The 72,089-nt window shown below is 38.5% G+C and overlaps 1 protein-coding gene and 1 long non-coding RNA gene across 2 annotated transcripts; both read left to right on the forward strand.

Moving 5' to 3' along the window:
• The first annotated feature begins 26,688 nt into the window (after positions 1-26,688).
• LOC131227527 (probable serine/threonine-protein kinase PBL21) lies at positions 26,689-34,673 on the forward strand. Its single transcript, XM_058223323.1, has 6 exons — positions 26,689-27,520; positions 27,920-28,171; positions 28,506-28,672; positions 29,651-29,730; positions 30,817-30,964; positions 34,097-34,673. Exons 1-6 carry the CDS (start codon positions 27,019-27,021, stop codon positions 34,424-34,426), a joined length of 1,479 nt encoding a protein of 492 aa, XP_058079306.1. The 5' UTR covers positions 26,689-27,018; the 3' UTR covers positions 34,427-34,673.
• On the forward strand, positions 30,971-31,842 carry LOC131227528 (uncharacterized). Its single transcript, XR_009162341.1, has 2 exons — positions 30,971-31,312; positions 31,352-31,842. It is a non-coding gene; the product is annotated as an uncharacterized LOC131227528 (long non-coding RNA).
• Positions 34,674-72,089: the final 37,416 nt, after the last annotated feature.

A 72,089-nucleotide genomic window follows, 5' to 3' on the forward strand; every position in this document is an offset into this window, starting at 1 on the left:
TGGTTGTCCCATGATTGACGGTGGAGAAGGGTTTGGCCTGACACAACGTTGTGAAAGAAAACTTCGTCTATTTCAAATGGAATCACTTTTCCTCAGCCCTCCACCCGAGTACATGCACAATGTAGTCGTATGCTACAAATGCCAACTATGGTTCAGTGATCCACACCGTCCGTCTCTTTTGGCTATTGTTGATGACCATAGTTAACGGTTCAATTCATGGACCCGAAAACAATGGTCAATAAGAGAAGTACTATTCATCTTGGAAAAATCAAAAGATTGGAGGGTAGGATTGTACAATTCAAACTAGTGGCCTGGATTATTACTACAGGCCCTACTTGCTCAAAATGAGAACCCAAGATATTCTATTGATTTTTTGGATGCTACAAATGGTCGTTGCTCCATTAAATTCAGCCATCCGTTTATCTTTTGGTTTCAGCCATCCGTTAGAAAAGCGACGTTCAAATGATTAAGATTCTTCGATATGATATTTTTCAATGGGCCAGCCCACCAAGCGAATGGCCTAATTTTTAACACGTGTGCTAATTGGAGGGGCCCCAAAGATTCTCCCTTTGATGCTGAAATGAAAAATAATGCCATCAGAAGATGCAAATCAACAAACCCAAATCAAAAGGGGGATAAAAGAAAGAAAGAAAAGAGAATCACATGCCCACAGTAGAGGAAACAAATGGGTGGTTGGCGATGGAAGGTGTTGGAGGGTCACCGAACTTGCTCCTCTTTTGTGATTAGAATACAATTTGGTGGTAGTTCAACACTATTTTAAAGATGGTGGGCCACGATATTGAGCGCTGTCTGAAATGTAAACAAACTACACCCATTTGATGCCAACCGTTGAACGTGGACTGTCTACTGATGTCTCCTTCACCATCCATCTTTTCAGCTTTGATCTAATGGTTTAGTTTTTCTGCCCCCATGCACCCTCTCCACACATGCCTTTACGTTAGGACTCCATGAGTTCCGGTTGTTCGGGGCAACCCGAGTCAGATTGGTCCAACTTGAGTTCAGGACTGGTTAGGTCAGGATTCTCACCAGGTTTAAGTTGGGTTTGAGCATATTCAAGTTGGGTTGAGAATAATCGCATGTAATGGAGTCTGAGTTGCATGGGGTGAGGTTGGGTTGGTTTAGGACTGAGTAAAGATGACACAGGTAAGGATATGATGAGGTTGATCACCATCTTCTTCGATCGATAAACACATTGAGTTCACAAGGCACTCTTAAATCTACAAGAAAATTTTCTCGAATCCATGAGATAATATAAATTTGAGAATTTCAATTAATAGATTTCAAGGTAAAAGAGTTTAGCAGGCTTAAATACCATAAACAAATCCTAAAATGTAATTAAAAAAGAGTCCTAAAAAATTAGGAAACAAATTCTAAAAACATGCAAATTTCCACCGTCTGTTAACCTATCGTTGACCAGTCAAGTCGATGGTTGAATAGGCTAAAAAAGGTTCGAAGGCTAAAACAAAAAATATTGTAAATGTTGACCTATCGACTTGTTGAATAGGCCTTTGACTAGTCGATAGGATCTGTCAACATGTGATCAAAACTAACAGAAATTGTCTAGCAACCAATGTGAAATTTATGGCGAAATTTCGACATATCGACCAAACCTATCGACCAATCGAACTATGCCGAATTTTGTCGATTTCTCCTTAGGTTTCTTCCGATCCATGTGTGTTAGGAATGTGCTTGGTCCACGTCCTACATCAGACCCCTCCACTTGGAAAAAAAAAACTCGTCATCAAGTTCTCCAAGGGATTTGGTTCATTATACGTGTTCAACTGCCATATTCTCGGTAGGCTTCTCTAACTCGTCATCAACCTGTAGTAGGCTTCTCCGATTTCTCCTAGATAGGAACATGAATAATTATTACCTGAACTACCATATTCCCAGCCGTAACACTCATTTCAGGTAGTTTAGGTAATGGAAACAAATTGAGTGCAGGTCTATAATCTCGAGCATATACAACCTCAAATTGTGCCTGGTTTGGTAGATTAATTTGTTGTATTGTTAAAGACAAACTCAACCTGAGAAATACCAATCACTTGCATAAGGGATAATTCGTCGGGAAATTTGGTGAACACAATCGTCTTGAACTCCTACAACAATGGCTTTACATCTTTTGAAATGTCCATAGATTCCACATCTACTTTCTTTTCCAATAAGGTCATTATCACTCCCATCTCCTCAAAGTTCTTAACGAAATCTCATTCGTTTATGAGAGGCTACTCATCCACTATATAAGTCTTAGGTTGGTTCTCCATTTTCACAAGGGCCACACGTATGCCACTGATGAACCGGTGGCCCGTCGCGACCTCATCCTGACCATGTTGCTTCTTGCTAACAAACAATTTGTTTTCTCTATATAACCCCTTACTGATCGATATCCTCACCTCTTGCCAACAAGTAATAGGATTTCTCTGAATAATTTCTGACCGATCAATTATGCTGCCAATAATTTTGGTATTTTTGGAGTAATACCCTATCGTAATCGCTAGGGAGGAATCATGTGTGTAGCAAATTGCTTCATCCATGACCACGTACGGATTGGCGCCTTCATTTGTCTTGTCCATACAAGTTGAAATTGTACCCACCAAGCTGAAGCTCTTCCCTTCAATAGGCCACAAGTTTAACTTTTTCTCTTCAACGATGTCCATATAGTAGAGGAAATATTTGACTTCAAGTAACTAATCGAGGAAGTTCTCAACGTGGAGTTAGCCGTTGAAGATAGGAAAATAGACTTTAATCTTGAATTCTCTATCCATCCGATCTACCCGATTACCGCCTTGTCCTGGATATTATCATGTCATCAATCTCCTTATCGTTGGATCCTACATTCTCAGGTGCATTTCTGTGATTCATCGCCGACATAGCCCCATAAACAGTAAGGTTGCGAATTCCAGCACTTATTGAAAGTGGATCATCGCCACGAACATGGAGTTACCCTAAAGCCTCCATGATGCGGTGGAGAGCAACCTGCAACCCTTACATGACTTGCCGATTCTCTCGCTGCGTCGCTTCGAAAGCCATCGATGTTAAATGATAATTCCCTAGAGCACCATATATGGTATTGTTTCCTGATCCTTCGTTAGAAGAAATCGATACGAGGATAAACCTCGCTCTTATACCAAACTACTGTAAGGATGTGATGAGGTCAATCACCATCTTCCTCAATTGATAGACACCTTGAATCCATAATGCACTCTTGAATCCACGAGAGAAAATCATACTTTGAGGAGATGGGAATGATAGTGGAATTAGTACAAAAGAAAGCAAATGTGAAGTCCGTGAACATTATAGAAGATGTAAATATAGTGTTGCAAGAGTTTAAGGTGATTGTGCTAGTTAAACTTCTCCATGAATTGTTTCCTATTTAAGAGATTGGAATTTCTCAAGCTGAGTTTGTCTTCAACAACACGAAGAATCAATCCATCGACCAAGCTCAATTTGAGGTCATGTATGCCCGAGTTCCTAAACTTGCACTATACTTGTTTCCATTGCTTAAATTACCTAGAATGAGTATTGAAGTGGAGAATATGACAATTCGGGTAGCAACCATTCATACTGATATCTAGGAGAAGTCAAAGAAGCGTACTGCAGAGTACAAAGTAGAGGCTAATAAATATCAACAACCAAAATTGAACATGTATTGTGAACCAAGTCAATCGAAGAACTCAAGGAAGTTGAACACGTATCGTGAACCAAGTCTGTTGAATAACTTAAGAAAGTTTAACATGTATCATGAACCAAGAAGTCCGTTGAAGAACTCGATGAACAATAAGATTTCTCTAAATAATCTCTCATAGATCAACAATCCTACTGACAATTTTGGTATTTTTGGAATAATAATTGATCGTAATTGCTAGAGAGGAATCACGTGTGCATCAACTGCTTCATCCGTGGCCTTGTGCAGATTAATTGTTTCACCCAATTGGTCGACTTGTCAAACAAGGCCTTCACCCATTGATCAGATCTATCGATCTGTCAAAACATGCAAAAACAATTCTAGAATTTCTAGCTAAATTTTGACCTATCGACTAGAGAAGTTGACCGGTCGACCATGTTGAATTTTGTGGATTTCTCCTTGGAATTCTTCCTATTCATGTGTGTTAGGAATGTGCGAGATGCACGTCCTACATTAGAACAAAGTTTTTTCTCGGGCTGATGGCTTCTAACGACAGGTCGGGCAGCAATCCATGGATGGTGTTCTAGGAAATAAACTGACATAGGGAAGGATGTGATGGGGTCTATTGTTTTCTTCATTAAATGATGAACACCATGAATCCACAAGGAACTCTTGAATTCACAAGAGGAATTTCTTGAATCCATGAGAGATAATAAAAGGTTCTAAGAAATTTTAATTGATAGCTTGACACCAAACCGACGTGGGGAAGGACGTGGTGAGGTCGATCACTGTCTTCCACGATCGATAAATGCCTTGAATCCACAAGAGAATTTTCTTGAATCTATGAGAGAAATAATATAAATCTGCAAATTTTAATTGATGGATTCCAAAATAAATGAGTTTAGTATACTTAAATAAACCCAAACAAACCCTAAACGTAATAAAAAGAGTCTTAATTAAATATGGAAATAAAATTTGAAAATACGTTAATTTTCATCATTTGTTGACTTGTCGTCGACCAATCGAGTCGATTAGTTGAATAGGCTAAAAAATGTCTAGACACTAAAACCAAAAATTCTGTGAATTTCGACTTGTTGATCCGATTGGTCGACCAGTCGAACAAGCCTTCGACCTATCAACAAGTGTTAATGCACTTATTTGCACTCATATTTGTCAATTACGTGACTAGTTGTGTCTTATAATTGGATGAGTTCTTGGCAAGTGAAGACCGATGACGCAACTGGATCAGAAGTATCAAAGCCACATTGAAGACGAAGAATTGTTTCTGTGATCTTGACCTTGTAAATAGATGATCCCAACCCAAATAGGAATACCTACCGAGGCCATCTATTTCTAAGCCAATCCCAAGTTCATATTTTATCTTATGGTATTGGCTTTTGCATATCCCAAGTTGTTAAATGATTAAAAGGACAAAAACAGGAAAATTTGTCCACCTTCAGTAGGAAGAAGGTGTCACCGATTGTCACCTTTAGTATCACTGAAGGTGCTCAAAACTGTCCAACAACCTTACAATATTAATTCGGTATCATTGACTGGATAATTTGGTGACACCGATTGCCACAAATGAACAATGTTCGGTGCCACCAAAATGGACATATTTTGAACAACAACTTGAGGGATTAATTCGGTACTAGCGAATCATATTTCGGTACCACCAAAGCAAGTTTGGTGATACTGAACTTCACTTCAATTGCACCGTAAACTAGCCGTTTTGTATTCGTTGGAAGCTTTTGTCTATAAAAGCGGCTTATAGAAATTTGCAAAATAAGTGGAAATAGGCACCATAGAGTCTCTGGTGTATCCCAAGCTTATCGTAGCCCATTTAGACTCTATCCATATGAGTTCATGTTCTCTTCATTGTGATCTTTCACTTCTATGAGCATTCAAAGCTCCCATTCCATGAAGAACATGAACTCGTGCCTTCTCTAGAGTTTAAAGACCAAACCAATAGAAAAATCCTTGGTTCTTTTATACTCTAGAGCATCCATAGGTTGAATCCCTTAGGAAATCCACTCATTATCGTAGATAGTAGATTCAACTAACTCCCATAACCTTGGTCACCTTCTAGGTACATCTTATGTAAGGTTTTTTATCATGAAGTTGAGCCAACAAGTAAATCCAAGCTACGCGATTGGGGGAGCACTGGGAAGCTGATTCAAGCTCGAGAGTGTGAAGATCTAGCAACCTGAGACAAGCTACTAGAGATAACTCAATCCAAAAAGTAAGTGTCATTACAAGAGTTCAAAAGTTTAGTCTCTTTCCTTGTGTAGGATTGAGGCTAAGAGTTTGCTATAAACAAACTTGATTAGGTTCCTAGTGTGGGACCTTGGCCAGTGGGCCTAAAGGTAGGTGCCTTGTGTAGGACCTTGGCTGGTGGGCCTAAACGTAGGTGCCTTGTGTGGGACCTTGGCCGGAGGACCTAAACTATAGGTGCCTTTTGTGGGACCTTGGTCGGTGGGCCTAAACTGTAGGTTCCTTGTGTGGGACCTTGGCCGGTGGGCCAAAACTGTAGGTGCCTTATGTGGGAACTTGGCCAGTGGGCTTAAACATGGGTTCTAGGTGTAGAGCATAAATTGTGTCATTAGTGTAGGACCGTAAATGTTATTGGTGAACCTGTTTAAAACCATTGATAGTGAAATCTAGTGCACTCTAGGATTGAGTGTTGATGCCAGTAGTGGAGTAGGCACATAGCCGAACCACTTTAAATGCTTGTGTTTGGAATGATCATTTGTACATCTGTTTAATCATTCTTATATATGCTTACAAGTTTTTTTTTTTCATACATGATTGGATGAATGCTATTCATTGGTATGAAACACATTCCACACACAAGCTCACAACACTAGGCTAGTTGCTACATTCTGCTTACCCCTTATAACCTTTGTGATTGGATCCTCTAACTGTCTTGGAAGCCATTAGAATTATTTAGCCTACTTGGTTTAAAATTGAATGATTATTTAAGTTAGGCAATCAAGTTTTTAAATAGGGAAATATAATTGAAAAGTCATATTCGCCCTCCTCTAGGCCATTGCCTCATACTCATTTTTCAGTATTAGTGGTGTGAACCGCAATTTCAACTGGTATCAGGGTGAGGTTCTTCTGAAAAGGGTTTCACAACTTAGAGGAAGATCTTGACTGAAGAAAGAATCATGAGCAAAGGAGAGCGACCATCGGTCTCATGACCACCCATCTTTAATGGAACAAACTACGCATACTGGAAGGCTAGAATGATATATTTTCTACAGGCCTTAGATGATGATGTTTGGGAGATTGTCAAAAATGGATATACTGCACCAATAGAATAAATTATTCTTGAGGATGGCATAACAATCGCCAAACCCAAACCAAAGGCTAAGTGGAGCCAGTATGACAAAGAGATGATGATGTGTGAAGCTAAAGCCATGAATGCAATCTGCCGCAGAGTTTAACAAGAAGTATTTCATTAGATAAGCATGTGTGTAAACTCTAAGGCAACATGAGAGTTATTGGAAACCACCCATGAAGGAACCAATACGGTGAAAATGTCAAGGCTTCAACTTCTAACATCTCAATTTAAAAACATAAAGATGGGAGAAGATGAGACATTCATGGAGTTTTTCACAAAATTGAATAGCATATGCAACTCCATGAGAGGACTTGGAGAAAGAATCCCAGTACCTAAAATATGTAGAAAAATTCTGAGATCCCTACCAGAACATTTTAACTCCAAGGTCACCACCATTGAAGAGTGTAGAAATATAGAAGAAATGAAAGTAGAAGAACTAGTAGGTTCCCTATAGACCTTTGAACTACACTTCAAACCACCCATAAAATCCAAAAATACTGTTCTCAAAACCTCTAATAACCTGAATACAATAGAGGAAGAAGATAGTGAGAATGAAGATGGAGATGTGGAAGTTGCCCTCCTAGCTAAAAAATTCAAAAGATTCTTTAATAGGAACCGTGGAAGACCATACAACCACAAGGGAGCTCAACTGGACCACAAGCGCCAAACTGGAAAGTTCAACAAGTCCAAAGAGCTTCAATGCTAAAATTGCAAAAAGTTTGGTCACATCTCTATGCAATGTCGTATAAAGAAATCTAAAGGAAAAGCCATGACAGCCACCTAGGATGACACTGATGACTCAAATTCAGGTTCAGATGAGTCAAGTAGTGATGGAAACACAAAATCGTTAAACATTCTCATGGCCTCTACCACTATAGTCAGTCCTAAAAATTTGGATGAGGAAGAAGAACTTGATCTCGAGGAAATTAAAAAGGGAAGATGAATTAGAGTTAGAAGCATAACTTTTGACAATCTGATCAAGAAAATTGAACTTCTAGAATTAAAAGTTCAAAAATTAAAAAGAAAAAACAAGAAACTAAAAATGGAAGTAAAATATTTTGATCAGATAGTTGAATTAACTTGAAAGTTTACTCAAAGAAATGAAAATTTTGAGAAACTTCTAGGCATGTGAAGAAAATCCAAAAATATGACAGGCATAGGATATGAATCGGAATCCTCCTCTACCTCATCACTGATGATAAATTCAACTACTCCAATTCAAAAAGATCCAGTTGATTGCCATCACTATGGAAAGATGGGACATTACAAATGTGAATGTCCTATGGTCAAGAAATCTAATGCTACTTCCAAGATAAATCACAAAGTCACATCTAAATCATTTGGAAGTCACTCAGAAAAATACTCCTCTAGCTCAAAGAAAATGGTTACCAAATGGGTAACACAAAATAAACACAAGTGCCCTAAAAATGACTCGGACCCTTGTAACATCTGGTCCATGTAAATCGACAATTTCCTTGACCCATCTTTTGATATATCCGTCAATGGGCCAGGAACTTTAAAAAGGGGAGATGCTAATATATATAAAAAAAGTGAGAAAATTTTGATCAAGAAGTAAATCATAGTTACTTAAAGTTGATTCTAGACTCTTAAAGGGCATATTATCTTTGAATCAATTTCCATACAAATTCTTGACCATCCATGAAGTTTGATAAAAAGTACCTTCGTGATAAAAAAACTCCATATAAAACAAGTATCATGCATATCTTTTGAAATGTCATGTATAATATAATACTTGCCTTGAACTAGAAAAGGTTGATACACATATTACAATACTCATAACCTATTGATCAACCATTTCTAACAATTGATTATTGGTTCATTTGGACTATATTGATATATCTAAGGATCATGCTCCCTATATGTGCATTACAGTCAAAGAAAAGGATTAAGACTAATGCTTGGTGTAATTGTTAAATCTAAGGATTCTTGGCCTCTAAAACATTTTGATAATTTCATGCTGAATTTTCACTCTCAATCATACCATGGAATCCCATTTTAGAATTGTGCATAGTAGGAAATTCAGTCCTAAAGATCTTTTTGAGTTCCAAGAAGACTTCGGTAACACCGAACTTACCTTCGGTGCTACCAAAATCGAGCTGCATCAAGTCATTTATATCATTCATTGCCCAGTTCTACTAGACCATGTCTTATTTCTCCAAAGTTCGTGTGAAGGGCTGTACGACCAAAATCAGCAAAATCCAAGATAAATCATATTGCTTTCTCTATATATCTCTAAACTAGGATCATTTGCCGAGTCATTTGCTATTTTACTTCACTTTGCGTAATGGAGTTATCCTCGTCTAGAGAAAAGCCGATCCAAGAAGAAACATGTCATTGAAGGATCAACCGGAACTAAACATAAATCCTAATCCTTCCAAGCCCATTACTGCAAAAGTTCTTCTTATAAAAGATTGTGTGTGTGCAAAAATGGCTCGATCAACCTTGTACCATTACACCATCCGGGGTTGTGATGTTAATTGCAATGATAAAAAAAGTCAAACTGCTCCATACCGCATATCAACTCATAGAAGGATACCATTGTTTTCTAAAACAACCCACTGAACAACAAATACACAAAATCAAAAGATGGTGTTTTTGAAAAGAACTCACCATATAATCTATATGTGCGTATCATTTTCAGTTTAACATTTATTTTATTTGTACTTATTGATTTATCCTGTGATTTCAGCACAACATGGTTAAGAACAAGGGAAAGGAAGATGCAAAAGGAGAAACCTCATCTGGAAAAATCAGACCCTATACTCCTTATCTGCACTTTAATGTTAGGGCAAAAGAATTTACCATTGATCAATTTATCAGACCTAGTCTCATAGAGTCATACGGGATAAATATATATCTAAAATCAATGGGGTGAGACAACGTTCTTTATTTAGGAGGAGAAATACAATATGACCTTGTTTATCAATTTCTGAATTTTTGTCATAAAACTCGAGATAATCCTCTGGCGATCAACATCAATTACATGAACCAAACCAAGGAGATCACTCCTTTGATGCTAGGAGAACTTCTGGATCTTCCAGTCACACACATCTCACCAACTAATTGTTGCTTAAATGATCCAAGTGTCTGGAAAGAAGTGACAAGAACACTGTGTGATAAGTCAATGATATACAGAAACAGAAAAAACTATTTGTCTTCATTGCATCTGGACTCTACCACAAAAGTGCTTCACGAAATATTGAGTATCAATGCATATCCCTGTGAAGTTTCTAGTGATATACTCTCACCAGTTGCTCTGAATACCCTATGTGATATCTATTGGAGAATCGAAATATGCTTACCCACTCTAATTGTGAGATAGTTAATTCGAGTTGTCAAAGGTATTCACCACACAAGTCTTCCCTTTCCAAGTATCATTTGTAAACTCTCCGAGTTTCTTGCACTGCCCCCTACTCATGATACAATATATCCAACACTATATCTTACTAAGAAAAATTTACTTAAAATCGTCCAAACTCATCAAGAATGGAGTAGCGGCGAAGAAGCTTAAGACGCTCCCATGTCCACTGGATGGGACTCTTGTCGCCCTCCAATGACTGCACCAAGTCCATTATCAGTCAACACTGGACGGCTCCTTCGCCAGAACGATTCAATACGTCAACTTCTTGATGGGTAGTCAACTATAGAAGCTCACCTCCGGCAATGAGAAAATTGACTCTCTGAGATTGAATTGCGTCTTGACGCTCTTCAACATATTAGAGAACGCATCATTGAACTGCTTCTGATTCACCGTTCTTATATCCCTCCATATGAGGGTGGATCGTCCAGATAATTTTCATTATGTTGTTGCTGAATCAGAGTACATTTTCTTTTTGGATATTTATGCCCTTAAAGGCTTGTTAGTTTTTGGATGGTGGTTTATTCTACTCAATCTTGGGGTAGTAATTTTGATAATATTCTGGATATTTGTTGAGGGTCAAATATTACATATTATCCTCCATTTATATCTTAGTGTTATGGACATGATGATACTTAATGTTCTATTTTACTCATGTTTATGTTGTAAGGTGAATTTAAGAGCTTGGATTGAAAAGGTGCTAAAAGCATAGATTTGATACTCAAGAATCACCAAGACAAGGGATGGATCTTAGGAGACCAAGATTGAAGAATCACATGCTAAAGATCCAAGAAAACCAAGTAAGGAATGAAGAAAATCAAAGATTTGAAGTAAAGAAAAGGAATCTTGAAATCATCCTGAAAAAGCATATTTTGAAACTCTGGGTCATTTTATGAAAATGCGCAGAGTGAAGTATATTTTAAAAAAGTACGCAGGGTAAAGTCTATTTTAGCAAACTGCGTAAATTTGAGGTGGTTTCTAAAGTTTTTAAACTATGTACGAAAGTTGAAGTTCCACAATTATAAATAGGACTCCCTAGGATGTTCCTAGGCATCTTCTAAGGTTTAAGGAGTAGAGTAAAAGGGTGGAGAAGCCATCGCCAAGAGTTTTTCTTCTTCTTCCTTAGTTATTTTCATGTTTTTCATAAAAGACTTTGGTCCAATCATGTCTATGATTGGTTAAACCTCTTATCTAGGGCTAAGAAGTGAAGCTTGTGGCATGCTGAAATGTTTCTATTGCTTTGATTCATGTTTATGTTGAACTCCATGGATTCTAATTTGATATTTAAAGAATACTTTCAGTTTTTAATGGTTTATAGTGACTCAAATTACAGTAAATCTGTAATAGTTTTGAGTGTCTTCTTTTCCTGATTTGAGATTGTGAAATTAGTAAGTTCTGTTATTCACCATCGTCCCTTAGGCATGGTAGGGTGATGGAATCCTTCCTAATCTCCACAATTCTCTTGCTTTGAGATTATGGGATTGGTAAATCCTGTTGTTTGCCATTGTCTCCTGGATATGGTTTAGTGATGAAATTTCTGCCAATTATCATAGCTCTCCTTCATTGAGAATTAGGTCAATAGACGTTCAGATTTGGTTTTATTGATATATTTTTTAATTGGATAGGATAAGACTCCAATTCTAATTGTATTACTTGAATCAAGCAAGAGGGCTCCCTGATCACTACAAGTGGATCCTTGACACCCTTGTTCCCACCTTTAAATTCTTAGTTTTAATTCCTCTATTCACAATTACTAACTCAAACTGTCACGCCCTGAACTCGGAAACTGGGCTCACAAAATTCCCGATCACCGAATCCGGCGCTGATAGCCTCCGTAGTACCCTATTCTCGACTCCCGGCACCCATATGCCAGGTTCCGATCATGGGATCCTACAAGGAGGATTTCAAACATGATTTGATTCGTAATTAGCATAACCACAAGTATACCCAGATCACAAAGGCAACATCAACATCATATATCTACTAATAGAAACTTTGAATACATTATTGAAAGGGAAGAATACATATGTCAAAATAAAATCGAAGCTCCATAAGACCGCTGCATACTCCAAGCTCCATGCTGCTGCAACCTAACATCACCTGCACGCATCTATCGTGCATAAGCTTATAGAAAGCTTAGAGGGTGGTGTAAGTGTGTGCACAAAGTAAGTACCAAGTAGTCAATACAATGCCATAAGCCTAAAATACCAGAAATACTGGTAATCCATAAATTGTACAATATCAAAATAAGCAGAAAACTGACAAGATCATAAATTATCAGACTAAGTAGCAATACTGACATGATCATAAATTATCAAAGTAAGCAGAAATACTGACAAGATCATAAATCATACAATAACAGATTAATTGGAAATACTAGCAAGTCCATGAGTCATACAATATCAAAGTACACAATACAAATCAGCTATGCAAATGAGAAGTCATAAAGAGCCAAATATCAAATGTCGATAATGTAATGTAATGTACAATTCCTTATGTGTTCACAAATACATCCGCCGTATCTAGAAAATGCAGAAACACAGTAACCCAAAATGCCATATGCCGCGGATGTAATACAATATGCAATGCGAATGGAATGACCATACTAGAGTGTGAAGTCGGGATGATAGTACGTAGTATCGCAGGTTATGGGGTTCATCACAAGGGACTTTTATCCAAACCAGTCCCATACCTAAATTTGGATAGTCAGACTCAATGTGGTAAACTCCTGATCTCAGGTTAGTTGTGTGCCCCAACCGAAATCCTAGCCATTGTGAAGGTATACATAATGAATAGTTGTGCAACACTAGCTCAAGTGGATAGTGAATGAATGAATGAATGAGTATGCAACTCCTACTCAATAAGTCCACATATCAGTACGGTTCATCTCTAGGATCATCACCGGGGTTTAGTACACTCCAAATGGCACTGCCGCTCTCCTAGCCGCACAGTCCAAGTGAGCATAAGAAACCTCACTATCCGCCTGGCCAATAGTCTACCAATACCTATCCGGCACGTCAATAGCGGACCCATTCACGAACTGGTCAAACTCAGCCTAGCAATGCCCTCTACTCTTGGGCGGGTAAGGCCACACCCCCTCCCAACCGACCACGACACAGTGGGAGACGCGGCCTCCTGGTATTCGGCACTCGGGCGCTCATGTATTCACTCGGTCTCAACGTTGGGGCGTCTCCTGGCCGCGGAGGTTTAGAGATTTTTACCAAAGGACATTTATGGCGCTTGTATGCTAGAACCAAACATTTCTAGTGTCCCATCTGGCCATCCACGATATGCCTGTGGAGGCTATGGCCTTGATGTCGCTAAGGAGTACAATAATCACAACACATAATGTAGGATGCAAGAGTCATACAATTCAGTCATGCATCAATCCTGCGCATACCGTGCGCTCATGTGAGATAACCTCCACCTATTAGGGATCCTCATAACCTGCCTAATGTCATATGCAATGGTCAACCACATCTCATAACAAGCATGCAGATGATGCGTATGGGCATGTATCATGATGCTATGCTGTCACATGCTCATAATCGGTATCAATAACCGGCATCAACAATCGGCCTCGACAATGTGGACATTTAACCAACATCGCCCCCAAGAAATGGCTCACATAGAGCCTAACATATAGTGGACTCATGGCCTCACACAAGGGCCAAATATACAACACAATGGGCCTTGCTCAAGGGCCACATATATACAACAGGTGGGCCCTACTCATGGGCCTCAAATACATGACATGTGGACCCTATACATGGGTCTTGAATACATCAAATGAGCCATGCATCATGAGCCTAATACATATCACAATGGGCCTTGCCCATAGGCTACGAATACATCACAATGGCCTTAACTACAGGTCGCATGTATATCATATAGGTCTTGGCAATCGGCTTTAGCAATTGAAATTAACACTCGGAATCGGTCTTGATACGCGACCTCGACAAATCGGAATCGATCTCGATACGCGGCCTCAACAATCGGAATCGGTCCCGATACGCGGCCTCGACAATAGGAATCGACCTATACAATCGGTATCGATTGAGGATTGGCCTAACTAGGCCTAGGGGAAGGTCACGATGTGGGCGTTTAACTATCATTACCCATCAATGTGGACATTCAACCAACATTGCTCCTAAGCAGTGGTCCACATAGAGTCAAACATAAGGTGGGCCCAAATATCCAACATGTGGGCCTCAAATAGTCATCACAGGTGGGCCTTACACATCACGATGGGTCGATACATTGGGCCGCACCATTTAGGCCTAATATACACATCACGGTGGGTCGCATCATTGAGCTGCACCAATGGGCCTCATATACAACAAGTGGGCCACATCAATAGGCCGCACTAATGGGCCTTATACACATCAAGTCGAGCCTCAATAAATGGGCCGGAGACATATCACAATGGGCCACGACATACCGGCCGGAAATACGTCACAATGGGCCTCGACCCATGAGCCGAAGATACATCTCAGTGGGCCTTACCAAATGAGCTACAAACACATCATAATGGGCCACAACCATGGGCCTCCAACATATCATAATGGGCCACAACCATGGGCCTCAATGTACATCGCAATGGGCCGCAACCCATGGGCCTCAGATACATCCCAATCGGCCCCAACACCTAGGCCGGGTATACATCATATTGGGCCTCAAACATGGGCCATATATACACCACATTGGGCTACACATATGGGCCTCATATACATCACCATGGGCCTCACTAAAGGTCATGAACACAACACAGTGGGCCGCATGATATGGGCCACACTAATGGGCCTCATACACATCAGGTGGGTTGCATCAATGGGCCTAATACCATGGGGTTCAAATACACAACAAGTGGGCCTCATGGGTGGGTCACAAATACATTAAGGTGGGCCTCATAGATGGGCCATAAGTACGTCAAGGTGGGCCTCATGGATGGGCCATAAACACATCAAAGGTGGGCCTCATCTACCAAACTGATGGACAATATGGAGTGAAACACATACATTATGGCAGGCCCACCGTCCTATGCTGGACGGTGCAGCGGATACATCACCAAGGTGGGTCCCACATCTAGGGATGGACGATGTGGATACAATAAATATGTCAAGGTGTGGCCCATCGTCCAGATCCGCTAGGTGTGAATACAGTAAATACATCACGACGGGTCCACGGCACCACGGGATGGTGTGGGAGAAACATGTACATCACGGTGGTGTTCCACCATCCCATGTCTGGATGGACGATATGTACAAACATCATGTGGGTCTCACTAATCTAGACGATGTGCACAATGGGTGGCTGTCCACCGCCCAGACTATGGACGGTATGGATACAACATATGCATCATGGATGGGTTCACGCACATGGCCCACCAGAGATTGGAATCTACCACATTAGATGGTGTGGATGTGCACATCAAGTGGGGCCCACGACCTAGACGGTCTGAATAAGCACAAACGTCATTATGCAACCCACCATCTAGGGAGACAAAACCTATGTATCATGGTATGGTCCACGGCTAAGATGGACGGTAGTGATAACACACTTACATTATGGTGGAGGCCCACCAGGTGGGTGGCATGGATACTAAGGTGGGACCTACACAGCACTGTCTAGCAACTGGACGGTGCATATGCAAACATACATCATGGTGGATACCACAGCAGTGGACAATGTGGATGGACCACAATATCAAGGTGGCCCCACGTGGACTACGTGGATGCAAGTCACATGCATCACCGTGGCTGGGACCACGGTCCCTAGCCCCTTGCATCCAGCAGCGCAGGACGCTGCACCACGCAACACAGTTGAGGGTGTTACCCTCCATTAACATTCATAAATTATTCATTGGGCCCACCAATTTGTAGTTCACAAATCCAACCCATCCATTATGTGTGTCCCACTAGATTAAGGGGTCAGACCAAGTTTCAGGTGCATCTAAACCTTAGGTGGACCCCAGCAAATGCTTTCATATGGTTTAGCATATCTTCACATGATTAAAAATGGTGTGGGCCACCTGAGAACTGTATATGGCTAATTTTTTGGTGTGGCCCACTGTCCGAAGGGGGCCTACCAAATGCACGGTGTGGATGTCCAAACCACATCATGGTGGGGCCCACGGCTGGGAGCGTGGGTCCTTGCCTGGCCGTCTGTCCATCAGCGCAGCAGGCGCTGCTTGCGCGCCCGCTGGCAGCAACAGCGTCCTGCTGCATGTTTATATTTTTATTTTATTTTTTCTTTTATCGTTTTCCTGTGGTTTTTCACAGGTGGGACCCACATCAACAAAATCCGCTCCATCCATTGGTTCCTGTAGCCCATAAGAAATGCAACGAGCCCAATATTGGGCATGTTTCGAGGTATAGAAATAGCAGGGTGGTTTTCAACGGTAAAGAACTATTTTCTATGCTATGGCCCGCCAAAACCTCGGATTGGCTCCATTTTTTGGCTCAACGCCTAAAATGAGATGAGGAGTGGAATGGACGGTGTGGATTAGACCGATACATCAAGGTGGGGCCTGCATAGGCGGCCCTTCCCAAAAGCCTTAAAACCCCTTCCCTTTTTCCCTTTTTCTTTTCCCTTTTTTATTTTATTTAGAGAGTGCACCTCACTGTCTCTTCACTCTTCAATGGAGACGTCCAACGTCCAAGGACGCTGGATGGACCGTGTACACATATTAATCAAGGTGGGTCCCACATAGATAGGGTCACCCCACATGGCATGGATAAAATACATCAATCATGGTGGGGTCCACACGGACCAAGCCGATATTTGTTATTTCCCTCCATCCTAACTGGCCCAAAACGGGCAGCAAGACGGGCCCCATTCATTGGACGTCCAAAAAATCTGGACAGTCCAGATTGTCGATCAAGTGGGCTATACACACATATCATTATATCATAAAAGAAATATAAAGAGAGGACGAGAGAGATAAAGATGGATTTAACCATAGAAGACGCCCACCGTAGGATCTTCTCTTCCTTCTTTCGCCAACACGATCTAGAGCTTTAAGGGGTGGATTTTAACGGTCGAGATTAATTTTGGAGGATGGGATCGGGTGGTAAGGAGTGGGCCACACCAAGCTTCTCCATGGAAGCCATGGACGTTGGAGCTCTTGGGATTGTTTTTGGAGAATGAAAGAGATGAGAGAGAGTGATGTAAAAGAAGTGATGGGAGAGAGGGAGGGTGAGGTGATAGAAAAGTTGACTTTTGGGAGTTACTTTTGTACTTGGGAATGGGGAGAGTAAGGGGTTGAGTAATGGGTGTACTTTTGACAAGTGAGGTGATTGATGTGATGGATTCTCTCAGGATTTACAACGTGCAGCATTTTCCTCAAACTGAACCCGGGCCCACATCTCCTGGCCAGGGTACCACATCGACATGCAAGGCGTGGCATCGGAACCGCGGTGACGGCACGGTCGCACTAATACAAGTCTCGGGTCAAGCTGACTCAGATATACAGGACACGTCTCAGGGTCAGCGCAAATGCCAACAACCGATCGCGGGTCACCGAAATTCGACCGGGATGACCACAAAAGCCTACGGAACAGTACGGGCTAGGATACGGGTCTTACACAAACACTTCAGAATTAGTTTCACATCTTCTTCTAGTTCCACTTCTAGCTAATTTCAAAAATGTACAAGTTTCTGTCCCTATGGATTCGACCTCGGTCTTACCAAAACTATTACTACATCGCGACCCTACAATTGGGGTTGTGAACAAGTTTTTGGCGCCATTATCGGGGATTGATGGTTGCGTTTTCTAGATTTGATTAGTTCTGGAATTAGGTTAAGATTAGGATTTTTCTACTTTCTATTTTTAGGTTAGTTTTTTTTTTCATAATTATTTTAGAAATTAACTTAACTTTCTATTTCTAGGTTTAGAAACTTTCTTCTTTTGTTTTTAGAAACTATTTTACTTTCTAATTCTATGATAGAAAGTTTCCTAATTTGTTTTTAGAAACTAATTTTTTTATATTTTAAAAACTTTCCTAGTCCATTTTTAGAAACTAATTTCCTTTCCTTTTTCTATTTTTAGAAACTAACTTACTTTCTATTTTTAGAAACTTTCCTTTTTCTTTTTTTAGAAACTAGGTTGTTTTCTTAGTTCTTTTTTAGAAACTAATTCACTTTCCTTTTTCTTCTGCAGGATCTCAAAATAGAAACTTCTAATTTGGTAACTTCTTTCTATTTCCAGATTTAGAAACTTTCCTAATTTGTTTTTAAGAAACTAACTTTTCTTTCTATTTCCAGATTTAGAAACTTTCCTAATTTGTTTTTAAGAAACTAACTTTTCTTTCTATTTCGAGATTTAGAAATTTCTTTTTTTTTTTTAGAAACTATTTTTTTTTTTTGAAACTAATTTGTTTTTAGGACTAACCTTTTGTTTTATTTTTATGTTAGGGTTTTTTTCTGATTTATTTTTAGAAACTAACATTGTTTTTTATTTTGTAAGATCCTAACATAGAACTTTCCAAACTGGTAAACTCTTTCTAACTTTTCCTCTACTTACTTTTCATATTGTTGTAAGATTGTTCTTTTATTCTATTTTAGGATTAGATTCAGAATTAAGGTTTCACCATGTATATGCAAGGGTGGGAACATCAATATGCTGAGCTAATTTTAGAGAATGAGAAAAATTATGAAGGGTTGTTAGATGATTATGTTAGAAAACAACGTACGTCTCAAAATTTTTCTGAAAACATCATCGAGAACCAAACAGAATACAATGCTCCACTGGTTAAGAAGTCCTTACACGATTATATACTGGAGAACAATTACACCCCACGGATTAAGAAAACAGTACGTGATTGTTGGGGTTATTATGGGAGAGAACTATTATCACCCATCAGACAAGAAGAAAACAATGACAGATTATATTATGGGTGATAATATATACCAATAACCATCAGACTCTCCCACTTATGACCCATATGACTATGATCAGTAGAAATATCAACATTGGAGAGATGAACCAACAATTGATTATAGTGACTATTTTCTTGGATCCCCTACTTTTGAAATCCGACCAGAAACGATCCAAGAGGATTCACATTTGAATTTCACGGACTATCAAGAATAGTTTAACCAATTTGTCGCAGGCATGATGAAATCATTGGAAGCGATTGAATTACGCCTCAATAAGGTTGAAGGCTAGGTTATCACAATCTCAACCCAATTTAGAAACACAATGCGAGGAAAGTGATCCTAACTCGCTTGTGGAGAGTACTAAAATTGAGAATGAAGAGTTGGATTGTGTTAATGAGCATACGACTCAATTTTCTGAAGATTCGATCTCGATGACTGTCCAAAGGAATGATTAGGAGACATGAGTGTCTTTCAAATATAATGATACTAACACGCTCTAGTTATATGACACACTTGACTTCAATGAGGAGGAAGAAGCTAGTTTATTCTAGCATCATCTCAACCTAGGAAAACAGTGTGAGGAAAGTGATCTCATCCCACTTGTGAATTGTACTGAATTGGAAGATGATAAGTATTGGGATGAGAATAATGAGTTTACAGCCCAAGATTCACTGGAATTGATTTCAATTATGGTTTAGGAAAGTGATCACGAGATACAGGACATTGTCAACCATAACGATCTACTCCACCCATCTGACACGTTTGATTTACATGTGAAGGAAGAGTCCCATCTAAGTGAACCGCATGACTCTATTGAGGCGTGTGTAGACCACTCCCCTGATTTAGATTATAACGTGATTAGGGAGATGGATAAATTGCCCAAGATGACTCTGGAATTTGAAACCACTCAATTAAGGCCACCTTTTGAGCCATTAACACTTGACGATATAATACCTCTACTGAGTAGTAATAATGAACAAAGTCTTCACATCAATGCGCTTACTGATCCGCAATCTGTCTATGCAGGGCAGGGTGAGATGTATCCGATGACAATTGACTCTCAATAAGGTGAAGAGTAAGAGATCATGATTCCCTCTATTCTAAGAGAAGACGAAAGAATCATTGGGCATATCATCATAGACTTCAATGTGGAAAATGAGTCTCTCTCAACTAACTATCTCAACTCTCTGAAAGATCGCTTGACATATTTTGTAGATTCAAATGATCTCATGATAAAAGAAATAATGTATGCCTTACAAAACAATACCTTAGTGGTTGTTATTGACCGAGAGAACCCTTATTTTGAAGCCCTTCCTTCCACAGATCTTGAATGTTTACCATTAAGGGAGGAGCTGAAAGTTGAACAGAAGCCTGAAACTTCAGAATATGTTGAGATTACATCACCTACTGAGATTTTCTCTGAATTTTATCTACTTGTAGTCTTTGATTCATCACGTTGTGCTAACTCTGAAACTTTCTCTGTCTCAGGTGAATCACATGTACTTTGGACACCTTAGGAGATTTAAAGAAAACTTTATGCTGAGGTCCGTAAATTTTTTTGGAAAATCATGCTCTAAAACATTCAAGCCTATTGCAAAAAGGCCTTTTGGATGATCTTGTTATGAAACCTACTAAGAAATTTATCAAGATACTAGTCGAAGGAGGAACCTTATGGCATGACTAAGTAGCTTTCTACTGTTTTCCTAGTTAGGTTTATTGCTTTCAAAGAATTTAGGATTAAGATAGTTTACTTTTTGTCATTTAGAATATTTTGTTTTTCGCTGTTTAGGATAGTTTGTTTTTTGCTGTTTAAAAAAGTTTGCTTTCTGATGGTTTAATTCTTGTGCTAACCCGTCTTCACACTGAGATATTTTGAAAAAAAAAACTTCAGAATTCCTTCTTCTGGTACTACCTTTCCACCACTTCCATTTTATTTTCATTCCCTCATTTACATTGAATGCTTATCTTTTTTACATTGAGGACAATGTAGATATTAGGTTGAGGGGTGTGGATTATGCAGGCTAATCAGTTGTTTTCTTAGTCTTTGGGCGAAGTTGTGAAAAATTGAAAAAATTTTCTGAAATTTCTGTAAAATTAAGTAATCTTGAAGTTAATCCATGAATTAGAATTACAAGATACTTAATGTTGATGCCTTATGTCTCTTGGATTTTAGTCACTTGAGAGAAATTTTAAACATTGATTGAGTCATGATTTCACATGTCACATTCAGCTTACACATTAAAGTGTCAGTTTGATATTGAATTATTAACTTGATAATTATTAAGCATAGAAGGAACCAGCCTGAGAAATTTGTCCACCATGTTCAATGGGAAGAATTGAAAAGAAAGAAAAAGAAAATACCTAACTAAAAAATAGTTGTCGTCGAAAAAGGCTACCTATTAAAGATCTTTAAAAAGGTTGACATAGCATGAAAGCCATCAATGGAAAAATCAAAAGCTGGAGGAATGAAAGAGGGAACTAAAAGATGAATTGTAAGGCAAATTTTGTTTTAGGTTTTGGTTGTCTTGAATGCTCTTTTAATTATCAATGTTATCATGAAAGTGACAAATTGAACCTTTGATTATGATAAGTCTAGACTTCATTATACACCCATGGAACTCAATGTTTAGAGTTGTTCTAATTGGTGGATTAATACTTTGAACTTGATTATGAAACTTATCGAGTGCTAGAGTTGAGGAGAAGGTAATGAACAACATTGATGTATTTTAGAATTCTATTATCTGGATTATATATATATATATATATATATATATATAAAACCACTTGAGCTTATAGAGATTATCCTATGGTTTTCGAAATATTTTTTGTACACTTTGCTTGGGGCTAGTAAAATGCTGGTTGGAGATTGTGTTAAGGGTCAAACATTGCAGATTATCCCCCATTTATATCTTGGTTTTATAAACATGATAATGCTTAATGTTCTATTTTACTCATGTTTTTGTTGCAAGGTGAATTTAGGAGCTTGGATTGAAAAGGGTGCTAAAAGCATGGATTTGATGCTGAAGAAACACTAAGGTAAGGAATGGATCTTACGTGACCAAGAGTGAAGAATTCACATGATAAATATTCAAGAAAACCAAGTGAGGAATAAAGAGAATCAAAGAATTGAAGTGAAGAAAAGAAATCCTGAAATCATCTTGGAAAAGCATATTCTGAAACTCTGGATCATTTTATGAAATTGTGCAGAGTGAAGTCTATTTTGGAAAACTGCGTGGAGTGAAGTCTATTTTAGTAAACTATGTAAATTTGATGCGGTTTCTAGAGTTTTCTAACTAGGTGCGAAAGTTGGAGTTTCACAATTATAAATAGGACTCCCTAGGATGTTCCTAGGTATCTTTTAGGGTCCAAGGAGAGAAGCAAAAGGGTGGAGAACCCATTGCTTAGAGTTCTTCTTCTTCTTCCTTAGTTGTTTTCATGCTTTCTTCTAGGGTTTTAGATCTAATCATGTCTATGGTTGGCTAAACCTCTTAGCTAGGGCTAAGAGGTGAAGCTTGTAACATGATGAGATATTTCTATTACTTTGATTCATGTTTATGTTGAATTCCATGGATTCTAATTTGATATTTAAGGAATACTTTCAGTTTTTAATGGTTGATTGTGACTTAAATTACAGTAAATCTGTAATAGCTTTAAGTATCTTCTTTTCCTGATTTGATATTGTGAATTTAGTAAGTCCTGTTGTTCACCATCGTCCCTTGGGCATGGTAGGGTGATGGAATCCTTCCTAATCTTCACAATTCTCCTGCTCTGAGATTATAGGATTGGTAAATCCTGTTGTTTGCCATTGTCTCCTAAACATGGTTTAGTGATGGAATTTCTGCTAATTATCATAGCTCTCATTCATTAAGAATTAGGTCAATAGACGTTCAGATTTGGTTTTATTGATATATTTTCTAATTGGATAGGATAGGACAGGACTCCAATTCTAATTGTGTTACTTGAATCAAGCAAGATGGCTCCCTGATCATTACAAGTGGATCATTGGCACCCTAGTTCTCACCTTTAAATTATTAGTTTTAATTACTCTATTCACAATTACTCTCTCAAACACTTCAGAATTAGTCTCACATCTTCTTCTAATTCTACTTCTAGTTAATTTCATAAACGTACAAGTTTCAGTCCCTGTGGATTCGACCTTGGTCTTACCGAGATTATTACTACATCGCAACCCTACACTTGGGGTTGTGAACAATATTCCTCTTACGATTATCCTTTCTATCTAACATATGGTTTAATTGATCATGATGATATATTTCACTGTATGGATGATGATCTTTATGCCCATATCATTATATGATCTGTCTGTTCTATTCTCTTACCCTTTTCTATTATTAATTCTCATATGTTGTTAGAATATTTCTTGACAAACTTTTTACTAATAACTGATAAAAAGAGGGAGAAGAAACCTATTCATCAAAATAATGTTTGTTTCTTACAAAAATTGTTTGTTTCCCTTATTGTAAGTTATTCTTGGTAAACACTAAGTGGGAGCAGTATGATTTTGTATTACATGTCAAGTCTTGAATTGTAAATGTATATGTTTAATATGTAATTCTTTTTGTTTTGGTATGTCATTGGTATAGACCATGACACAATCGTAGGTTAGGTTGTTTTTGTCACGTAATTAACAAAGGGAGAGATTGTTAGTGCACTTATTTGCACTCATATTTATCAATTACGTGACTAGTTGTGTCTTGTAGTCAGATGAGTTCTTGGCAAGTGAAGACTAGCGACGCGACTAGATCAAAAGCATCAAAGCCACATTGAAGACGAAGAACTACTTCTGCAATCTTGACCTTGTAAATAGATGATCCCAACCCAAATAGGAATACCTACCTAGGTTATCTATTTTAAGACAATCCCAAGTTCATATTTTATCGTATAGTATTGGATTTTGCATATCCCAAGTTGTTAAATGATTAAAAGGATAAAAACAGGAAAATCTGTCCACCTTCGATAGGAATGTGTCACCGATTGTCACCTTCGGTATCACCAAAGATACCTTCGGTGTTACCAAAGGTGCTCAAAACTGTCCAGCAAGCTTACAACGTTAATTCAGTATCTTCGACTGGATAATTCGGTGACACCGACTGCCACCGATGACAATGTTTGGTGCCACCGAAATTGACATATTTTGAATAGCAACTTGAGGGATTAATTTGGTTCTACTGAATGATATTTCGATACCACTAAAGCAAGTTTGCTGATACTAAACTTCACTTCGTTAGCACCGTAAACTAGACATTTTATAGCTGTTGGAAGCTTTTGTTTATAAAAGTGGCTTGTAGACACTTGCAAAATGAGTGAAAATATGCACCATATAGTCTCTAGTGTACCCCAAGCTTATCCTATCCCATTTAGACTTTATCCATACGAGTTCATGCTCTCTTCATTGTGATCTTTCACTTCTATGAGCATTCAAAGCTCATATTCAATGAAGATAATGAACTCGTGCCTTCTCTAGAGTTCAAAGACCAAATCAATAGAAAAATCTTTGGTTCTTTGATACTCTAGAGCGTCCATAAGTTGAATCCCTTAGGAAATTCAGTCACTATCCTAGATAGGAGATTTAACCAACTCCCATAACCTTGATCACCTTCTAGGTACATCTTATGCAAATTTTTTATGGTAAAGTTGAGCCAACAAGTAAGTCCAAGCTATGTAATCGAGGGAGCACCGGGAAGTTGATTCAAGTTCGAGAGCGCGAAGATCTAGCAATCCGATAGAAGCTACAAGAGAGAACTCAATACGATAAGTAAGTGTCAAACTCTAAACAAACTCGATTAGGTTCCTAGTGTGAGACCTTGGCCAGTGGGCTTAAAGGTAGGTGCCTTGTTTGGGACCTTGGCCGGTGGGCCTAAACGTGGGTGCCTTGTGTGGGACCTTGGCCGGGGGGCCTAAACTATAGGTGCCTTGTATGGGACCTTGGCCAGTGAGCCTAAACTGTAGGTGCCTTGTGTGGGACCTTGGCTGGTGGGCCTAAACTATAGGTACCTTGTGTGGGAACTTGACCGGTGGGCCTAAATGTGGGTTCTAGGTGTAGGTAGGACCTTTACCTCCTGCAGATAGCATAAATTGTGTCCTTAGTATATGACTATAAAAGTTATTGGTGAGCTTGTTTAAAACCATTAATAGTGAAATCCGGTGCATTATAGGATTGAGTGTGGATGCTAGGAGTGGAGTAGGCACGTAGCCGAACCACTATAAATGCTTGTGTTTGAAATGATCATTTGTGCATATGTTTAATCATGCTTATATACGCTTAAAAGTTTAATTTTGTATTCATGATTAGATAAATGTTATTCATTGGTAGGAAACACATTCCACACACAAGCTCACAACACTAGGCTAGTCGCTATGTTCTGCTTATCCCTTATAGCCTTTTGATTGGATCCTCTAAATGGCTTGGAAGCTATTAGAGTTATTTTGCCTAACTTGGTTTAAAATTGAATGATTATTTAAGTTAGGCAATCAAGTTTTTAAATAGGAAAAAATAAATGAAAAGTCTTATTCACCCCCTTCTAGGACATTGCCTCATACTCATTCTTTAGTATTAGTGGTGTAAACCGCAATTTTAACAAGATCTATGGACCTATCAAAACTGGCAGGAATTGTTCAGCTATCCATTTGAAATTTCTATTAGAATTTCAACCTGTTGACTAGACTTATCAAATGGTTGAACTATGCTGAATTTTGTCGATTTCTCCTTGAATCTATTCTGATTCATGTGTTGTGAACGTGCTCGTTGATTCATGTCCTACGTAAATAAATAAATAATTTTTTTTTTTTTTTTTAAAAGGAAAAACAAAAAAGAAGAGAAATTTTGGTTGAGCACCCTGGGTTGAGTCTTCTTAACATTGGGTGAGGCTCAGGCCCCTTAAAATAAGAAGAACGCAGTTTAGTTCAGTCATCAAAGGGCCCTCATCCAAAAGAAAACCTCATGGAAGATGAGAACAGTCCCCATTCAGTGTTCGCTTATGGAAGCCTGATGAGGCGGCTATGGTTTAAGGGAGATACGGTCCTTGTAGAGTGTAACGAGGAATGCGATTGGTGGATGGGACCCCAATTAATTAGGATAAGGCTTATATGATGATGACGGCCACAATGTTGATTTTGGCAGTGTTGCCACCCTGTGCACTGCTGATTTGTCCCTCACATTCCAAATATTGTCCCCAAACGGGCGACAATATTTGGAAGGTCCCGATTGATGCACCAATACGCATCGGAGTACCCATGGATGAGTCACCAGTACTTTGAAAATGTTGGTGAACGAACACCATAGTCACGTCCTTCTCATTCAGGGTCACTCTTCACATTTAGGCCTATTCCGAGAAAGGACCTGGAAGCTAAATTCTCCCCATCCGTTGGGCCCACTAGCTTCATTTCTAACGCTAACACGAACAACTATAGACTTACAAAAGCCCATTTCATGTCTCTATATAGATTCTCCTCCCCACATGAGTTCTCTGTCCGCCCAACAGCGAGAATCTTCACTCTCTTTCCATGCACCCTCCTTTTATCCTTAAATAATTTCTCCTGATTCCCATTGGGACAATAAACCCAATTAATGAAATATTCAATACATTTAAAAGCCCACATCCCTAAATCTTTATCAAAATCCCCAACCCTTCAAGCAAAGCACCTACTTTTGCAGCTTTCCCTTTTATCTTTCTTTCAAATTTGTATCTTCTTCCCATCCTTTTGCATTTTTGTTTCTTGGTCCTGTTCTCTGGGCATCTCCCTCAAATGGGTTGCTCTCAAAGTAGCTGCATTATCTCTGGTGAATGCGAAAACGACGGGAAGAACCAAGTAGGCTCTTCTCTGGCGGACGATCAGCGGTCTGGGGAGCGATCAAACTGTGAAAAGATGAAATGGGGCTTGAATTTGATTCGGAGGCGGCAGCAACGGGGGATCAAGGATGCTTTCGAGAATAACAAAACTTGGTTGCTTGGTGAATCAGGTGGAGTGCAAATGGAGTCTGTTGATCCGCAGTCGACGCACTCGTCGTTCCGTTTCAGCTTCGGTTCACAAGCCGAGCTTGAATCGTTGAGCTTGAATTCTACTACGACTACGGTAATCATGGTGAATTTGGAGAAAGGGTCGAATGAGGGAGCAGTGGAAACTCGGTGTCGGGAATTGCAAATGCGTAGGATTGAGTCCTTGGAAAGGAATATTTCTTCTGTTGCTTGCTCTTTGGTTAGATTCACTTTCGCAGAAATCCGCTCAGCCACGAAAGACTTCTGCAGAGGTTAGTTATACTGAATTACAATTTGAGACATTGTCATAGCTGTTTGAAATTTTTTATTTTTATTTTTGTTAACACACGCACACACACCCCACACACTCACGCCGTAGGGATTTCACCACCTATGGATACTCGAACCTGTTGAAACTCCCGAGAGTCTACCACCCGAGCAAGAGTAAGGATCCAGCTGTTTGACATTCCATTCACTTTCAAATCTAGAACTTGGCGCGACGGAAATCGTTATTTTCAGGTGGATTTGTGGAAAACTGTTTCCTTAGCGTTTCCAAACGCTCCCTACCCCATTGATAGATCCAACCAAAGGTCGATTTGGTATACTTATCAATTCAGGCCGATTTTGTTTATCTTTATCTAATTAGAGTAAGAATTCTGAATGGTGTGTAGGTAAGGTATTGGGAAGAGGTGCACATAGCTGTGTCTTTAGAGGGCGACTACGGTATGGCAGATCAGTTGCAATTAAGCGGTTGAATAACGAAGAGAAAGAATCGGCCAAGGACTTCTGTCGGGAATTGATGATTGCGAGTTCTCTCGACAATCGAAATGTGGTTCCTCTAGTTGGTTTCTGCATCGATCAGGATGGTCTTTTCTTGGTCTACAAGTTCGTTTCCGGAGGGAGTCTAGAGCGTCATTTGCACGGTAGTTTTCAAAAACTTTCAGTTGGTTCAGACTAGATTATGTGATTTTTTAGTACTCGTGGCTGTGTTTGGATGCACAAATGAATCAAATGGTGAAAAGTCACTTCAGTGAAATAGGAACTTATCATATTGAAAAAATAGTTTCCAGGCCAGCATTGGTAACGAGGAAGGTTATCAATTAACTGCAATTTGGAGTCTAACCATCATTAACGTTGCTACCGAAGAAAATTGTAATTTAGTCATTTCCACTTTATTGGACTTAAAACTGCAATTTAATTCGTTAGTGCATCCAAACACACCCTATGAATTTACCGAATTTTAGATTCTTTTTACAGATAATAAAAGAGGGAAAAGTTATCCACTTCCATGGTTCACTAGATATAAGGTCGCGATTGGAATTGCTGAGGCGATCACATATCTCCACAATGGGACGGAGAAATGTGTTATTCACCGCGACATTAAGCCATCAAACATCCTTCTCTCGTCCAAGAAAACGCCCAAAGTGAGTTCTTCTTCTTCTTTTTATTATTCTTTTATCTTTTGGTTTTACATTTTACATGAAACTTCTTGCTAATTGATTGCAAATGTTGAAAAAATATATATTTTTTTTTGTGTTGTAAATCAATGAAATTAATAATATAAAAGATTTAAAGGATGCTAATCACTTTCAACTCCAGCAAGCAAGCAAATCATTAAACATGTAAGGCATGCTTGGTACTTGGAATAAAATGGTATTGAATTGTATTAGATAGGATTAATATTGTTATTGCATAAGGATTGCATTTAGGAAATACCTTGGTATTTTAGTCATCTAATCCCATCTTTGGGATAAAATTCACAACGGATGTTGTTTACTTGTACACATATAACCAGAATGTCATGTGTAAACAATGTATATGGATGGACGGCATGCATAAACGCATGCATCAATGTGGGGCCTACATGTGTAGTGGATTTCAAAATCTATTGAAATCCCATATAGGACCAAATGCAATTCCATCCCACCTAATCCCAACCTTTCTCATCCTCCCCAATTGCTAATGGGAGGCAAAAACCACCGTACCTAGTCTAATGGCAAGCACATACAAAAATACCCTAAATATGCCAAAGCATCGCCCTTGTGTCTGATGTGCGCAATTCATTAGTAAGGCAACACGTTGAATAAAGCCCTTGGCATAAGTGTGCCCTACATATATGAATAAATGGACAGCTACAAAAATGATAGACCATGCTCCACATTTAATGTGCATAGATGTGTCACCACCTGGTTAGTGAGTTGGCCTGCATTTTGTGCTAGCACACATCCACCATGGGGCCATCAGATGAACAGGTCCGATCTTTAACAGCGTGCCATTTCCACATATACAGGTAACTGCACTTGCGTATGCAAATGTGCGGCTGGAAGTAGCAATTCTTTTTCTAGGGTATTTTTTATTATAAAATAAATAAATAAATTCTAACCTGAAAAGTTATTTTACAGCTTTGTGATTTTGGACTAGCTACATGGACTCCTGCACCTTCATCACCTTTCCTTTGCAAGACCGTGAAAGGAACATTTGGGTAAATTACTTCATCCATCGCAATTTCCTTATTTGGAATAACTTTGATACTCTGGCAAGCTTGATGGATGACATGCATGACATGCATGCACTTAGAAACTCCGATCGATCATATAAGTACTTGGAATTAAATATTCCAAAATGTGGGTCGAATTTAATGTATCATGAACCAAAAATAGCACTTATTTGAATGTTTGGTATATGTTGGTGTTGGCGGATACTTACTAGACGGTGAAATGAGAAAACATCCAATAGCCTATTTCAGCATACAAGTGTCCATATCAGAGGTTAGGATCGTTTAACCCATCTGATTTTGGGATAATACATGGGGAACATATGCCTTCTACAATTTAGTCTGTTTAATTAGAGATAATATATGACACATGTACAATTTTCAAACTCCTGTGTATCAAGTGTCATGCAGAGAGAGTATCAAGAAACTCCCCTTTCTATATAAGAGTTTGGTAGTATCGAACACCAAATTATTTATTTATCTATTTATTTATTTATTTTGACGATAAGAACAGCAAAGTATTTTGTCCTGCTCATCTCTTAAAGGTTTCAACTCCCGCAGAGTTTTTAGTCCCCAGTGGATGCCTTTGGACCTGTTAAGTTTTTGGGAAATCCAATCCTCCTAATAGGTTGGTCCCACCATGAAGATCAGCTGCTGCAAAATCAGCCCTATCCACTCATCAAGGATCCACTCCATAGAAAACACTGTATAGCCATTGTTAAATAGAAAAATACATTTGTGGTCTGCTTGATGAGTGGATACAGCTGATTTTGGTGTATAGGGTTCTTCATTATGAGGCCAATCTATTGAACGGGTTGGATGTCCCATGTCCTTGGTAAATTAGAAGTTATTCACCTGGTGGACTATAACCTGTGGTCCAAATGGTTGGACCTGACAACTTCTCCTATTAAAAGAGTGGGACCTACGTAAGACGTGGTTTTTTCCATGCCAAAAACGTACTCTATCGGTGGTTTGTCCTTTTCTTTTCTGTTGTTTTTTTCTTCGATATTTAAATTTGAAATTTATATTTGTACGTCCAATCTTTAAATTTGAATTTTCTGTTTGTATGTACAGCTATTTGGCACCTGAATACTTTCAGCACGGAAAAGTATCTGATAAAACGGATGTGTATGCATTTGGGGTGGTTTTGTTAGAGCTAATAACAGGTCGGAAGCCGATCGAGACAAGGAGATCTCATGCCGATGAGAATTTGGTCTTGTGGGTAAGTTTCCCTCACTTATCTTTTATAATATCTTTAATTGAGGGCTGGCAATAGCCTGGCCCTATTCGCCCTGTGCTGTGGCCTAGTTCTTGCTTGCAGTGACCCAAATCAGTCTAAAAGGTCTAGCCTTGTTCTTACCCTACGGGTTGGGCCGGGCGGGGCCCTATAATTAGAAGAGTGAAATGATTTGGGGTTTAAAATAGTCACATTTAAGAATTTTTTAGGGTTGTCTGCAATCCAAGAATGCATTTAAACTACATATGTACCTTAAATTCCTTTTGTACAACAGCCACCTACTAGCCCCTACACAAAGCCTAGATTTCAAGCTTGGTCTTGGCCTCTGACAAGGTTGCCTAGATTTCAAGCTTGGTCTTGGCCTCTGACAAGGTTTAGTGGCCCACGTCCTGGCCATACATAGCTTGGTTGGGCCATGGGCCCATGGCCACCTCTACTTTAGTTATTATCTGTGAGCTATTGATCCAGTAAATGTTCCTACTGACCCTGCCAGTAGGGAGGTGGCTACTGGACTGTGTTGTGCGCCCACCATGATGTATATGTTTTATCCACGCCCTCCATTTATTTCCCAAAATGAGACATATCTAACTCTCAAGTGGACTACACCACAAGAAAACAATGGTGATCAAATGCCTACTATTAAATTTTTTTAAGGGCCCATTGTAATGTTTATTTGCCATCCAACTTTTTGATTAGGTCACACAGACCTGAATGAAGGGAAAATACAAATATCAGCTTCATTCAAAACTTTTGTGGCCCCTAAGTAGTTTTTAACGGTGGGAGTTCAATCACCACTGTTTCCTGTGGTGTGGTCCACATGAGATTTGGATCTACTAATCTGAAAAAAATAAAAAAAATAAAAATGGATAGACGGCACAGGTAAAACAAATACATCATTGTGGGGCCCACAGATCACGGTCAAGTAACTACTTGCTAATGACAACGTCAGCAGGCGATCTGCATCCTTGATTAATTCAAATGTGCAGCCCAAGTAGGCTCACTTATGATCAACAAAAACTGTTGCACACAAGGAATTCATCATAGGTTGCACACGACCTTAGGCCATTTGAAATTCGGAGTCACTCTAGAAATAGCCTTACCATTCATTTTTTAGACCCTATTTGATTGGCTGTGATCATCCAATCAGAATGATATTGGGGCCATGTGCAATCCACGGTTGGTCACACCCTCAGATCCAATGGTCCATTATGATCGTAGGTGGGCCACCATCTTGATGATAACAAGATACGAAGAATTGGTACCGGATCATACTCTACTGTGTAGGCTTGGGACATTATATTCAGATAGAACTCCTCAAGTTTGTGATTGGCTGTATCCGAAAACTGTAGAACACTAAGAAGATCAGATGTAGACCGTTCATGAGTGCCCTACGATGGAGGGACCATCCATGGATGGACAAAAAATTATACTGACTAGAGGGTCCTATAGCAGGCTCGTGTCCAGACAAGAGTCATGTAACGGGCTAGACTCGGGCTTGAAAGCCCGGCCTGAATCTGTCAACTTCACAATCCTCATTACACTTTTCTTCAATTAGAAATGTTAAGTGCACTCACCCCACATGGAAATTGGTCAAACGTATGTGAGATTAGATCGACTCATCAGGGGATCCCCACGTAGATTCCATGTCTCAAAAAATCTGTCCAATCCAATCATTAGGTGGACCACAAGTGTTCATAGAATATGCCCGTTGGTCTATATTTATGAGCTGCTCCATTTATTGTGATCACGTGGTGTCCATTGGCGCACTCTTCTAACTCATTTCCACGCGTGAATTTCAATGGATCAATCACACTGCATTTCTCTTCTTTACTGAGCTGGCAAGGAGTATGTGAGTGGACCCCTTATTTCAGCGATGAGAGCAGGAGAGTAACTAATGTCCGACTTCATTCATTTATCTTCCCTAACATGCAAGTCTTGTGTAGAACAACCAGCGGACTTATACCATCAATGGATAGTAATGTACACATGACATAGATGATTGCCAATCTAGATCCCTGAAATAACACGGTTCATATAATCGTTAGTGATCTATTCAGGATTTTTTTAGTCAAATTTCACGGCTTCTCATATCCCAAAATGATTGGAAAAAATGAATGAACGGTGTTGATAAAACCCATACATCACGGTGGGCCCAACAGATCCCCTGCTGTGGGGTGCAGGATGCAATCCACTTACATGTGCGACTAGGCATATTCATGTGGCTTCACGTGGATGAGTCCCAGTTCATCAAGTGCGCGACCCCATGTTAGCCAATTGATGCCAAACATTGTACTGATCGAAAGCTCAGGGGAGGCTTACCCCAGGAACTAGTGTAAAATCAGCTTAAAACCTTTATTTTCACATGGTATGGTCCACTTTCATAAAACGGCGTGATTTCTGGGAAATACCTTCTTGGTGAGAAGAGATATGTGAACGGATTAAATGGCATATATTAACTACAGTGGGCTCCATACACAGCTAATCTTAGGCGTCCCATCCCAACTCTCCCTTACGGTGTGACCTACCTTAGGTTTGGACCGGTTCAATTTTTTTGTATCCACGGATAAAATCAGGCAGCGCACCTGATGGATGGTGTGGATCTCATCCATCTTCTCACCTATGACGTGCTGGGTTAGTAATAGGCACACCCCCTGTAACTGTGCTCAGCCAAGCTAGCATCGTTCATCATCCACATGCAGTTTTTGACCCTGCCGTACTAATGAGCCCAAGTTAATGTTATCATGCATACCATGAGCATGCAAGGCTCATGCATATGAGCCCACCATGAGACTATCAGGGAGGATATTAAATAGCATTCAAATTTTACTTGCAGTTATTAACCATAGTTCTAAAACACGATGACTCGACTCAAAACTTGGCCGAGTTACTCAACTCGATGAGCTCGCTGCTGAGCATGGCTCAATCAAGTTGTCTCGTAAACTTGGTCGACTAGATGCCACTCGACATGATCCATCCAAGTCACTCGTCAGGTCAACCAAACTCAAACACAACCTCGACATCGAGTCAAGGCGAGTTTTCTGGTTTTCGAACTGGTTTCTTAACTTGAGCAGAGTTTCACCTTTGTACTAAACAAGTAACAAATGTCTACTAACGTAGGCAAAGCCACTCTTACAACAAGAAGGAGACATAGGAGAGCTGCTCGATCCACAGCTCAGGCATAGTTCTTACAGCTCGAGCCAGTTTAGTCGCATGGTTCGAGCCGCAGCTGCATGTGTGAACAGTGAAGAGTCTCAAAGGCCAAGCATCAATCAGGTCGTCGCCTTACTGCGAGGAGATGAGCATCAAATAACAGACAAGTCGAGTTTCGGTAAGAACAGTTGCATTGGTTTTTATAATCAGCAGACGAAGTCTGATGTGAATGGCCATTTAGCTTTGGCTATGTTAGGTGTCTCTGACCTGGATGAAGACGACTTCTATTGTCGTTGAGGCCTGTTAGTAAGGCTTTCTATTTATTTTTATTTTTTTCTTTTTTGTGAATTCTATGAAATTGTTTAGAGAGAGAGAGAGGATTGTACAGGAACGTAGCTTGCAAAGCAGATTGTTGTATCTACGCGGCGTGGATGCGTGGAGTGATTCAATGGGTGATTTTGAAAAAAAGGTTTATGCTTGTTATATAACTATCTCCATTTATGTAGAAGGATAGTAGCTTGAGACTGCGTGTCCCTTTGGCCCATGCCCCACATGTTCACAAGTTTCGGATTTCAGATTATTTACCAACTAGGATTCTACTCGTAATCCTATATCCAGAAGAACTCATAATCAAATGTAATATTAGAAAACGAAGAGACCAATTAAGTCAGTCTTCTTGATGAGTTTAGGAGACCTAAAGTGTATACATACAAGCTTTCCAATGGCTAGATGGTGGTCCGAGTGTCCATAGTTGGGGATCATGGCACTCTCCCTTGGGTGCATTATGTTGGAAAATGTGTTGGAAATAGCAGTTAAAATTTGAAAAACAGAAAATAAATTAATAAAAATTAAGGAAAGATGACTTATAGTTTTGAGTCAAGGAGTCACTTGCCTTGAGACCAAATATGAAATTGTGTAGAATAGTTTACCACGGCGCATGTTGAAGCTTGTTGGAGCTATAGAATTATGGCTAACTCAAGATTGGGGGTGATTAGGATCAATTTAAAATTATATAAATAAAATCACAAATGCCTACTTAAATAATATACCAATTTAACAAGTAAGGCAATTAACACAAAGGCTTCTAAGACAAATGAGTCAAATCATATAGGCTACAATGGATGCAGCACTATAAACAACTATTTATAAAAGATAGTGATATTGTGTGTGGGATGTGTAAGTGCTATGGTCTCATGCTCCCTTGGTTGTCAAATTTTGTTGTGCCAAAACTCTATTTGTGTCTTGTGTTTGTATGTTGTTATATATGTTCCAGACACTGCTTCACAAGTGTTTCAAGTTAAGTACGATGATTGACTTCAAGCCAAGTCAAGCCATGTACTGTAAACATTAATGTTCAGAACTACATCAATAAAGATTACAAGACTCAAGTACATTTTAAGACTCAAGAGCAACTCAAGTTGAAGTTTGATGTCAAGCTTTCGAAGATCTCAAGATCAAGCTACATCAAGTAGAGATCTCAAGCTTTGTAAAGTTCAGAGGTCAACAATCATTTGATAGAATGAAGTTTCTATGTCCATACTTCATGTCCCAGGTATGATTGACCCTGGATTGACCTTAGGGTAGGTCATTTTGGATACATAATTCAAATTGTATGTTTATATATGAATTTGGTCTGTTCTAAAACTAGTCCTAGATCTTGTTCGACTAGTCCTAGCACTGGTTTGACCAGTCCAAGAAATTCCACGACCAGTCCTAAGTTATTGAAGATTTTCAGAATTTTTTGGTTAGCCCACGACCAGTTCTGGAGGTCCTTCGACCGGTCGTAGGTGTGTTCACGACTCGAACTTCGACCAGTCGTGGGTCCTCGACTCAAACTACAGCGACCAACTCATGTGGTCTACGACCAGTCCTGGGTCATCTACGACCGGTTATAGGTGGTCCACGACCAGTCGTAGACACCCCACGATCAGTCCTAGAATAGTTTTCAAAGATCGCGCTTAAAAATTCAAAATGCCGTTGAAGCTACGACTAGTCGAAGTTTCTCTAAGACCAGTCGTGGACGTGATTTCTGCTTCTATAAATTGAGCACGAATCTCAGAATTTCATAACTTAATTCAAAGAAATTCAAGACTCCACTCTGAGATAAGTTAGTGTTCATTTTAAGCTACTTTGTACATAATTAATATTTCCTTTTATTAGTTTATTTTTATTTGATTTTGATCTACATTCCAATCTGATTTAAAAAGGGAAAATTCTGTAATTCCTTCTTCTTGGAATCAAAATCAAATAGAGCTAGCCCATTTGATTTAATTTAAAATCAATTAGAAGTTAAAACCATTTTAAGTGAGTATTGGATATTGAACGTTGATTCGAACTTCTACTCCGATTGGTTCTTCCGGGCTACTATGAAAGGAGAAATCCAGGTATTTTACGTTTATGTAAAATTTCTATTATTTTGGTTTTTGTTTGAGATTCGCCAGAAAAATCTCATTGTGTGGTTATCTGAGGAGAGCCAGAAAACTTAAAAAGTGTGGATTTTTGGATTGTGTAAGCCCAAGTTAAAAAGACACAATTTTAAAGGTTTTAGGTGAACCTGTGAAACTAATTTTGTTAGTGAACGCTAAAATCCCCTGTGTGAGGATATTAGGAGTGGAGTAGCATTCTGTGTGGCTATTATGAAACAGTTGGTATACACACAGGCGAACCACTATAATTCTTTTTCTTGTGGTTTGAATGCTTGCTTAAGTTTTATATCTTATATCATTCAAGTTTGCGGAATGTATGTTTGGATGTGAATGTTGTAAAATTTACATCTCAAGCAAGTGTGTGGAATGTTGTAATAATTTAGATTTAAATTCTTGCAATTTATTTCAATTCCTTGCTGTTTATTTATTTCTCTTTAGATTGAGTTTTTGATACAAAGGATGTTCCGGAAATAAGGTTGTCCTGCCATAAACCCTTGGTTTTTATGGTGTAAGGTTGTCCTTAGAACTGAATTCGTATCAACCTCTCAATATTGTTTATTGAGGTTGATTTTATTTCAGTATTGTAAATTGATTTATTTTATTTAGCTAACTCTTTATTTTATTCTGCTGTTATAATTATAATTTGGTATAGTCCTATTCACCCCCCCCCTCTAGGACGTATAACTAGGTCGTTTCAGGATGTGCTAACTATTCAACGCTTATCATTCATCTAATCATGCATACTAGTTTCTCTACTCCACTTCCAAATATAAACATATATAGTAGTTCAGTTTTCCTACTCTACTCTCTGCGGACGCACTCTTCTCGAGTGTATCGGTATTCACTATTGGAGGTTTTAAATTAAGTTCACCTCTAATATATACAAGCATAAACTCTTGTTGGAGGCCTACACCAGGACTTACCAATGTACTCACCCGTGTTGGTGGCTTCCACAAGAGATTTAGTTGGTTTTTTATCGGCTAACTAACAACAACTAGAGGTCCTAATAGAAGGTCCTACGTATACTCCCATCATATGCTCCCCATGAAAATTAACATGTCACACCTATATCCGGTGAATTCGGGTTTAGACAAGAGCTTAGGTCATAGAAAGAACCTATCAAGTTTGGGTCACAAACTCTTACACCCAATCCTATATAAGAAAGGAGCGTATGTGGACTCTTATAAATAACAACATACTTGTCGGATTAAGAACATTTTGATTCTTCATCTTGATATGCTTCTTTAATGCTCTCCCATGCATAAATTAGCTTCTCAATTACTCCCCCGATTGTTGATGCCGATGCTTTAATTCCTGCGAATGTTCACCTTGCATTAGATGTGCCAATGAGGTAACCAAAGTAAAGGAGGTGGTGGAATCTCCTACAAGTAAAGGTGTAAGTAGGCTCATAATATGAATTCACCTAAATGGGTCTTCCTGAGGATTTAGATAAGGATATATATACTAATAAACTTAGTGTCTAATTTCTAGAAAATGTGAGAGTTCATCTATATCTTCGTAATGGAGTATGAAATGCACATTAAAATGAATAATCACAAGAAGATTAACATGTGAAATTACACGTTGTGAGGCTACACGTTGCACGCAGAAACTTGGTGGAGCTAAGGAATGAAGGCTATGTCCTGCAGAGGTGAGGTGATTAGGACTAAATAAAAATTATGCCTTTTAAAATACAATTGCCTAACTTAAATTAATATTCAAATTAAACTAAGGCAATTAACTCCAAGGCTTCCAAGCCATTAGAGGGTCCAATCACATATACTACAATTGATTTGTTGTAGAGAAAACAAAGCTGGTTTACCGCTCAGAGAGCATAACTAACCATAGGAAGATGCTAGGGTGAATTTCCCAAAATGAAATGACAAGGCATGAAGTTTAGATACTACTGGTAATTCTCTCGATGGAGAGATCCGTCTTAGGACTGGACCAAACCTGAGCTAAGCTCGTCTAAGGCAGAGCTCGGCTACAAGAGCCATTCTCCTAAGATGAGCAGGTCGACCACCAAGGCGAGGCAGGGATCTCAGAGAATATCCCATCCTTAATTAATTAGATAAGACCGTGCAATATTCAGAAATATCTAGAGATCACGTTGACTGAGGTGGGTTCGATAATAAATCCAGTGGGAGATCCATATAAGATTTCCTTCTGCATCTTAAGAATCTCACAAGATACAAAACCTCAACATTACTTAATGGACCCTATAAGTACCCCTACTGCAGTTGAAGGAAAGTAAGAACAAAAACGTAGCTCAAGTCTTCTTTCAACATCAAATCTGCCTGCCTGACTTAGGCATCAGAGGGTTTAAAGCCATGATCGACACCCCCATTGTCCTCTACATATAGTCTATGTAAGTATATTTGACAAGCTCGATTCCATAGCTGACTACACCTCTCCATCCAGATTCCAATGATAATAGATTGGCGCCATATATGAGAACGACAGTAAAGCCAAAAGTTCCCATCAACTCTAACACAAATCATTATTTTCTCATTCTCTCTTTCAATGGCCAAGAAGAAGGGAAAAACATCGGCTACGACCAAGTCTGCTCATGGGGAGCATTCTGAGGACGCTCAGGCCTCACAGTTGGCACCCCGTCCTAGTCACCATTGCAAGTAATGGCGTAAAGATCTTGGAATTGGGGTAGCCAGCTCATCTCCCTCGAGAATTAGGTAGGAGCCCTGACCAGCAATGTTAACCGTATTATGAGGCAATTAGAAAGGTAGCATGCATCCCCCACTGATCAATAAGAAGAGTTGAAGACAACAACTGATGTCACGCCCCAAACTCGAAAAACGGGCTCACAAAATTTCCAATCGCTGAATCCGGTGCCGACAGCCTCTGTAGTACCCCATTCTTGGCTTCCAGTGCCCATACACCAGTTTCCGATCCTAAGATCCTATAAGAAGGATTTTTTGTGTGATTTTTTTTGTAAACGTGTATAACCACAAGTATAACCAAGTCACAAATGACAACATCAATACCACATATCCACTAATATAAACATTCGAGTACAATGCTGAAAGGGAATTGCATAAATAAAAAAAATCTCCAAAGTGATATGCCACAAACTCCTGCCTCAATGCTGCTGCGACTTAGCATCATCTGCACGCAACGGTCGTGCATAAGTTTATAGAAAACTTAGAGGGTGGTGTAAGTGTGTGCGCAAGAAAAGTGCTAAGCACACAAATATCAAAGTAAGCGAAAATACTGGCAAATCCATAAATCATACAATATTAGAGTATGCAATGTAGATCGGCTATGCGAATGCAGAGTCATAGATATCCAAATATTAGATGCCGATGATGCAATGTAATATACAATTCCTTACGAACTACGATTACCATTAGCCTCATCTATGCCATATAAATGTAGAAACATAGCAACCTAAATTTCATATGCCGCGGATGTAATGCAATATGCAGATCCTGGTGAGTCCATAATACCATTAACCTTATTCAGGATATGCAATACAGAAGCATAGTAAACCAAATGGTATGTGTTGAGGATGCAATACAATATGCGGTGCGAATGAAATGACCAAGTTAGAGCGCAAAGTAGGGATGATAATACGTAGTATCGCAAGCTGTGAGGTCCATCAAAAGGGACTTCTATTCAAATTGGACCATACCTGATTTGGATAACTGGACACAATGTGGTAAACTCCTAATCTCAGGTTGGTCGCGCGCCCTAACCGAAATCCTGGCCATTGCGAAGGTATACATAACAAATTATTTGCGCACCACCAGCCCGAGTGGATAGTGAATGAATGAGTAAAATGTTGAGTATGTAACTCCTGCTCAATAAGCCCACATATCAGTACCGTACAGCTCTGGGATCATCACTGGGGTCTAGTACACTCTACGCCACCTGCCGCCCCATCAAGCACACAACTGGGTAAGTGGAAGAGACCTCACTATCTGCCTACTAATATCGGCCCGTGTCATGCCCTAAAATCGGGGATGGACAGCTTCCGTGATGCCCTAAATCTGGCACTCGACTTTCATATACCAAGTCCCGAGTTTGGCGCACCACGAGGAAGATTTTTGACTGATTTTTTTTCTATATACATATAATAATACTTGAGCATGAAGATTCATGATTAAAATACCAAGCAACACTCTCCATTATAAATCTTGGTGGTTACAAGTACAATGCTTTACAAAAGGTACATAACGTCGACATTGCTAAATCGAAAAATAGATACAATGCATCGAGAAAGCTAAGTCTTCCAAGCTACTCCAGCCTTGAAAAAAATGGGAAATAGGAAGCTTAAGCAAAAAGCTTAGTGAGTACACACGTGTGTGCAGTATCATACATGCAAGCAAGATAAATATGCTATAAGGAAATCATATATGTGAAAGGCGTGTATCACATAAGGTATGATATCAATGCCAATGCAATGCATATGCATCATAGTAATACTCCAAGTCAATGCTACCAGCATCACCAAGTCATGTTTTCATTTATTCTTTACCACAGTCATAACCATATTACACGCATCTGTTATCACATCATCATCATCATCATCATATTTTCATATCATATAATAACTGTATATCTCGGGAAGCACTGTGGTCGATACCATGCACCAGACACTAGTAATCGACCTCGCATACCCGACTTGTGGTAGACTTCCACCAATTGTATATCATGGGAAACACCGTGGTTGACACCTATACACAAGACACCAATAATCGACCTCACATACCCGCTCTGCGATAGACTTCCACTCGGCATGCCAGTAGCGGACTTCATTCGCGCTTCTCCTTGTCGGCGAGTCAGACTGGTCCCTGTTTGCACCTCAACCCTTAAGCAGGTTGGACCCACCTCTTCTCACCCGGCCTCATTAGTGGGAGTTAAATCCATGACCCATGTATCCACTTGGCCCGATGGTGAGGCAGCCCTAGCTAGCATAGGGGTTTAGGGACTTTCAACCCAAGGGGCACATCATCCCCTACTATTTCCACACTTCCAGTGTCCCGATCATTTTTAGGGATAACCCAAGTCATCATCATAGATGTATATTTCATTATCAAGATCCAACTCATGTTATATGCCATGACTGTGGTATTTCAATCATCATGTATGTCATGATTATACATGAATTCAAGCAACCATGATAAGGCATACATTCAAGTGCATGTGGTATGCATATAATGTTATGAGTTTAGGGTTTGCTTAACCTTTAAGGCAAAAATGACATACAATCATCATGTGCCACTATCAACTATATCAATCCATAGTCATGTGACTAAACTGAAGAGGACATATCTTACACATGAACTAATGTATTGAAGCACACTTGCACATACCATCATTCCATGGTGCATGAGTATGATCAATAACAACATGGTTAAGTAAATGAATTTAGTATGCTAGGAAATGGAACAACATTAATCAAGATATTAAATCACATACTTCTATTAACCATAATAACTAACATCACTGATATCATCCATAGCTATCATAATTACGAGCATTAATTATATTCAGAGTTACACCATATCCTTTGCAAGATGGGTATTCCATTAGTGGCTTTGGCCCTATATGATTTTCTTCTATTAGGACCACATGTTTATACCCTCACTGGGCTTTATGGTTAATGAGTGGTTATAACGTAAAGTACATGCACTAAGTGATTATGAGATGAGAGGCATAATTATAACTGAGCCACATGATGGATGGTGCTGGTGAAATCATATAATGTAGAGGGCTTCACCTTCAAGTGAGCTGTTAGTAGGTTAGATTTACAAATACTTATTGTAGTAGTTCTACAATGGTTTGGAAAGCACAAGTAATCTTCATAAGATATAGTGAGTCCTAAGTTGAACGACTTGGTATATAATATACACATAAGAGTTAATCACGGTTGGATGACAGTGGGTTTATCTCATACAACGTAGTGGGTCCTACTTCCAAGTGGTACTACAAGCAGATGGGTCCACACACAAACATTACGGTGGGTCCCATCAAGTAGATAATATAGGTGACTCTGCAAGTGCTATGGTTGATTGCTCCTTTGTTTGTCAAATTTTGTGGAGCCAAAAACACTATCTGTGTCTTGTGTAGCATGAGAATATGTATATGTTCAAGGCACTGCATCACATTGCTTCAAGTTGAGAATTGAAGCTCTACTTCAAGACATGAAAGGTCAAGTACATTGTCCACTCCTGTAAGCTTCAAAGTTCAGAGTCTTTCAAGAGCTACAAGAGCTACATCAAAAGACAAGTTCTTGTTCAAGATCAAGTACAACTCAAGACTAAAGTTCAACTCAATATAAAGTACAAGATGAAGTATAATTCAAATCCAAGCTTTAGAAGATCTTAAATTCAAGCTATATCAAGTATAGAGATCTCAAGTTTCATAATCTTCAAAGGTTAACCATCATCTGAAGAAATGAAGTTTCAATGTTCATACATTACTCTCGAGGCATGATTGACCTTAGATTGACCTTAGGGTAGGTCATTTTGTATACATAATTCAAATTGAATCATTTTATAAGTGTTTCGTCTGTTCTTAGACTAGTCCTGGACTCTGCTCGACTAGTCCTAGAACTGGCTCGACCAGTCCAAGAAATTTCAGGACCAGTCCTAAGTTGTTGCAAAATTTTAAAATTTTTTGGTTGAGCTACGACCAGTCCTGGAGTCTGCTCGACTGGTCGTGTGAACAGTGCTTGACTCGTTCACGACCAGTCCAGTAGCTACGACTCAAACTATAGGAACGAATTCTGGTTCCTCACGACCAGTCATGGGCAGGTCACGACCAGTCGTGGAGGGTTCACGATCGATCGTGGATAGCCTACGACCAGTCGTGGAACGGTTTTATCCGATCGCGCTCAAAATTTTCAAATGTTGTTGGTCCTACGACCAGTCATAATGTCCACAAGACCAGTCGAAGATGCGTTTTCTATAACTATAAATAGAGCACGAATTTTAGAGTTTAATAATCCAATTCAAGTAAAATCAAGGCATCACTCTGAGAGATAAGTTAATTTCTTTTTAAGCTACATTGTGTATATTTAATATTATCTTTTGTTAGCTTTATCAATTTGATTTTGTTTCTATATTCCAATCTGATTTGAAAGAGGAATTGCTGTATTCCTTCTTCTTGGAATCAAAATCAAATAGAGCTAGCCCAACTGGTTTAATTTAAAATCAATCTAGAACCTAGAACCATTTCAAAGTGAGTGTGGACATTGAACTTCTATATTCGAACTTCAACTCTGACTTGGTTCTTTCGGGCTACAATAAAAGGATAAATCCAGGTATTTTACATTATTATAAATTTCTTTCTTTTGGTTTCATTTGAGATTAAGCCAGAAAAATCTCAATCTATTGGTTATCTGAGGAGAGCCAGAAAACTCAGAAGTGGGGTTTTTTTTTTAAATTTTTTTTATTGTGTAAGCCCACTGAAAGACATAATTGTGAGGGTTTTAGGTGAACATGAGAAAAACCTATTTGATTAGTAAACGCTAATATTCACTTTGTGAGGATATTAGGAGTGGAGTAGCTGTGTGGCTATTGTCTAACAGTTGGTGAACACACAGGCGAACCACTATAACTCTGTGTTTTGTGGATGTGCGATTTATTTTTTCTATCTTTTATCATTCGAAATTATGGGATGTATGTGTGGATGTGAATGGTGTAATATTTATATTTCAAGCATTGTGGGAATGTTGTAATAGTGTAGATTTCAATTCTTACTATTTCCTTTTATTTTCCTCTTAAGTTTGAGAATTTGATACTCATCATTCTAGTAAGGTTGTCCTGTCATAAACCCTTGGTTTTTATGGTGTAAGGTTGTCCTTAGAACAATATTTGTATCAACCTCTAAATACTTGATTATTGAGGCTGCTTTTCATTCCTACATTGTGAATTGCTTTCCTTTATTTGGCTATCGTATTCTTTAATTTTGCTACGATTTTTTAATTTGGCATAGTCCTATTCCCCCCCCCCCCCCCAGGACATATAGCTTGGCCTTTTCAAGTGGTATCAAAGCCTAATAGCTCGCTTTTAATTCTTTATATTTGGATTTATCTCCTGAGCTAATCGATTTAAGCTATATATAAGATGTCAAATTTTAATAGCCTTTCAGTCACTGGACCTCCACCCTTTGATGGCACCAATTATGCCTATTGGAAAGTCAGAATGAGGATTTTCCTAAAATCTATGGATGAGAGTGTGTGACTCGCCACAGTGACTAAATGGACCCGTCCTACCACGGAAGTAACTAGTATCGATGGATCAAAATCAATGAGAATAACACCTTATTTTTCATGGACCAATCTTCAGAAAAGTGAGAGTAGTGTAAATGCAAAAGCACTAAATGCAATTACTTGCGCACTATCACCGGATGAATTCAAAAGAATTATATCCTATGATTCTGCAAAGCAAGCCTGGGATATATTAGAAATAACACACGAGGGAACATCAATTGTCAAGAAATCTAAAGTCCAAATCCTCACAACCAAATTTGAAGAAATACATATGGAAGAAAATGAAATGTTTATGTACTTCTATACTAGATTAAATGACATTGTGAACTCTATGTAAGGTCTTGGTGATAAAATCCCTGAAAGTAAAGTATGTGCAAAAATACTACACTCACTTCCTGAACGGTTTAATTCTAAGGTAACTGCAATCCAGGAACTTCGTAATACGAACAATATGAGGGTAGATGAATTAGTTGGCTCTTTACAGACTTATAAGTTAACTTTTAAAGCTCTAAAAGGTAAATCTATTACCCTTAAATCTTCTAAAAATAGTTTTCGAGAAAATAATAATAATTCTGATTTAGAAAACTCTGAAGATGATATGACCCTTTTAGCGAAAAAGTTTTATAAAATTTTCAAAAGTAAAAAGAGGGTTGATTTTAAAAAATCAAATGATAAGAAGAAATCTAAACCTAAAACTCGAAAATCATTGAAAGACAGTCAGTGTTACAACTGCCATGAATATGGGCATTTAACAAACAAGTGTCTTAAAAAGGACAAACCCAAAAAAAAGGGTATGTTGGCTACTTGGGATGAATCCTCTGATTCTGAAGGCTCTTCTAAATCAGGAGATTCTGAAACTGAGTTGGGCAGTGAAGTAAGGCCCTTATGACTCTAGCCAAGTTCACTTTTTCAGATAATGATGATTTAACTAGTGAAGAAAATCCGAATAGTGATTGTGAAAATGAAGATGATCTTTAAGATGCTTATAATGCCCTATACAAGGAAAGTTGTAAAATTGTTGTCAAACTTAAACTTCAAAAAGAAAAATTTTCAAAGCTTAAAGAAAATTTTGAGTCTCTTATTTTAGAAAAATCCCATATTTCAAATTGTTTTGAAAAGACTAAATTTAGAATTCAAAACCTCCCTTATTGAAAATCTTAAATTTGAAAATGAAAAACTTAAACTTGAAGTCTCTTCACTTTTGAGTTTAAAGGACACATGGAGGTATGCCCACGGTGATCCAAAGTTAGAAAAACTTTTATCTGGATCAGGAAAATGTGGTGACCGATCCGGTTTGGGCTATGATAGAAATATTTCTCCTAAATAGAAGAATACTCCTCCTAAGTTTGTAAAAGGAGAGTCCTCAAACTCAAAGGAGAAAAGTTTTAATCAAAAGTTTTCTAAATATACCAAAATGATTCAATCTTTTAAACCTAAATGTAACTATATCAACTATAAAAATCAGAACCAAAACCCTTTAGCTGAGAAAATAGTTGATTTACTTAAGGAGCTCTAAAATCTTACTCAGTGGGTCATTCTTACAACAACTACAAACATAAGAAGACCAACTATACTCCTAAACCCAAAACAGTTATGAAATGGGTTCCTAAGGTTACTTGCTTGGTTGCCCACACGGCTTTCAAAGCTACAAGCCATTCAAAGTAGTATCTAGACAGTGGATGCTCAAGGCATATGACTGGTGATAAAGGTCTATTCACCGATCTCAAAGACATGGCTAATGGTTTAGTCACATTCAGTGATGGCAGTAACTGCAGAATTATTCGGCAAGGTACGGTTCAACTCTATAACCTCCCTTTGTTTAAAAATATTTTATACGTTGAAGGGTTAAAACACAATCTGTTAAGCATATCTCAAATATGCGATAACAATTATAGTGTAAAATTTTCTAACCAAGGTTGTAAAATTCTAAATAATAAGGGTTCAGTAATATTAACTGGTCACTGAACTTCTGAAAACTGCTATATTGTTAATGAATCCAGCTCATTTAGTCAATTATGTTACATGGTCCATACATATGAGACTGATTTATGGCATAAACATCTTGGACATGTACATTACTGTAATTTTTATAGATTGAGCAAAAGAAAACTGATAAGAGTCTACCTAAATTACAGAAAGTAGACAAAATATGTGGTGAATGCCAGATTGGCAAGCAAATAAGGAACTCTCACAAAAAGGTGAACTCCAATGCCACATCAAGACAACTTGAGCTTCTCCAAATGGATTTTATAGGACTTACCAGGACGGAGAGTCGAGGTGGTAAAAATTACATTTTGGTAATCGTGGATGATTTTACCAGATTCACATGGGTAGCCTTCTTAAGGGATAAATCAGAAACCCTTGAAGGAGTAAAAAAGGGTTCTCAAATAGATTCAAATGGAAAAAGGTTCTCAAGTTTGTATGATTCGTAGTGATCATGGATCTGAATTTGAGAATAGCAGTTTTGAGAAATTCTGTAGTGATTAGGGAATATCGCATGAATTCTCTGCGCCCAAAATACCACAACAAAATGGAATTGTTGAAAGAAAAAATAGAGTGCTTCAAGAAATGGCTAATGTAATGTTGAATAGTATGAAGCTATCTAAAAATCTTTGGGCTGAAGCTGTAAATACTGCCTGCTATATAATCAACCGGGTTTATACAAGTAAATCTAATAATAATATGACTTATGAAATGTGGTTCGATAAGAAGCTTACTGTCAAATACTTTCGACTTTTTGGCAGCAAGCACTATATTTTATGTGACCGTAAAAATCTAGGTAAGTTTGACACTAAAAGTGATGAAGAGATCTTTTTAGGATATTTGTTAAACAGTCGCGCATATCGTGTACTGAACAAGAGGACCGGTGTGATTCAAGAGTCCATCAATGTGGTCATTGATGATCACTTGAATACACCTGCCCCAAGTTCAGATAATGATGAAGTTTTTTTAATTAACAAACTAGATACTTCATCAAGTCAAAACAATTCAGAACTTAAAGATCATCTAACCACTCAGATTCTTGGAAACTCTCTCACTAGTGTGCGCACTCGTAAACAACTTGAAGACATATGTAATTATGTATGTTTTACATCTCAGATAGAACTGAATAACGTAAAAGAAGCCTTTACTGACGAAAACTGGATAATTGTGATGCAAGAAGAACTTAATCAATTTGTGAGAAATGATGTTTGGTACCTAGTTCCTAGAACTAAAGATAAACATATTATCGGAACTAAGTGAATTTTCAAAAATAAGTCTGATGAATTTGGTAATATAATTTGAAACAAGGCCAGGCTAGTTGTAGAAGGGTACACTCAAATTGAAGGCATTAATTATGATGAAACCTTTGCCACACTAGCTCATTTTAAATCAATCAGACTATTTATATCCATTGCTTGCTTTAGAAAGTTTAAAATTTATCAAATGGATGTAAAAAGTGTATTTTTAAATGGTGATTTGCATGAAGAAGTTTATGTTGAACAACCAACGAGTTTTGAAGACCTTAAGAATACTGATCATGTCTATCGCTTAAAAAAGACTCTCTATAGTTTGAAACAAGCTCCTAGGATATGTTATGAAAAATTGACCAAGTTTCTACTAAGTCATAATTTTCAAATGGGAAGTGTTGATAAGACTCTTTTTGTTAAGAAACATATCGATCATATCTTAATAGTACAGATCTATGTTGATGATATTATTTATGGATCTACCTGTACTAACATGACTATTGAATTTGCAGATTTAATGAAATCTAAGTTCCAAATGAGCATGGTTGGGGAATTGAACTATTTCCTTGGGTTGCAAGTAAAACAAAAACCTGATGGTACTTTTATTTCTCAAACCAAACATGCTTTGAACTTAATTAAAAAATTCAGATTTGAGAATGGTAAGAATTTTGATACTCCTACGAGTACAACCTTAAAACTCGTAAGGGACTCTACAGGTAAAAATGTGGATCCTAAATTATATCGTAGTATGATTGGCAATTTACTTTATTTAACTGCTAGTAGACTTGATATTGCTTTGAGTGTTGGTATTTGTGCTAAATATTAGTCTGATCCTAAAGATTCACATTTAACTGTTGTTAAGCGGATTATACGATATGTCGCAAGTACAACAAAATTGGGTCTTTGGTATCCACATGAGACTAGTGTTTAATTGGCTGGGTACTCAGATGCTGATTGGGCTGGTAATATCGATGATAGAAAATTAACTAGTGGTGGTTGTTTCTATATTGGAAATTGTTTAGTTTCTTGGTTTAGCAAGAAGCAAAGTTCTATATCACTCTCTACTGCTGAGGCTGAATACATCGCAGCTGGAAATACAAGTACTCAACTTGTTTGGATGAAACGTATGTTAAGTGATTACGAAATTGCATAGGATTCAATGGTTTTATATTGTGATAATTCCAGTGCAATAAATATTTCAAAAAATCCAATCCAGCATTCATGTACCAAGCACATTGACATTAGGTTTCATTACATTCGTGAATTAGTGGAAGAAAAGCTGATATCTTTGGAATACATTCTAATCGAAACTCAACTTGCTGACACTTTCACTAAACAGCTCGACAAAAGCAGGTTTAATAAATTAAAATTTGATCTTGATATGTGCATTCTAAATTAATTATTCATGCATGTTTGTTTCAAAGTATATATATATTTGATAATTTATTAGTTTAAATTTCAAATTTTTATGAAAAATGCATGTTTTTGTTGGTACACGACCAGTCGAGGACGTGTTCAACCGGTCAAGGACGTTCCACGACCAGTCGTGTAATGCGTTGGACATTTTTTTTAATTTGGGGAAAAACTCTTGTTCCTCATTTCCTATTCCCTCTCCAACGAGCCGTGGCACGACTAGTCATAGCCAAATGTCTGATTTCTCAAGGTTAGTGCATCATTTCAAGTTTTTCTTGTAGATTCACATGCAAATCACTTCATTTTCTTATTTAAAGTGATTTATTTCATGATTCCTTGAAAATTTTTGGAGGTTTTCCTCCATAATCTGATCTAGAAAACCCCACTCAATTCTCTTTGCATTTTCTTGTTTCTTTGTGTTTCTTCTTGCAAATGGATGCCAGAGGTAAAAAGAAAATTACTCAAGGTCCTTCCTCATCTCGTTCTACTCTAATAGCATGGTGCCACCTTCAGTCACCCGAAGATGATCCCCCTTATGTGCGGGATTTGCATCTGCGCAATGTTATTATGGAAAGAGCTGTTGATCTTGAATACATTGCTCCTTTCAGTCTCCTTCGACTTCTCCAAGTTGTAGGATTGGATAACATTTTATGTTGGGGTGGGCTGACATACTGGTCTATTGTACAGGCCATGTTTGCTTGTATTTCTAAGTTTTCTTCTGAGAATTTAACTTTTTCCATTACTACTAAAGAAGGCCCATTTCCTGTTGATTGACACCTGATTTTCGGCCTAATGGACATACCGGTCAATGATGACAGTATTCCACCTAGTTCTCTAGTTGAGAAACCCTCAGAAATAGAAAAACGCATCTTTACTAGAGCTCTATGTAATATGGATGCGCAATGGAGTCAGAATGGGAATGCGCTCACCTCCAAATACTTGTTACCCAGATACAAGGTTTTGCATCGAATCTTTATTTCCAATCTGTATCCACGTTCTAGTAACAAAACAGAACTGACTTCCTTTATGGTCCGCATTTTGCATTCTATCATCACTGGTGTAAATCTATGTTTGCCTTCTTTAATATGTCATTCCATCATTTAGTTTCGTCTCCGTCCAGGTTATAGTGATATTCCATTTGCATATCTTATAACTGTGATAGCTACTCACATGCTAGTTGCTATGCCTGTTGGAGAGGCTCCTATTCATCACCTTATTTTCAACAATTCAAATTTAAAGAAGATGAAATTGGAATTGGATCCTGGCTAAGTGGATATGGGTGGTGGTGGAGCTGAAGTAGGGAATGTAGAAGAAGGTGGCGATCTTCCTCTTGATGATATCAATATGGATGACATTTTTGATGAAATTGAATCAAACTCTACAAATGATCCTGACTATGAGCCATCTGATTTTGATGCTTGTCTTCGTGCACTTGAGGAGAAGGTAGAGAACATGAATGTTTCCCATGATTTATAATTTAAATATATGCGCAAGTATCTTAGGCACTTAAACAAGGGCCTTCATCAACTTGATCTTACCATACCTACTCCTTCTTCAGGATCTGATTAGGTGTTTTCATCCTATGGTCTGTTCTAACTATTATACAACTTTTTTTTCTTTTAGTTTGTGAGACTGACTTTGGTTGACTTTGGTAAATGACATGTGAACTTTGAATTTGCTTATATATCTTGCCTAGTTAATTCCTTTATTACTCTCTTGTTTATTATCCTTTTTCATTTCTTATTTTCTTCCTTTGTCATATTGTGACAAAAAGGGGGAGAAGATTTTTCAAAGTTTGGTTGGATTGATATGGAATGGATATGGATTGGTGTAACTATATGTGTGTTACTCAGGAGGAGTAAGTAACAAGGCGTTTTGATGATATGTGCTAGTTGATGATAACTGGTGCATGATTATTTAACTTGGTTTTCTTTTATAACTGGTGCATGATTCTTGTGTACATATTGGTTATATTATTGTTAAGTGTGTTTTGTCACAAATTTGACAAAGGGGGAGATTGTAAGTGCTATGGTTGATTGCTCCTTTGTTTGTAAAATTTTGTGGTGCCAAAAACACTATTTGTGTCTTGTGCCGTATGAGAATATATATATATATGTTCAAGGCACTGCATCATATTGCTTCAAGTTGAGAATGAAGCTCTAATTCAAGACATGCAAGGTCAAGTACATTGTCCACTCCTATAAGCTTCAAAGTTCAGAGTCTTTCAAGAGCTACATCAAAAGACAAGTTCTTGTTCAAGACTTAAGTACAACTCAAGATCAGGTACAACTCAAGACTAAAGTTCAACTCAATATAAAGTACAAGATGAAGTATAATTCAAATCCAAGCTTTAGAAGATCTCAAATTCAAGTCACATCAAGTATAAAGATCTTAAGTTTCATAATCTTCAAAGGTCAACCATCATCTGAAGAAATGAAGTCTCAATGTTCATACATCACTCTCGAGGTATGATTGACCTTAGATTGACCTTAGGGTAGGTCATTTTATATACATAATTCAAATCAAATCATTTTATAAGTGTTTGGTCTGTTCTTAGACTTGTCCTTGACTCTGTTCGACTAGTCTTAGAACTGACTCGACTAGTCCAAGAAATTCCAAGACCAGTTCTAAGCTGTTGCAAAATTTTAAATTTTTTTGGTTGAGCTACGACCAGTCCTAGAGTCTGCTTGACCGGTCGTGTGAACAATGCAAAACTCGTTTATGACCAGTTCAGCAGCTACGACTCAAACTATAACAACGAATTCTAGTTCCTTTGACTAGTCATGGGCAGGTCACGACTAGTCGTGGAGGGTTCATGACTGGTCGTGGACAGCCTACGACTAGTCATGGAACGATTTTATCTAATCGCGCTCAAAATTTTAAAATGTTGTTGGTCCTACGACCAGTCGTAGTGTCCACAGGACCAGTCGAAGATGCATTTTCTGTAACTATCAATAGAGCACGAATTTCAGAGTTTAATAATCCAATTCAAGTAAAATCAAGACATCACTCTAAGAGATAAGTTAGTTTCTTTTTAAGCTACATTGTGCATATTTAATATTCTCTTTTGTTAGCTTTGTCAATTTGATTTTGTTTCTATATTCCAATCTGATTTGAAAGAGGAATTGCTGTATTCCTTCTTCTTGGAATCAAAATCAAATAGAGCTAGCCCAACTGGTTTAATTTAAAATCAAATTAGAACCTAGAACCATTTCAAAGTGAATGTGGACATTGAACTTCTATATTCAAACTTCAACTCTAACTTAGTTCTTTTGGGCTGCAACAAAAGGAGAAATCTAGGTATTTTACATTATTATAAACTTCCTTCTTTTGGTTTTTTTTGAGATTAAGCCAGAAAAATCTCAATCTATTGGTTATCTGAGGAGAGCTAGAAAATTCAGAAGTTTGGTTTTTTTTTTTGTGTAAGCTCACTGAAAGACACAATTGTGAGGGTTTTAGGCGAACCTGAGAAAAACCTATTTGATTAGTGAACGCTAATATCCACTGTGTGAAGATATTAGGAGTGAAGTAGCTGTGTGGCTGTTGTTTAACAGTTGGTGAACACACAGGTGAACCACTATAACTCTCTGTGTTTTGTGGATGTGTGATTTATTTTTCCTATCTTTTATCATTCAAAATTGTGGGATGTATGTGTGGATGTGAATGGTGTAATATTTATATTTCAAGCATTGTGGGAATGTTGTATTAGTGTAGATTTCAATTCTTGCTATTTCCTTTTATTTTCCGCTTAAGTTTGAGAATTTGATACTCATCATTCTAGTAAGGTTGTCCTGCCATAAACCCTTGGTTTTTATGGTGTAAGGTTGTCCTTAGAACAACATTTGTATCAACCTCTCAATACTTGATTATGGAGGCTGTTTTTCATTCCTGCATTGTGAATTACTTTCCTTTATTTAGATATCATTCTTTAATTCTGCTACAATTTTTTAATTTAGCATTGTCCTATTCCCCCCCCCCCTCTAGGACATATAGGTTGGCCTTTTCAAACTCACATATAATAAGGTAGTACAAGGAAGAACAGTTCAGATGTACAAGGCACACGACAACGGGCTCCATGATCGAACTATTTGGTTAGCAAAACAATTGAACAGTGTAGATAAAATACGTACATTGAGTGGATTTACTACTGTTCAAAAGTTATACGTTCAATTAACACTACTTTATATCGTCTGACTTATTTAGGAATTGGATCTAGGTCGTTTTGGAATCATGTTTTAGAATTAGCTAGCCTAATGGATAAATGGTGAAATATGCAATACTTACATCAAGGCAGGATCCATAATCAATCTGACACACATCCTAAGTTCACATACCCAAGAGGTTATATCATCAGCATAGTCCACGAGTATGAGTAATCACACAATTCTCATATGCCCACAAGGTCTTATGGCCACTTCCATTATTAGAAGTTCATATGGTTGAGAGGCCACACAAATGTCACTCTACTAGTCATAATAAGGGACTTACGGTTAGATGGTTATGTACTTTCATTACATCATAGCTCACATAATGGGGCAACCACTTTACTAAACTTTCACATGGTCAGGCGGTAAGTACCACAATTTCACATAGTTTAGTATGTATACGATTACTATCATGATCTAGAGTCCACATTTCAAAATATCCAAACATAATCGAGCAATTATAATCCTACCAATTATGATAAGTCTTTATTACAACCACTTCACATGTCACATAGTGAATGACTCATATTCGGTGTCGCATGGTTAAGGGCCAAGAGCCACATTTCATCATACCATTCATGGTTTAGAAATCATATTACATAGAATCCAGGACCTTGATAGCATTAGCTTGGGTAACATAACCCTACATCACATTCGGTCTAGCATACAACTTGGTCATACGTGATTCAAGTGGCGGTATCCATATCGATAAGCACAAACATACGTTGTTGAATGACCATCAATGCCACTTGATTTTATACAGTTAAGTGGCCTTGTATGTATTTCACATTCATACAGTTAGATGACTACATATACTACATATACTCCATCATTGCCTATGATTAGGTGGCTATACATACATTAAGTACCCACATAATTAATGGGCCAAACAGATATATCACACCCTCACACCACTAGAGTCTACATATTTGTTATAATTGAACATGTTTAAGGGTTTAAAAACAAGTTACATGATCCTATTACTTGGGGCCGCACTCTAACCAAAGTGCCAAGTGATCAAGGGCTATCCACAATCAGCCCATTTAAGGGATTAATCATCATTACTTCAAAAATTACAATACCAGTTCGTCATACATTCAACACATGGAGATTACAAACTCTTGTCGAAGAGGCCTAATGGTTGGCCCAAACAAGGCTACCACTGATGGGCCCACATGGCATTCACTCAAAATGTACCTTAACATTCTTGGGCCCACACACTAATGGAATTTACAATGAGTTATATGCAGTGGAGCTCATAGGGCTTTCCCATGAGGTTAAGTTGTGTGTAACCCACTTAAGACTTAGGTCTGCTTTGATTTTAGTACAAATCCTAAAATGAAATGAGGAAGTGGATGGTCCGCATGGATTAAATAGATACACCATGGTGGTCTTAGGTTGGATTCAACAGCTATGTACTTATTCTCACAGCATTGTATTGTATGTCCATTTCAGGTTGGATTGACTGATCTTTGGGACAATGGCCTAAAGGGAACCCAGTATATGGGCTAGATGTGGTTCAAAAATCCAGCCCTTCCATTATGTGTGTCCCACATGGTTGAGGGGTCAGACCAAGTTTTAGATACATCCAAATTTTAGGTGGACCCCGGCAAGTGTTTTTATATGCTTGGGCTCCTAGTTGTGCAGATGGTTCAAGGAGATCAAAGTTACATGAGTCCCAAAGTGATGTATTTATTATACCTACACTATCCATCTATATTTAGAGATCATTTTAGAGCATTATCCAAACAAAATGAATCATATCCAAAGATTATTTGGACCATACTACAAATAGTGGTGAAAATAATGATTTCACCGTTAAACCATACATAGGGCCTAACACAACATTTATTTTCCATCCAATCCGTCCATAAGCTTACAGAGACCTGAAGTAAGAGGAAAAACAAATTTCATATGAGTCCAAAACTTCTATGACCCAAAAAAGGGTTTCAATGGCAAACGTCCAATCCCCCACTACTTTTATAGTGTGGACCACCTGATAGATAGATCTGTCTTATTTTTCTTCTCAAGCCTTAAGGCAAGCTCGTCAAATGAATGGACGGTTTGGATATAACACATACCGCATGATTAGATTGATCCATCTTCCTATTTTTTTTACATTTTATTTTATTATTATTATTTTTTTTAATGGTGTGGGCCACCTGAGTTCCGTGTACGGCTGATTTTTGGGGGTGACTCATTTTTAAACGGGACCCATCAAATGCACGGTGTTAATGTTCGATGTACATCATGGTGGGGCATATGGTTGGGACCCACGGTCCTTGCCTACCATAAGTAGCAGACGCTGCAGCGTCCAGAGGCGCTGGACGTCAGTAGCAGTAAGGGGCTAACGCCACTTGCCAATTTTTTGGTGTTTTCTTATGGTATTTCATAGGTGGGGCCCACATCATGACGATCCACTCCATCTGTTGGATTGTATGGCTCGGGATGGATCTAACATGACCAATATTCAACATTTTTTTTTATGTACAGAAACATCACAGTGGGCCCTAACAGTTTATCACTATTAACATAGTCTTTCTGGTGGTGTGGCCTACTAGAGATTTAGATTCGCTTCATTTTTCGGCTCAACGCCTAAAATGAGATGAGGAATTAAATGGACGGCGTGGATTAAATAATACATTATGAGTGGGGGCCGTTGTGGAACCACAGCCCCAACCCCCTTTATTTAAGCAGCTGGCGGCTGCCTGCTGTAGCGTCCTCTGGATGCTAGCAGCAGTGTCCTCTGTATTTTATTATTTTTTTTTGTATTTTTGTATTTTTTTTTGGTTTTAGGTGTTGTGTGCACACACACGTGTGTGCATGGGTGTGTGTATGGGTGTGTGTGATTGGCCAGCCCAATGGGCCAATGCTTGGATAGTTGGATAATTAGTGGGGCCATGTTTTGCTGACCAAGCTGATAATTATGTTTTATCTTCATCCACATCCTTGTGACCATATACTCATGTATGATTGTTAGTTTACATCAGGGTAGGCCCACAGCTAGTGGGTCTCACACGAGCTTTAGATCAAGTTAATCTTTATTTCATCCCATCATCTATATGTGTGTAACCATATATCACAATGGACCCTACCATCAATGGGTCCTACATCATCATTATCATTATCATCACATCATCACCATAATCAATCATCCGAATAATCAAGAAAGAAAACAAACCATAAGAGTGGAGGGGGTGTACTCACCTTGATGAATTAGATGGATGGAAGGGATGAAATTGATGGTTGAGATGGATGGAAAGGATGAGATTGATGGAGTTGATGGCCCACCAAGATCACTCCTCTCTCTCTCTCTCTTTGTGTAGAAAAATGGTGAAATGTTAAGGAATGAAGGGATATATGTAGAGAAATTGTTAAAATGTGGTTAAATTCAATTAATGTGATCTTAGTTAGCTTAGACTAAGATTATGACAATTAATTCATGATTTGTAATTAATGGTGGAATAAAGGAGCATGGGATGGCATGGTGTGATGATGTCATGCTTAATTTGTGGCATGGAAAAGAGTTGACTTGAGGTGTACATGAGAGAGGGAGAGGTATGGGTGTGTGACATTACACACATGGGTAGAGATTATCTCACACATGTGTGGCATGTACATGTGTACATAGCATGTGTTGTGTACATGTGTGGAATGGAGTACATGGCGCCTTGCACACATGATACACTAATGATTCTTCATGGCATATCTCACTAACGCAGGTTCGTACAACTGCACGGGTGGTACCTCCATGATCGCTGCGACAGGGTGGTCGATATGAGATAGGTTTCGAAGTCTTGGGGTTCTGGTCAGTTGGGTGCGTACTATGAACGACCAATCCAGGTCTAGCTAAGGGCGTCGATCATCATGCACATATGCATAGAAAATGATACGGTATGGATGGAGTCTTACAGCCTGACTCGTTGATAGCGGACCCATTTATGAGCTAGTCAGACTCAGCCTAACATTGCCTACTTTCTCGGGTGGGTAAGACCACACCCTCTTCCAACCAACTACGATATAGTAGGAGACGTGGCCGACTGGTATAAAGCCCTCATGTGCTCATGTATTTTCACTCGGTCTAGACGTTGCAGCATCCTCTAGTACCAAGAGGGTTTAGGGAATTTCACCTAGGGACATTTATAACACCCAATGTAGAAAAAGATTTTCGGTATCCCATCTGGCCATCCACGATATGCCTGTGGAGGCTACAACCCTTATGTTGCTAGGGCATATGGTGGTCATATCACAAAATGTGAGATACATGAGTCATACTATTCAGTCATGCATCAAACCTGCGCGCTCATGTAGGGCAACTCCATTTCACAATGAGTCCTAATGTAAACCGACCCAATGGCACATGCTATGATCAATCACTCATAACAAGCATACATATGATGCGTATGAGCATGTATCATGATGTAATAAAGTACACAGGCATGATTATCTAATAGGACAAATAACAATAATCCATAATCGACCATCACCGACATATCACATACAAAGAGTAGGAGCTAAACGACATGCCCCTTCTACAACTATAGGAGTCCATGTGGTATGTCCTATGTTAGATTAGCCTCCCAAAGCACTAATATATCATACATCCCAAGACAGGGTCCATTGGAAGGACGGTGGGTCTAACCCATACATCGAGATAGGCTCTACAAAGTGGATATACTAAATCTGGTACCACATATTCTCCCATATATGGCAAGAGGTGATGGTGTACTAGCGTCAAGGATAAGCCTCACACTTATCCCAAAGAAGTAAATGGATGGTGTGGACAATATATACGTGACACTAAGGTCCTAACAACTGGATACAAAGATAAGATATGTCTCATGGGGTGAGTCAAGTGGGTATACAATAAGTGGGCTTGCTCACTCCCTTTATCATGACAACTGGACTTTCCTATAAGGGTCTGATACAAATATAAGGCAGCCCTTGGTAGGATCCACACATCCAGGACTACGTAACCCTACAAACGGTCTTGCTCATCATCTAAGTGGGCCTCGACTTTACTAAGCTTGCACAAACACATGCATCTAGGTGGGCCACATTCCCTATGGAAGGCTCAGTACAAACATAAGATGAGCTCTAAGGCTTGGGTGGTCCTACAGGGTATGGTGGAAAGCATCATTATCAAATGGCATTGGGTCTCCCTGCCTGGGCCTCAAATACATCATAATGGGCCACATCCATGGGCCTCAAATACATCACAATGGGCCACATCCATGGGCCTCAAATACATCACAACGGGCCACATCCATAGGCCTCAAATACATCACAATGGGCCACATCCATGGGCCTCAAATACATCACAGCGGCCCACATCCATGGGCCTCAAATACATCACAATGGGCCACATCCATAGGCCTCGAATACATCACAATAGGCCACATCCATTGGCCAGAAATACATCTCAATGGGTCTCGCTCAAGGGCCTCATATACCTCGGGTGGGCCCTACTTCCATTAAGACGGACGGTTGGCATGGATATGAAACACATACATTATGGCAGGTCCTACCATCCAGAAATGCTAGACGATTTGGTTTACAACTCATGCATCATGGCCCCACATACAGGGGTCGGATGGCTTGGATAAAACACCTTCATCATGTGGGGTCCACGTCCCACGAACGGTGTGGAAACTACACGTGTGGTGGGTCCCCTGGAAGGACGGTGTAGATATAACAAATACATCACTGTGGTCCCCACTATCCAAATGGACAGTGGGAAAAAATACATATATCACAGTGGGTAACACCGTCCCATGTGCAAGGATGGTGTGGATATAACACATACCTGTGATTAGACCCACAGAACTTCCTGACGTCTTGACAGTAGTAAAATATATGCTGTAAGGTGGGTGGACGGTTTGGATATAACACATACCTCATGATCGGACACATAGAACTTGTTGATGTCAATACATTAGCTATACATTTGGTGGGACCCACAGAGCTTGCTAATGTCAGTACATTAGCTATATATCTGGTGGGACCCACAGAGCTTGCTGACGTCAGTACATCAGCTATTTATCTGGTGGGACTCACGTCCATCAGTTGGACGGTAGGGATAAAATATATACATCATGGTTGATCCACCGTCCAGTTGGACGGTGAGGATATAACACTTACATCATTGTGGGACCCACCGTCCATGGGCTGGACGGTGGATGCAACACATGCGTCATGGTGGCTCATGTCCAGTCAGTGGATGGATGGCCTGGATGCAGAATACATACATCAAAGGTGGGTCCCACCGTCTAGACCACTGGACGGTGCAGATGACTAGGCACGACAGGTGGGCCCACGTGGGTGTGGGCCACACATGTGGATCAAGTTACTATTTGTGTTTTCACAATGTCTAGGTGCATTAGATGGTATCAACAGTTGGCCTGTCCAGGCCATCTGGCTGGTTAGACGATGCTGGCCGTCCAGGCCATGGGCCCACCACTGGACAGCGTGGATGATACAACGCACACGTCAAGGTGGGTCCACGTGGTGGCCCACCAAGGTTCTAGATCTGCTGAGATTTATTTTTTCCCTTCATCTAGGCTAGTCCAAAATGGACAACTAGGCCTCAGACATGGCAGCGAGGTGGGCCCCACTTGGACAGTAGTGAGGTCCACTAATTGTACGACGCGGATAAAATACTTGTATCATGGTGGTGGGCCACCAATAGAGAGAGAGAGAGAGAGAGAGAGAGAAATCGTGTGGAGGGGAGGAACTCCGCCACTATGAGCCCTCCCTAACTTACAATGCATACATCAAATGGGTCCCGCCACATGTGGGCCCTCAATCATCAAGATCAACAGTGGAAATCTTAAGATCACCCACCTATTCTACTTCTTCTAGGCTCCTTGGAATCCTTGGCTCATAAGCTCTCTCTTTGATGGAGGATGATGAATATTGAAGGGCTAGGATGAGAGATGAGGGGGTAGGAAGTGGGCCACACTTGGCTCTCCTCGGGAAGGTTGGACGGTCCTGTCTTGGTTGTGGTGGAGAGAATGAGATGGAGAGAGGTTGTGATGGGATGAAAGGGATGGGAGGAGTGATGGGTGGTATGGGTTGTGCAAGAGAGTGAAATGAGAGGCTTAGGCTGTGTTGACTTTTGGGTGAGAGAGGGATGGGTATGATGGGATGTGTACTTGACTTGTACTTGATTGATTGGTGTGATGTTTAGGTAGAGAATCTCCTTAGATTCGCAACGCCCAGCATTTTCCTCGAAATATGCAAGGGCCCACAACTCTTGGCCTGGGTATCGCATCGGCGCGTAAGTCACAGCATGGATCTGCAGCGACGGCGCGTTTGATAGGGTACAAGTCTCGGGTCGAGTCGACCCATAAATATGGGACACGACTTAGGATCATGCGTAAATACCGATTATAGGTCACAGGTTGCTATAATTTGACGGGGAGGATTACGGTGAAATTGCGGTAAAGACCGCTTAGTTGAAGTAGGAATATGCCAATATGTCCTAGAGGGGGGGTGAATAGGACTTTTAAAGTTTTTATGGTTTATTTAAAATCCTTTTACACTAATCCTAACAACAAGCTCATATTAGGATTACTCAAAAGTAACTCTACTAGCTTCCAAGCCCGGTAGAGGATCCAATCACAAATTATTTAATAAGTGAACAATGCGCAAACTACTTTATGATGGATATGACTGTGTATGTGTGTGAGGTGTGATCTCAAATATTTAGATATGAAAATATTAAAGCAAATCACACAAACAAAAGAATAACAATCTCAAACACAGTCATTTTTATAGTGGTTCGACTACTTGTCTACTCCACTCCTAGTAACCACACTCAACCCTTGAGTATACTGGATTTCACTAAGGAGGTTTCACAGCGATTCACCTCAAACCTAAGGTTTTAAATCAGGTTCACCTTCAACCTTTACAACCTACACTAAGGCTGACTGTTTATGCTCTCACGAGTAAGGGTCAACCCAACGCACCCCCTTTTAGGCACACTGGCCAAGGATCTTCCATAAGACCCTAACTGAGGTTTCACACGGTTCACCTCTAACCTAAGGTTTTAGACAAGTTCACCTTCAACCAGATGTTTATGCTCTCCATAGAGCAAGGGTCCACACAACGCACTCACCAAGTACACTCCCGCCGGAGGCCTCCTACGAGGGCTTATAAGGGTGAGAAACACCTTAGACACAATTCTACAGAGGAACAATCAAAGGGTCCTCTAGACTCTAGTTACTTACAGATAAGTGGATGAGTCCCATTCAGCTCATTGATGAAGATCTCCTCCTTTGTTGATGAAAACTCAAATGATGTACCAATATATGATGACGGGTTGGGTCAAGGTTATGATGGAATCTTACTCTCTAAATGTTTTCCTATTAGGAATATAGAGCGATTCCCATTATCTATGCATTCAAGGCATCTTAGCTTAATGATTTTCCATTAAGGTAGTAGCTGGAGAATCCTTGAATGCAGAAGTTCATTCTCCAATCCACTCTATTGAATATCAATAATGAGGGTGGATTTGAGAATAAACTCCTTTGAGAGAAAGGGCTATGGGTATATGATCTAAGGTAAAACAATCAAAAGCACTCTCTTCTTTCTCTACCAGCAACAATAGACAAGTCCTCTTTATATAGGCAAAAAGGTTCCAATAGATATAAAACAGTCACATTTATGACAGAGTTCGATATCATCGAGAGGGGTTGATATCATTGAGCGTATACTCTCGATTGCATCGACTAGCCGCTCGATGACACAAACTCAAATGTCATACGCTTTTGAAACCTTTTGCCAACTGGTCGAGGGAATCGAAACAAGTATCAATGTCATCGGATTTCGAACTCCGATATTGTCAATGAGAGGTTCGATTCATCGACACTTAAAAATGAGAGAGACTTGCTATGAAATATTTCAGGTTTACAAGAATGATCGAGAAACCTTCGAGATCATCAGAATTTGAATGCTGATGATATCGATAGAGTGTCGATGCATCAATAAATCCAAAGGATTTTCGTATAAGCTTGCTGGACAGTTTCTGTCCCTATTTGATGTGATCGAAACCATACCGATATCATCGATATTTGAATATTGATTCTATCGAGTGCCCCTCGATCGCAGATAAACAATCTTGAAATAATTGCTGGAGAACTTAGGCGCCCATGACCGATAAATCGAGAGACTTCTGATATCATTGAGATTTGAACTTCGATGGTATCGAGAACGACTTCGATATATCGATGCACATGTGATTTTCTTAAGTAAAAATAGGGGTGCCAGAGATCTGTCTGTCGATATTATCGAGTCTCCATCGATGGACTCGAGATTCAAATATCGATGATATCAATAGGTATATTGATACAGCAATAAATCCGTCTAGAGATATATGCGATTGATGGATGTATTTTGTCCTCATTTCGATGATATTGTTTAAGGATCAAGGATATCGACAGCGCAAGTCAATTCTATCGAGAAGTGTATCGATAAAATTGACAAAGCAAGAAAACTTAGAGAATTTTCTGATTTTGAAAAAGTTTTCTCAACTTTAAAACCCTATGATGTTCCAGTTTATTTTAAGGGTTTATATACCTGGTGTTTTTGGACATGGGATGTGAGGCTTAGATTTACTTGAGGTGAGCTTGCACACATCTCGGTTGAGGCAGATGCTTGAATTGATCTTCCTATGAGGCTCTACAGTCTATCCGACTCAACACTCATGCTAATTGACAAACTAGGGCACTTTGACGCGGAAGTCTAAGGAATGGTACGGGCTAGGATACGGGCCTTACAGCTCTCCCCTCCTAATAAAATTTCGTCCTTGAAATTTACACTATCATCGCAACTAAACATAACTCATTAAAGAGGGAAATCATTTCAATATATAAAATCAAAAACACAACACAAGAGTGCAGTCAAACAATAAGGAGATGGGGATAACACTCATGAATCTTAGTCTCTCGCTTCCAAGACGTCCATGAATAATATATCAAGACAGTCTTAAGGCTTGGTCACATGAATCGTCGACGACTCCTCCTGACAGCTGAGGGTCCTGCTAGGGAGGTGTATGTCCCCTCTATGGTCGTTGCTGCTTCTGTTGATGCCGATGTGGCAGCTTATACTGCTGTCTTGGCTACTACTGGGGTCTCGGCAGCTGATGTGGCTGTTAATAGGGCCTTGGCGGTAAGAGCCGCTGTCACTGCTGCTCCGGATGGGGACACTCGTGCCTACTAAAAATGTAGAGCTTAACGTCCTAGGGGGGTGAATAGGACTATGCCAAATTAAAAAATGTGGAATACAAAAATAGATAGCGCAATCAAATAATAAAATAGCACAAGTAAATAGCAACCTCAAATGCACTAGTCTTGAGAGGTTGATACAAACTTAGTTCTAAGGACAACCTAACACTAAAAACCAAAGGCTTATGGCAGGACAACCTTACTAGAATGTTTGTAAGTATCAAAAACTCAAACCAATAAAGAGGTAAATGAAATAAACTAAGTTATTACAACATTCACCATAAGTGCATAAAATAAATTATACAATTCACTACAAGTGCATAAAGTAAATTACAACATTCACACACATAAGCAAATCCAATAATCCACCACAACTCTAAGAATTATAGTGGTTCGTTTGTGTGTACACCAACTTTTAAAACACTGCCACACAACTACTTTACTCGCAAATATCCACACCCATGGGATATTGGCTTTCATTATGAAAAGGTTTTCTAAGGTTCACCTTAAAACCTTCACAATTGTGTCTTTAGATGGGCTTACACAATTACAAAAACCCCACACTCTGAGATTTTTTGGAATACCTCAGACAAAAATAAAAATGAGATTTTCCTGGCACAACCTCACAAACCACAAAAGATACACAAAATATAAATGATACTTATCTGAAAATTCTCCTTTTGAAGAAGCCCGAGTGTGGGGTTTTTGTAAACAATCCGATGTAGACAAAGATGTTCATTGTCTATTCTCACAAATGAAAGGTTCTAAATCTAAATGATTTTTAGATTAATTCAACCTGGGCTAGCTTGATTTGATTTTAATCTCAAAGAGGGTAAAATCACAATTCCCTTCTTTAAAGAAATAGAGTTGAATGGAGATCACCAAATCAAATGTAAAAAGCTATTTAAGAGAATTTAAAATGAACACAATATAGCTTAAAAAGTGCAGGAACTTATCTCTCAAAGTAATGGTTTGATATAGCTTGGAATGAATGAAAAACTCTGAGATTCGTCTGCTATTTGTAGGTGAAAAGACTGTTCTCTCGACTGGTCTAAGGGTTGGTTCAACTGGTCGAAGGACCAACTAAATTTTAAAATTTCTGATGTGATAAGAAAAGGTCGTTACTCGATTGGTCGAGCAATGCACTCGATAGGTTGAGTGGGATGAAAAAATCCTTGGTAGACTTTGAGTCGAGCATTGTTCACTTGACTGGTCGAGTAGTCTCTATGACTGGTCGAGGGTCCAACAGAAAATTCTAAAAATTCACAACAAACCTTAGACTAGTCGAAAAATTCTTGGAGTGGTCGACCCAAAGCTTGGACTAGTCAAACAAAGACTAGGACTAGTCGAGGAAATGACCTATATACTTATGAAATGACCCACAAAGTATATGCAATGAATGTAATCTAACCTATGGTCAATCTAGGTGCATCCATACCTTGTTTTTGAGTTTGAACAATTAAAACATTGTTTGCTCTGCAAATTCACACACTTGAAATACTTAAAGCTTGTCTTGAAATCTTGAACTTGAGCTTGAGTAAAGACTTGAGTTCTTGAGTTTTTAAAGTACTGAACTTTAAGATTAGACTTGAACTTGAGCCATGAACTTGTACTTGAGCTTGAAATCTTAAACTTTGATAATGCTTCTTCAATTTGAATACATAGAGAAGTTTGACGAAGACTTGTTTGATCTATACATCTCATCAATACATGATACAGATTCTAAATGATTTGGCACAACAAAATTTGACTAACCTGGGTGCTAGATTTATAATATAGCATTTACAATCTCTCCCTTTGTCAAATTTGTGACAAAACCAATTAAAGAATCATGCACCAGTAATGAAAAAAATAGAATCATGCACAATAAAGAAGCATGCACCAAATGTGCAACAAATACTCTCCCCCTTAATCCAATACTCCCCCTTAATCCAGGCGAGGTGATATGTAGAACCTGTATAAATCAAATTCATGTCCAATCCAAAAAACAATGCAGCATATCTACAATCACACAACCCCAATTATCATAAAACATTAAAATCATGCCACAATTCCCCCCCCCCCCCCCCCTTTTGTCCCAATATGACAAAGGAACGAAATATAATCAGATGATATATCAAAGAGATATGAGAAGTATAAGAAATAAGAGAGGAAAATATCATAAACATGTTCATCAAAATATATTCAGGAAACATAAAGTCATGTTCACATGCCCAAATACTATCCAAGCACAAATAAAAGTTAAAAGATAATACATGCCCAAAGAAAAATGTCTAATCAGAACCCGAAGGAGCAGGGATAAAAGGATCAATTTGATGTAATCCCTTATTAATGCACCTAAGATATTTGCGCATATATTTAAATTGAGTCTCTTGGGATACATGCAAACCTTCCACCTTTTCCTCTAAGGTTCGTAATCGCTCATCAAAATCAGAAGGCTGAAAGTCAGGATCAGCCTCAGAATCAGATTCTAACTCATTAAATAAATCATCCATGTCTACATTATCAGGAGGTAAAACATCTTCCGCCCCAGCTTCTTCAGCAGTTCCTACATCATCCCTATCAACTTGGCCAGGTATAAACCTCAGATTCATCTTGTTAATGTTGAAATTGTTGAAGGGTAGATGAGAAATAGGAGCTTCTCCAACAGGCATAACCACAAGACTATGAATAGCTAACGTGGTCATTAGATATGCAAAGGGAATATCACTATGGTTAGGATGGAGACGAAACTGAATAATGATATAGCAAATAAGAGAAGGAAGACATATTAGAACACCTGAAACAACTGAGTGAAGTATGCGAGCCATGAAAGAAGTTAACTTAGTTTTATTACTAGATCAAGGATACACATTAGAAATGAAAATACGATGAAGAATCGTGTATTTGGGTAACATATTTTTGAAACTGAGTGCAATACTAGAGTTCTATTCCACATTCATGTTGCATAACACTCTAGTTAGCATACATTTTTCAGATTCAAATGGTCTTGCAACTAACATAGAGATAGGCATTCCTTCATCATTCATAAGAATATCCATCAAGCCAGATATCAAGTAACGATCTGCATCAACTGGACCTTCTCTAGTTGTCATAGTAAAAGTTAAATTGTCATAAGAGAAGTCACTTATACAAGCAAACATGGCCTGTGTAATGGACCAGTATGCAGGACCGCCACAATTCAAAATGTTAGCCCATTCTACAGCTTCAAGGAGGGGAACGATATTGAAAGGACTCAAATGATTGGAGTTAATTGTCCGCTCAACAATTATATTGCAAAGACAAATATCCCGCACATATTCGGGTCCTCTTCGGGTGGTCGAAGAGTACGCACCATAATCGGTGTGAAATAGGAAGAAGAGGGACCACGAGAGGATGCCTTCTTATATCTATTCTCCATTAGACAATGTAAAAAAAGAATGCAAGGAAGGAATGAAGGGTTTCTCCCAAATCAGATTTTAAGCTAGAAAACCAAAGAAACTAAAAGAAAACTTGAAATAAACTTCAAAATCAAGGAAATAGAAGTGTAAAGATCCTAAATCCAAAAGGAAAATGGAAAATATGCACTAACGAAGTAGTAATCGAACGTGGGTTCGACCGGTCATGGAAGGGTTTGTTGGAGAAGATGAAAGAAATGAAGAAAAAGTTACTTTTTGTACATTTAAAACCCCCAAACTACTCGACTAGTCATGTAACCTTAAAAATATCCATTTTTCAGCAATTTTTGATTTAAAAATCTAAAAAAAATAAACACATGCAATATAGTACAAGTAAACACAATTAACTTAGATCTCTTTACACATACCAATATCTAATTTCAATTTAGCAAACCTATTTCTATCAAGTGGTTTTGTGAAAATGTCTGCAAGTTGATTTTTATTTTGAACATAATCTAACGAAATAATCTTATCTTCCACTAATTCATGAATATAATGATATCTAATGTCATATGCTTAGTTCATGAATGTTGGATTGGATTTTTAGAAATGTTGATTGTGCTAGAATTATCACAATCAGAACCATAGAATCTTGCAAAAATCTGTAATCATTTAACATCCTCTTCATTCATACAAGTTGAGTGCATGCATTACTGGCTGCAATATACTCAGCCTTAGCTATGGAAAGAGATACGAAACTCTGTTTCTTACTAGGCCACATTACAAAGTTATGACTCAGTAGAAACTTAGTCAATTTCTTATATCATGCCCTGGGAGCTTGTTTTAATCCATAGAGTGCCTTTTTCAGGCGATAAACATGAACAATATGTTTAGGGTCTTCAAAACCAGTAGACTGTTTTACATATACTTCCTCATGCAGATCACCATTCAAGAAAGTACTCTTGACATCTATTTATTAGATTTTGAAATTTTGTAATAAGCAATGGATATAAATAGTCAGATAGATTCAAGACGAGCTACTGGGGCAAAGGTTTCATCATAATCAATGCCTTCTATCTAAGTATACCCTTGTACTACCAGTGTAGCCTTGTTTCTTATAATGTTACCTAATTCATCAGACTTATTTTTAAAGATCCGTTTAGTTCCAATAATATGTTTATCATTAGGTCTAGGAACTAAGTACCATACAACATTTGTTATGAATTAAATTAAGTTCATCTTGCATAAATACTATCCAGTTTTCATCAGTAAGCGCTTCTTTTATGTTGGCTAGCTCAATTTAGGAAGTGAAGCACACATAATTATAAATGTTTTCTAATTGTCTACAAGTGCAGACACCGGTGAGAGGGTTCCCAAGAATTTGATCAGTTGGATGGTCTTTAACTGACCACAGTTCAGTGTCATTTTGACTAGATGAAGAGTCTGATTTAACAAATAAAGAGACTTCATCTTCTTCTAAACTTGAGACGGGTGTATTCAGGTGATCATTTATAACCACATTAATGGACTCCTGAATTACACCAGTCCTCTTGTTGAGAACATGATATGCTTGACTATTTAGCGCATATCCTAGGAAAATACTCTTGTCACTTTTAGTGTCGAATTTTCCCAGATTTTTTCGACCATGTAGAATATAGCATTTGCTGCCAAAAACTCGAAAGTATTTGACTGTTGGCTTCTTATCGAACCACAGTTCATATGCAGTCTTATTATTTGACTTTTTAGTTTAAACACAGTTAATAATATAACAAGCCGTGTTCACTGCTTGTGCTCAAAGATTTTTAGGAAGTTTCATGTTGTTTAACATTACATTAGCAATTTCTTGAAGCACACGATTTTTTCTTTCAACAACCCCAATCTATTGAGGTGTCTTAGGAGCAGAAAATTTATGCGATATACCATGATCGCTACAAAACTTCTCAAAACTACTATTGTCAAATTCAGAACCATGATCACTATGGATTTTAGAGACATGTGATTCTTTCTCAATTTGGATACACTTGAGTACCCTTTTCACTTCATCGAGAGTTTCAAATTTCTCTCTCATGAAAACTACCCATGTATACCTAGTAAAATCATCTACTATTACCAGAATATATTTCTTACCTCCTCGACTCTCCATTCTAGTAGGTCCAATGAGATCCATGTGAAGGAGTTCAAGGGGTTTGGATGTGACATTGGAGTTCACTTTCTTGTGAGCACTCTTAGTTTGTTTTCCAATCTGACATTCGCCACAAATTTTATCCATTTTCTTTAACTTGGGTAGACCTCTTATTACTTCACTTTTGCTCAGTCTATAAAGATTACAGTAGTGTACATGTACTAGGCGTTTATGTCATAGTTCGGTCTCATTGGTTTGGACCATGTAACATGATAACTTAGACGAGCTTGAATCACTGACTATATAACAGTTCTCAGATGTTCTGTGACCAGTTAATATCACAAAACCATTCTCATTAGAAATCTCATACCCTTGGTTGGCGAATTTGACGCTATTTTTATGCCCTCTACAAATAAAACATTCTCAAATGGAGGAAGATTAAAGAGTTGAACCGTACCTTGGCCAACAATTTTGCAGTTGCTACCATCACCGAATGTGACTGAGCCATCAGTCATATCTTTTAGATTGGTGAACAAATCTTTGCCACCTATTATGTGTCTAGAACAACCACTGTCTAGGTACCACTTTGATTAACTCGAAGCCTTGAAAGCGGTGTGGGCAACCAGACAAGTAACCTTAGGGACCCATTTCATTACTGTTTTGGGTTTTGGAGCATAGTTGATTTTTCTACGCTTGTAGTTATTATATATTCTACCATTCGAGTTAGATTTTAGAAGCTCCTTGAGTAAATCTACAATTTTCTCTGCTAAGGGGTTATGATTCTGATTTCTATAATTGATATGGTTACTTTTAGGTTTCATAGCCTGAAAAGTTTTAAGATTTTTAAAACTATCTTGATTCAGACTTTTTCCTTTTAAGTTAGAGGACTCCCCTTTAACAAACTTAGGTGGAGTGGACTTACTTTTATGAGGTGTATTCTTATCGTAGCCCAAACCAGATCTATCGCCACATTTTCTTGATCCGGTTAGCAGTCTTTCTAGTTTAGGATCACCTTGGGCATACCTCCAAGTATCCTTCAAACTCAAGAGAGAAGAGACTTTTAGTTTTATTTTTTCATTTTTTGATTTAAGATTTTCAACTTGGGATGTTTTGAAATTTAAATCACACTTAGCTTTTTCAAAACAATCAGAAAAATGTGATTTTTTTAAAACTAAGTTATTAAAATCTTCTTTTATCTTTAAAAACTTTTCTTTTTAAAGTTTTAGTTTTAAAGCTATCTTGCAACTTTCCCTATATAGGCCATTATAGGCATCTTGTAAATCATCATCATTTTCAGGGTCGTTTCTTAGATTTTCATCATAAGTTGAATTACAACTGTCTGAGGAAGTGACTCTGACTAGAGTCATTAAGGCCTTGACCTCGTTAGTAGACTTGGGTTCAGAATCATCTGACTCAGAAGAAGCATCAGAGCAAGATGACTCATCCTATGTGGCCAACATACCTTTCTACTTAGGTTTGTCCCTTTTTTGGACATTTGTTTGGCAGATGCTCGTATTCATAGCAGTTGAAACATTAGCTGTCTTTAATAAATTTCCAATTTTTAGATCTAGAACTTTTCCTTTCAGAAGGTTTTTGAAAATCTACCCTCTTTTTACGTTTGAAAAATTTATAAAACTTCTTGTCTAATAGTATCATATCATCTTCAGAATTTTCACAATCAGAATTACTAGGTTTATCATGAGAAATATTTTTTTGAAGACTTAAGGGATATGGACTTACCTTTAAGGGCCTTAAAATTTAACTCGTAGGTTTGTAAAGAACCAACAAGCTCTTTAACCCTCATATTATCAGTATCACGAAGTTCCTGAATGATAGTGACCTTAGAATTTAACCTATCAAGCAATGAGCACAGTATCTTTGTACAGACTTTACTTTCTGGGATACTATCACCAAGACCTCACATAGAGTTGACTATGTCATTTAACTTAGTATAGAAGTCCATAAAAGTTTCACTTTCTTCCATATGTATCTCCTTGAACCGAGTGGTAAGGATTTGAAATTTAGATTTCTTGACTATAGTCGTACCATTATGTGTCATTTCTAGAATGTCCCAGGCTTGCTTTACAGTATCACAAGATATAATTCTTTTGAATTCATCCGGTGATAGTGCACAAGTGATTGCATTTAAAGTCTTTGTATTGGCACTACTTTCATTTTTCTCAAGTGTGGTCTATGAACAATAAGGTGTAACTTTAACAGATTTAGTTTCATCAGTGCCTATAACTTTAGTTGTGGGTGGGTTCCATCTAGTCACTGTGGCTTGCCGCACGCTCTCATCTATGGACCTTAAAAAGACCCTCATTTTAGCTTTTCAATAGGTGTAATTGGAGCCATTAAAAGGTGGAGGCCTAGTAATTGAGAGACTATCAAAATTTGACATCTTATAAGCTTAGATCGGTTAGCTCAGGAAATGAATCCAAATAATAAAAAAGAGCTATTAGGCTCTGATACCACTTGAAAAGGCAAAGCTTAACGTCCTAGGAGGGGGTGGAATAGGACTATTCCAAATTATAAAATGTGGAATACAAAAATAGATAGTGCAATCAAATAATAAAATAACACAAATAAATAGCAACCTCAAATGCACTAGTCTTGAGAGGTTGATACAAACTTAGTTCTAAGGACAATCTAACACTACAAAACCAAAGGCTTATGGCAGGACAATCTTACTAGAACCTTTGTAAGTATCAAAAACTCAAACTAA

This window comes from Magnolia sinica, chromosome 15 (assembly GCF_029962835.1).
Source record: "Magnolia sinica isolate HGM2019 chromosome 15, MsV1, whole genome shotgun sequence".
NCBI classification, from domain to species: Eukaryota; Viridiplantae; Streptophyta; class Magnoliopsida; order Magnoliales; family Magnoliaceae; genus Magnolia; species Magnolia sinica.

Bases quoted from the DNA above. Each gene is read 5' to 3' on its own strand.
- LOC131227527 (XM_058223323.1), top strand. From the start codon at position 27,019: ATGGGTTGCTCTCAAAGTAGCTGCATTATCTCTGGTGAATGCGAAAAC. The intron at 28,673-29,650 runs GTGAGTTCTTCT...GTTATTTTACAG, and splicing joins CGTCCAAGAAAACGCCCAAA to CTTTGTGATTTTGGACTAGC. The intron at 30,965-34,096 runs GTAAGTTTCCCT...CTACTAACGTAG, and splicing joins ATGAGAATTTGGTCTTGTGG to GCAAAGCCACTCTTACAACA.